We start from the raw sequence: 72,089 nt of genomic DNA on the forward strand, positions 1-72,089 counted from the left end.
GTTAAATGGTCATTTTTAATCTGCTTGGCAAATAATGTGAGGATGTCTTAGAAAATGAAGACAATGGAATAGGTAATATAATGCTGTTCCCATAGAGACCAGTAGGTATACAGTCCTTGAAAGTTGCTTGAAGTTCTTACCATAACAAAACAAATATGTTGCAGAAAAAAACCAAGGGCAATCAGAGGTAGTAAATGACTTTCATAAGGAAAAAAGTGAATAAGGTAGGATCCATCAGCTTGGAAAACAGTAGCCAACAGAGGATATGTTAATGGTCTAAACTCACAGATGGAAAGAAAAGGCAAATAGGGAATACTTATTTGCTGTTTCTTATTGTCTTAAAGAAACAAACAAACCAAAACCTCTACAAAAACATTTATACTAACTAATAAAGAGTTTAAAACAACTTTTTTACACATATAAAACAAGGTTACACATAAAACAAGGCTACTGTAAGAATTACACAGGCAGTAAATGTAGAAGCATTCAAAAATAAACCATGCAAATTTAAAATCGATTGCTTTAGACTACAGTCCATGTAAACACTATAGTCAGCAAGATTTTAATGATTAGAAGCTTGGAGGATATTTTGAACAGAAACTTACTTGTCTCCTTTTTCTTATATTTATGTTGTAAGACTCTGTAGATCAAAGTTAAAAACAGAATTCTGGTCTGCATGGAGTATTTGTTTTGCCCTAATATGATTGTTCTTGTGTTTTTAACTATTGAGTAATCCAATACTCAAGCCTGCTATGTACAAGTCTTGTGCTGTTCTACTATAATTGGATTTACTCTATAATGAGTACTACCAATCAAAGCTCTTTTGAATCATCTGCGCACAAACTGCAATATATTTCAAACCTGAGTATATATATTTTTGGAATTTTAAATTAATAGGCAATGTGCAGTACCTCTTAAATATTTGGGGCCTTGCTGGGATACTTTTGCTAGGAGAGGAAAACAATTAAATGAGTATTTGACTGTTCAATAAAGGTAATTGTGATATTAACAACAATAATGTTTTTCCAATTTTAGTGTAAGTACACACAATCAATTTCCTTGTAAATTCTTCATAGGCTTAGGTTTTTGAGAAAATGTTGAAATCATCTTTCTCCTGCCCCTACCCAGTGTGTGCTGCAACAGACAGCCTTCCTAATGTGTGCACAAGTTTTAATTATTTCCAGGAATTATAGCAGCAGTAGAAACAATACCTCAACACATTTGAATTTAATGACATATTCTTTCAAAATCGTAGCATCTACTCTAGAAAAATCTTCCTGAGTTAGTACTTGTTTTGGTCTTCTATATATTTAATATTTTTGAAACTGGTTCCCATGATTATACAGAGAAGTTGGTCTGCTCCATTTCCTAGCCTCAAAGTAAATTGCCTTCCATGACTTGTGTTAAGTTTGACCATGTTGAGCCACTGAAAAGCCATAATATTCCACCGGTGTGCTCACAGAGAGCCAACGGGCTCTGTCACCGCTGGCCCAGACACAGCGACAGAGTGTTAGGGGGTCAGTCTGCAAGCTCGCAAGCAGTACTGACTCCCGTGGGTTCTTTGCCTGGCAGGGGCTTATGCGAGCGATGGAGATTCGACGGGCGGTGGAAAGAAAGGAGGAAACAATTTCAGACAAACAGAGGGTTTATTGCAAACACCTCCTCAGCCCGAAACTGCTCGGGGGGAGAGGGGTGCGGGGGGGTTTTGTCCGAAGGATTCGGAGGGGGGACAAAGGGGGTGGCCAGCCACTGCCAGCAAACAGGGGCAGGTTGCCAGGGGATACAGGTGTAATAGAACATCGCTTGGACTAATCAGGGGAAAAATAGGAGGGATTTACAAAGGCGGGAGAAATGACAGGCAGCTAACCGTGTGTCGCGTGACAGGTGCTGGAGTCATGTGAGTTAAAAGAAGGAACAATCGAGGGGTGGGGTACAGGGAACCCAACAAGTACAAAAGTATAGAAAGCCTAACCGATTAAATTAACACACTGCCACATCTCCCCGTTTTCTTTTTACTAAAAGAACAGAAGTGAGGGGGGTCCGGCAGATGCTCAGAGTCCAGGTAACATTTGGCGAATCGAGGTGGTTGAGCTGGCCACTAATCGTCTGCGAGGCTTTCACTGTCACTCTCTTCTTCAAGCTCCTTTTCAAGCTCCTTCAGCTCGTCTTCAGGAGCCGTGACCTTGGCGAGCCGAGCAGCAGCTGGAGAGGGGGTAGATGTGGAACTTAAAACTAACTTAATTAACGATCTCCTGATTAGTCCGAAAGCAAGACAAACAATTAAAATAATAAACAAAATCAACAGACATGTTTTTAAAATGGACCCGGCCCATCCAGATAAACCCCAGCCTTTAAAAATGTAAAGAGCACGGTCGGGAGGCTTAGCATCTTGGGTCCGGGTCTGAAAAACAAAACTGGGGGGCCAAAAATTATTAATTTGGGTCACAGAAATAGGTAAAGGACAGGTCATGGTCCCATTCCCACAGGATGGGAAGAGAGGGTCTGGAGGAGACTCGCCTTCAACGGCGGAATGCCGCCGAAGCCACCTGCGGGACGCTGTCGTCACGCTCCCTCTTCCTTTTAATGAATGGTTTTACCCATTTGGCAGGTATCCATTTGATCCCGGTAGGCGTGAGGACACAGGCGTACCCACGCCCCCACGTCACCAGGTCAAATGGACCCTCCACCTTTCCTGACTCAGGCGATCTCACCAGCACCGGGGGCTTGGGATCGAACTGCCACTCCTTGTTGCACCCAAAGTGTATGGTAATGGGCGGATTGGGATTTTCAAAGGAACAATTTAGAAAATTGATGACATAAAGGGCTCGGGCCAATCTGATTGCCGGCGGTTCCACCTTTAACACCCGTTGCTGTTGTTTAAGGACCCTCTTGATCTCTTGGTGGGTCCTCTCTACGATTGCTTGGCCTGTGGGGGAGTGGGGGATGCCTGTCTTGTGCTCCACTCCCCATTGCTGCAGGAAGCCAGCAAATTCCTTGGACTTGTACGCAGGGCCGTTGTCTGTTTTGATCCCCTTGGGGATGCCCATGAATGAGAAGGCCTGAACAAAGTGTTGGATAGCATGTTGGGCCCTCTCACCTGCGTGCGCAGAGGCATAGACAGCGCCAGAGAAGGTATCGACGGAGACGTGAACGTACTTCAGTCTCCCAAATGATGGAATGTGGGTGACATCTGTCTGCCAGAGTTCACAGCTCTCCAACCCACGAGGGTTGACTCCGGCATGCAGGGTAGGCACAGCGTGGGACTGACAGGAAGGACACGAGCCAACAATCGCCTTAGCTTGTTGACGTGTGAGGTTAAAACGTCTAGCTAAGCTAGGCGCGTTCTGATGGAACAGCTGATGGCTGAGCTTGGCCTGCTCAAAAACGTCAGGCAATGGGGCTATCGCTACAGGGGCAGCAAGAGCATCAGCCCTCCTGTTACCCTCAGCAATAAACCCAGGCAATTCCGTGTGCGACCTGGTATGCATCACATAAAATGGTTGCTCTCGGTGGGAGACAAGTTTGACCAATTTCGAGAGCTGCTCATACAGAGCTGTGTTGGACACCTCTTGTAAAATTGCCTGATCTGCTCTAGATACCACCCCCGCTACGTATGCGGAGTCGGTTACAATATTGAGAGGTCCAGAGAATCTCTCAAGTGCTCTGACGACAGCGGCCAACTCGGCTATTTGAGGTGAACCCTCAACTACTTTAATATCTGCCTCCCACTGCCGAGTTTCAGGGTCCTCCCAAGTCATCACTGACTTGTGAGAACTCCCGGACGCGTCAGTAAAAACTGTCATCACATCGAGAGGTCTCCTGCTCTGGACACTCTTTAAAGCCAATTTAAATGTTACGTCCGAATTAAATAGTTTGTGGGCCGGCCAATGAATTGAAATTTGGCCCGTAAAGGAATCTAGAGCGAATTGAAGTGCTTCATTTTCCTGAAGCAGGTGTTCCAACATGGGTTTGGTCATTTGGCCTGTTGACAATCCAATTGGCATGTGAATACATTCAAAGTCGCACCCTGCCAAATCTTTCATCCGCGTTCTTGCTTTGCGGACGAGCTCAGCCATAAGCTCTTATGGCTGTGTCATTCTTTTGGGCCGATGGTGGCTGAGAAAGACCCACTCTATAATAAGAAGAGGGTCCTTTCTGCCTTGGCCCTTGGTGTTGTGTGTTGATGTTTTTGCACCCGTGTCCCATTGAAAAATGATCCCATGTAGATGTGGCAGCTTACCCAGAATGATGAACCGAAAGGGAAGCTCGGGATCGCATCTGTGTGCCTGTCGTGATGTCATTGCCTGCTGGACCTTCTCCAACGCTGCTTTTGCCTCTGCGGTAAGCACCCTAGGAGAACTGAGCTCCCCTCCCCCTTTCAATAAATTGAAAAGAGGGGCTAGATCCTCGGTGGTCAGACCTAACCAGGGCCTTACCCAATTCAAGGCACCGCAAAGCTGATGGGCGTCCGCAAGGGTACGGACATTTGTCCGAATTTCCAATTTTTGAGGCACAATGGTCCTCTTACCAATCTCCAGGCTCAGGTACTTCCAGGGTGGCACCATTTGGATCTTATCTTTTTGCAGCTCGAACCCTGCAGCAACTAACGAATTGGTTACAAGGTCAAGCGCTCGCGTAAGTTCATCTTCGGTCGGCGCGCAAACGAGGATGTCATCCATATAGTGGTGGATGACAACCCCCTCCGTGGCTGCGCGCACAGGGGACAGCAAGGAAGAGACGTACTGCTGACACATCACCGGGGAGGCTTTCAACCCTTGCGGGAGCACCCTCCAGTGGTACCTCTTCCTTGGGGCCGCTCGGTTGATGGAAGGAACCGAGAAAGCGAAACGCGGGGCATCATCCGGGTGTAGAGGAATTTGGAAAAAGCAATCTTTTATGTCAATTACAGCCAGATTCCAATTTCGTGGCAGCATGGTTGGGGAAGGCATTCCAGGTTGGAGAGACCCCATATCTTCAATTACTTCGTTAATTTGGCGGAGGTCGTGGAGGAGGCGCCATCGTTTTTTGTCACTCTTTCGAATGACAAAAACGGGCGAGTTCCATGGAGAATTGGTCTCCACGATGTGACCTTTAGTTAACTGCTCCTCCACGAGCTCCTCAAGCGCCTGTAATTTCTCTTTTGTTAGCGGCCACTGCTCAACCCAGACTGGTTTATCTGTCGTCCAATTCAGTTTGAGGGTCGGGCGCTTCTCAGCAGCCGCTGCCTGAAAATTTTGCGAGGGGTCGGGAATTTCGATTGTGACCCCCCACTGAGCCATGAGGTCTCTTCCAAGCAGGGGTTCCTTGTAATCTAAAACAAAAGGACGGATGGCAGCCAATTGTCCTTTTGGCCCCGTAATTTTTACCACGTTTTTTGACTGTTTTGCGGATTGGAACCCTTCTACACCTTGGATCTGTCCGTCCACGTCCTCTAGGGGCCAGTGCGACGGCCATTCCGCGGTCGGAATGAGCGTAATGTCTGCCCCTGTGTCAAAAACAAGATCTTTATCTACCGATTCATCTCCCACAGTGAGCGTACATCGCACTAAGGGCTTACGGGTGGAAATGTGATGTACAGCATTTACAGTAAAGGTAAGATGTTCTGGGTCACCATAAGGAATTGCTTGTGCGATGACCTGGCCCTCGGGTAAAAATGTGGGCGGATGAGTGCAGCGCAGCCAGAGAATGAGGGCCCTGGGGTTATTGTGAAGTGTCCCCGGGACTACCTCAATCTCCTGCGGAGTGTATTTGCAATCACCGACGACGATGAACTTACCTTCACCGGTCATTGGCCACTGATGTAACTTCTTTGGGTCTATGGTCACAAAATGGAAGTCCCTATCCGTCAGGTACAATGGTCTGGTGAGATGCAACCTGTAGGGTTCAAAAAAGGAAGGGGTAGTGAGAATAGGTTTTGCTATATCATGTTCAGGTGTTCTTGAGTCTGGTGTAGAATGTCCATCCAATTGACCCCCTTTGGAGTTCCCTGCCCGGTCCACCCGATTGGGGTCGTCGCGCTGGGTGGACCCGCGCTCCCCTTTCAGTTTTTTTGTTGTGCCTGGGAAGGCACCGGTGTTCCTGGAGATGTATTTTGAGTCCGCTGTAGTGAAGGTTTCTTAGGGCAGTTGGCAGTCCAGTGTCCTTCCTCCTTGCCGAAGAAGCAGCGACCAGGGCAATTGCCGAAGGAGGGTCGCCGCCGAGGCGGACGATGTCGAGGCTGTTGGGATGATTCTGCAGCACGCACAGTCTTGGGCGGAAAGGTTGCCTGGGAGGGTGGTGGTGGGTTCCTCCGGGCAAGGAAGGGCACCTTTATCTGGCACACCTGGCGCATTGACTGGAGAGTGCGGGGCAGATCTAGGGGAAGACTCAAAATTGCCTGTTTACACAGGTCGTTAGCATTAACGAAAACAAGCTCCCCTATAATACCTTCCCGTGCACTTTCTGTTTTAACTTGAACTTCCACTGCTCTGGTGAGCCGCTCTACAAAGGCAACAAATGATTCAGAAGGTCCCTGCCTAATGGTGGTATAGGGTGGTGATGGTGTGTCTGGCTGCAAACAAAAGAAAGCCTTGCAGGCTATATTTTTTATAATTGAAAGGACTGCTGAGGGTATTAGGGCTGCCTGGGACTCAGGGGAAACATAGGAACCTTCACCAGCAAGCAACTCAAGAGAGAGGGGATTGCCCTCTTCATCGATGGCTGGAAAGGGCAACTGAGGCATTGCTTCTCGCAGGGCCTGTTTAAATGCTGCGTCCCAGAGCTTAAACTCTGTGCCATTCATCAGGCAAGAGAAAAGCTGCCGGAGGTCTTCTGGAACAACATGGACACCTGCGAGATCAGCAGTGAGGAGGCCAGGGAAGTAGGGACTCTCCCTGCCATATTCCTTGTGCGCCTTGCATAAATCCCGAATGATGCTTTGGGAAAAAGCATGCCAATTGGGTTTTGGTGTGTCACCACCACATGTTCTGCGGTAGGTGACAGGCGCAGCAGAGAGAGTGACCTCCGGCTCACCCTCGCTCATTTCTTCTGGTTCCCAACCATGGGAACCAGAAGAGAGGGCGTGGGAAAATTGCTGGCAAGATGGCGTCCTTCCGGGGCGGGGAGAGGGACTCGGCCCCGCCTCAGGGGCGGTGTTGAGGGGCAGGGTGAGTGGGCGGGACCTTTGGGGAGGTGGGAGGGGTCCGGGGAGGGGCTATGGGAGGGGCAGAGGGAGGAGCTGAGGGAAGGAAGGGGTTGGAGGGAAGAAAGGGGTTCAGGGGATGGGGGAAGGGTGGCGGCCACGTGGAGGAGTGGGCGCCATTAGGTGGGTCACTGCCGCCATTTTGTGGCCAGTGTGACGCATTTAAATTAAACTGAACTTTGGGTTTGCAATTCGGGAAAGCAGGGGGAAGGAAAGGTCCTCGGTCAGCTTGGCCGGAGCCTTCCGAGGGGTCCCCAGCAGTCTGTCCCAGGCTACTGGGGCTCGGGGGCCGGGAATTTTTCGGAGAGTCTGGGCTGACAACTCTCTGAGTTGCTGTTTTCCTCAAATTTCCCTTTCTCGGGGCAGAGGGGCTGGCACTGGGTTGAAAAGAAACCGGGGCTAGCTGGGGTTCCTGAGAGCTTTTCTGCACTCCCTTTTTCGTCGCTGCCGTCTTTAATTGCAAAATTAAAAAGGCTAATTTCTGTGTGTTCTTTTCCCCGGCGTTACCTAATTGTAACAGTTTCTTTTCCGCCAGCTCCCAAAACCGGGGGCTGTGTATCATCGGCGGGGACACCGTCGGGTAGTGCATGAAAAGCCATCGGACCAGCTTTTTTAAACAATCCTTAGAGAACTTAACTTTATTAGCTTCTAATAACGTAACACAACTGTAAAACACTCCTTTCTGGGAAGCAGACAGAGAAGCACCCATTCTGCCTGCGTAATTTCTGGAGCTAGCAAACGAAAGACGCAACGAAAAAGAAACCCACCGCCGCGCGCGTTTTAAAACCGCTGTTTCACGCGCCCGACCGCTCTGCAAAAAGCCGGCGCACACGGCGAAACCGAAACTGGCTGGCCGGCGAAAACCCGCGCCTGCCGGCAGCCGCGCTGTGCGAGCTCGCGCTTGCGCACAAAAATAAAAGCTTTAAATCAACCGAGGGAACGGAAAACCGCCGGGGGGGGGTGAGCCCAGGACAGGGGCCAAAAAACCCAAATCCCGGGGGCCGCGCGACCTCAGCCAGGGGGGTGCTGTCCCCCACAGGCTGCCAGAAAGGGAAACGCCGTTCCCACTGACCCGCCCCGCGGACTAGGGGGGTCTGCTTACTTACGAACCCCTGGCGTGGTGCTCCAAAGCTGCTCCAGAAGATCCACCGCCGGAGAAGGACCGTCTTCCGGGACGCGGCGGAGACGGCTGCCCTCCTCTTCCCCGGGGAGCGATCCCTCGCGGAGGGCGCTCAAACCCGGGCCGATGTGACGTCCAGGGATTATTTCAGGTGAGCTCAGCTCCTTGCTGAGACGCACCAATCCTGCCCGTGGGCTCTGTAAAGGCGCTGAAAGCCCCTTTCCAGTGCCGAACGGTGGGCGCCACACCTCCGTCGGTGTGCTCACAGAGAGCCAACGGGCTCTGTCGCCGCTGGCCCAGACACAGCGACAGAGTGGTAGGGGGTCAGTCTGCAAGCTCGCAAGCTGTACTGACTCCCGTGGGTTCTTTGCCTGGCAGGGGCTTATGCGAGCGATGGAGACTCGACGGCAGTGGAAAGAAAGGAGGAAACAATTTCAGACGAACAGAGGGTTTATTGCAAACACCTCCTCAGCCCGAAACTGCTCGGGGGGAGAGGGGTGCCGGGGGGTTTTGTCCGAAGGATTCGGAGGGGGGACAAAGGGGGTGGCCAGCCACTGCCAGCCAACCGGGGCAGGTTGCCAGGGGATACAGGTGTAATAGAACATCGCTTGGACTAATCAGGGGAAAAATAGGAGGGATTTACAAAGGCGGGAGAAATGACAGGCAGCTAACCGTGTGCCTCATGACAGGTGCCGGAGTCATGTGAGTTAAACAAAGGAACAATCGAGGGGTGGGGTACAGGGAACCCAACAAGTACAAAAGTATAGAAAGCCTAACCGATTAAATTAACACACTGCCACATAATATGCTGTATGTCACTTGCTTTTTGGTTTTCTTTTTTTATGGGGTACATTTTGAATCATAAGTCATGAGTATTTGTCAATGCATAAGTTTCTTTTCAGTTCGGGGTATAGGACCTCATGAGCATAAGATATTATTGGAAGGGTTGGGACTGAATATATTTTGTTGGTGAATCAAAGTTTGTGGGGATGGAAGTGTTTAAAAGATTTTAAAAAATAATTAATTTTAAATCTTGAAACTAAACTTTGCTATTCATTCTTTAGGAACATATATTGTGCTATGGATCAGTTTATGTGCTGTGGTAATTATAATGACAGTATACATACCATTACTCAGCAATCTTTTGTTAGATTACCTGTGAGTATACAATGTCCTGAAGCACATGTTCAGCCATGTGCTGATGGCTGAAAGTCCTTGGAAGCTCCTCCTCAAGGTGGAGGTGATCGGGTCTGAGAGCTCATCAATGAAAGAAGTGGAGGATGAAGTAGGCTGGTGGCCACTCTTTTTTTACTTCTGGTTTGCTTTATTTGTGCATGATAGTCTTTTCACTGCTCCTATGTTGGGCAACAGCACTCAGAGTAGAACAAGGGAAAGAAAATTATTTAACATTTACCTTGAAAGAAACTGCTGAGTTTGGAGTAACAAAATCAGTGAATTTTGATTAAGAACAAATATTATTTTACCCCTGTTCTGAAATCCAATTTTTTAAAATGTCATTGAGGGTTTATTTCTGTGTAATATATAATTTCTGTTGTATGGTATTTAAGTTAGCACTTCCACCAAACTTGTTGAACTTCAATTAGCAGTTCTGCTGATGTTATTTCTTAAAATATCTCACTCTTTTAAAAAACCCAAAAAAGCTATTTGAAAGTTAACGTACTGATATAAAGAAATTCAGTTTTAATCAGAGATAGCCATGGAAAATCTATGTTTATTATTCCAGTGACACAGTGGCATTGACAGTCATCTACCTTCCCTGTCTCTGTGGTTTATGTAGATGAAGTAGGAGGATTCCAAAGACAGGTCATATCATATTTCCAGTAAGGTCACACTCTTTTTGTAGTATTAGTAAGATAAACAACTATTTTTAGAGAACATTCTGATGTGTGCTTCAAGTGCTCTTCTAAGAGGCTTAATTTAATACTGTACCCATATATGAAACAAAGAATGTCAGGTTCCAGAATAAACAGAGGAAAACTGTTTGAAGAATTAGTTGCTGATTACCAAATACTATCTCTACCAAAAATATTTTCAAATTAATAATCAAAACCAAAAATCTATCTATTGCTTTATTTGATATTTGACTATGCTAATATATAGGGTTTTTTATGAGGTACACCTTACATGAAATGAAGTTGATAATCCTATTCAAAGTAGTCAAATCAACAGTTCTTTAAAAGGAAGAGGAAAAAGAAAAAGAAGATGATCTCTCTGTGTAGTTTCTCCGATTAATAGAAAATAATTTTCCTGGGTTTTTTGTTTTATGGTGTGGGTGGGGGTTTTTTGGTTGTATGTTTTGTTGTTTGGCTGGGGGGTTGAGGGATTTTTGGTGGTTTGGGGAATTTTTCCCAAATGTAGGCACTTCCAAGGACATTCTAAATTAATATTTTAGCACTCAAATACCAGGGCTTTTTTTTTCCAGTGGAAGATCTTTGAGGTGTTTTGTCAATAATTTAAAAGGATTTGTCAATATCAGACAGTTCTTGAAAATGTAGTTAATTTTATTTCATTTCCTAAGCATGTTTCAAATCACCTCTGCATGCACTGGACTATGGGTTATATGGTACAAGATTTTAAGGCTGATTAGTTGTCGTGGTTGCGGGGGAGGTGAATTTTTTCCAGGGGGATGTGGGCAGTCCAATCAGTAATCAGCTTTTCTGCTAGCACCTGGATTGGTCACTCGGAGGTTTGGACACGCCTCTGAGGACACAAAGAGTTAAAAGCAGGAGTCTAGGGGGTTTGGCCTCTTTTCAGATCCTGGTTTCAGCAGAGAGACGTGTCAGGCCTCCTTCCCCTGCCCAGCCACGAGGCCGGGTGGGGGAGGGGAAACACGTGGTCGGGCTCAGGTAAGCCAGAGCCCCAAGGCGGGGGGAGAAGAGAGGGGACAGGACTGGAACTGAGCTGCCCCGTCCAGGATGGAGGGGTGGAAAACTGTGGAAGTGCCTTCTGTGTGTGCTCACCCCCCTCCACCCCCAAACTCCGGGAGAAGGTGCCCAGCCACGTGGGGGGTTGCCGAGCCTGGGAGTGCCTCAGCCCGCACCCTGCTGGGAGATAGAAGCTGTTAACCCTTGCTTGGCAGAAAGAAACTTTTCTTAGACATTGATTCTCATGACTGGTGATTTTGGAAAAAAAGAGAAGGAAGCGGCCTGGGACCGAGGTGATAAAGCACGATTGGAAGGAACCTGATGGGCAAAGAATGAGAGGAGTAGCCTTTTGAGCTGAACTTTTCTTGCATAATGTCAGCCATGGACTGAACTTGAGTCTCTTTTGAACATAAACTGCATTTTTGGGTGGATACAGCTGCCCTTGCTTTTGCTACAGTGACTGGCACTTGAAGAGTGGAGCGAGCAGAGAAGCGAGGGGGAGGGTGAGGTGGCGCCCTCTGCCCTCAGGGCAGACCTGCTCCTGGAACCCCGGCCCCTGGGTAAAAAGGGGGAGAGCTCGGCATGCAGCATCCTTAAAAAACCCTGTATGTAGTTTTGGCCTATGAGACAGCGGTGAGAGCGCTGGACATAGGAAAAAGAGAGAGTCACCCTGGCAGACTTCTCCGGGCGGTGCCACGGGTGACATGGGAACACATAAGGAGTAGACCTGTGTGTTCTGGAGAACAGCCTGTGGTGCCAGAGAGACTCCTCTCTCCCTTGCTGAACTGAAGATTGGTTTGTTTGTTTTTGAGTGGTGATTGTTTGATCTAAAACCCAAAGGTTTGGTCTGTGAAGAGTAATGTGTGGGGGATGGAAACTGGGAGAAGAGAAAAAATGTCCTGGGAAGTTTTTATTTCTGTCTCTGTGTGTGTTTAAGAGTTTTTTCTGTTGCTGTTCTTATGTAATGTAATAAAGTTCTGGTGTTTTTTTGTTTTCAAGATTTAAGCCTGCTCTGCTCTGTTCCTGATCACATCCCACAGGAGTTGTTGGAAAAGGAACATATTCATGGGTGCATTAACATCTGGCCAGTGCCAACCCATGACATTAGTGAAGACTTCTAAATTTACACAGCAGTTTGTAATAATTGGTAGGTCTCAATTGGAAGCCTTGAGAAAGTTCCTTCTAAATTGGCTGAGATGCTGTAGTGTATAGCTGTCAGAACTGCATAAGATATCCCTAAATAGGATGTGTTATGCAGTTGCCACCTCAGGCTGTGACCTTTAATTTTCATTTTGTAACTGCTTGAATTTGGTTTAGTCTAACTTCTTCTTTATTATTGTTATTTTTATTAGCAGCAGATGAACAGTACAGTGCTCCTGCTTTGAAGTAACTGTTCAGAGATGGGTTTAAAGGAGTGTCTTTCACTGCAGTCTTAGTAACACTTGCTGTATCAGTACCTTTCTCTGATTTCATGTATTCCTCACTGTCCTTTGCAGATCTCAAGCTGCACCCTCTGAGTTCAGTGCTTCATAAAAAAAATAAAAGGAAAAAGAAAGAAGGAAAAAGCTATGTGTGCATGTGTGTGTGCTTAAATGTCAGCTTTCAGTAAAGGTGTTCAAAGTCATGCCAACAGACCAAGGGGTTGCAGACACCAATGAGCCAGAAATAACAGAGATATATTGTGCAGTTGTGCTGAGTACTTAGTAACTTGAATAAATGTGTCAACTTCAATAAGACTGCTTGCTCAACTGAGAACACAGAAAGGTGATTCAACTGTTTCCCAGTCTGGCATATATCACCTTTAGAATTGCAAAGTTTGGCTCTCATAGGTGCTAAAATTATTATTCCTAATAGAGAACTTTACCCTTTTTTATTTAAAAAAAATATCCAGGATAATTAATCTGAACATAAATGCAAATAATATTTTATGAATATGCATAAGGCATATTCCAATCGTGCTTTTATATTAAAAAGCGCAAATAAATCTCCTATGTTCTCTACTGCTGCATAAATAAACATGTTGCACAAGATGAGCTGCAAAAAGTCTGAGTATTTTCTTCTATTATCAGACTGTTACAGCACCAGTATTTTAGCATTTATTAGGTTAGTAGAAATATACTCTCAAGAACCCTTAGGGATAGCTTTAATTCTTGTAGTGCTGGCCAAAAATCTAATAATAAATACCATTTTTTTTCCAATTACTTTCTAAATTAATACTATCACTTTAGACTCTTATTACATAACCTTTTATATTCCCACCACTTCTTGTGATGCCCAAATATATCAGCATCATTACAACTTTTTTTTCAAATCAAATACCAAATGTTAGAATTGGGATCCAATCTACTCTATATCTGAACTTAATTTTCATTTTTCAGAGCTTTAAGGAGTGTTCTTCCTCATCCCCTGGCTTTTACAGAACTCTGTGTAGGTACTTCTTTTCTTATTGATTACAGTGATGAGCTGGTCCTTCTCAGAACTGCCTGCATGAAGCAAAGCAGATAGATAGGAAACCAGATTTACTTCCTTCTTGCTTAAGAAGAGTAAATCCATCTGCCACTTAAACAGTTGGTAATGTCTGAACATAAGCAAGTTGCCCTCTGCAATGTGTCTTCTATCTCCGTTTTTCAGAGTTTGCAATTCTAACTCAATTTGTCAAACTATGGCAAGAAGTGTGTATAAATGACATATTTTGCTGAAAATATGCAACCATATGAAAATATCAGCTGACAAAAGTTATGACTCCATTGATACCATATTGTGTGACATTAATGGCTAGTTGATGAAAACTATACTGGACTTAATTAGTTCAGATAGAACTAATGAGTGTGAAAGGCAAACTCACAATAATTAATACAGTTTTAAATTATTACAGATTATTACAGATAAATTATTCTGTTAGTCGAGTCAGAATTGGCTTGGTCTTGGATGGAACACTGGATTTCTCATGCCTGAAGCATGTGTCACTGTATTGAATATTGCTAAAAAAGTGAGGAGGATGGACAGGTGACAACATTTCCTCTACCCTACCCGAGTTCAGCTTGCCTTTAACTGAACAGAATAACTAACAGCCCTTTCAATAGAGCTGGATGAACTGCAAAGTTGTTGTGCCATGACAAAGTGATGAATGAAGTCTACTTTAAACAGAACTTTTATAACTTTAGGTGACTTTAGTTAAAATAAGGCATATTTCTATATAGGAGGTGAGCCATGGAGAATGAATTGTTTGGTTTGAAATGTAGGTTTCTTTCTTAAAAGTGAGCCAGTAACCAAATTCCATTTTTATTCATCCCTATGCTAACTTTAGTGAGTTCATTTACAGTATGACATTTAGTAATATTAAAAGATTTGCTAAGTACAAAGAGTGATGTCTGAACCTCAGAGTGCCATCAGAAGGAAATAAAGAAGTGAGGGAAAGAGGACCCCACACTGAAGAAGGTTGGCTGGCAGGATTTATGACTCCATGGGGGAAACCAACACTGAAGCAATCTGTTCCCGAGGAAGTGCACCCTGTGGAAGGGACCCATGCTGCAGCAGTTCATGAAGAAATGTGGCTCATGGGAGGGATCCCATAGTGAATCAGGGAAAGAGAGCAAGGAGTTCTCCCTCTGAGAAGGAAGGAGCAGCAGAGACAATGTGTCATGGGCTGAATCCAAAACTGTGTTCTTGTTTCCCCTGCACTGAAGGGTAGGAGGTAGAGAAAATCAGGAGTAAAGCTGAGCCTGGGAAGAATGGAAGGGGAAGGTGTTTTAAGATTTGTTTTTCATTCTCGTTATCAATGACTTATCTGATTTGATTGGTAATAAATTTAATTAATTTTCCTCAGGTTGGGCTGGTTTTACCTGTGATGGTAATTGCTGAGTGATATTTCCTTGCCCTTATCTTGATCCACAAGCCTGTTTTTGTATTTCCTCTTCCTTCTCCCATTGAGAAGGAAGTGATAGAGCAACTTTGGTGGGCACCTGGCCTCAGCCAGGGTCAAACTACCACAGGAGTTTTTAACTTTCTCTCACATATGGCTAAGAGGTTATATAACTGCTGCTCAAAGGGAAACTCGATGATCATGTTACACTCTGTTTTGTTGTGGACATTCTATGTACTCTTCTCAGTACAAGTGGATACAGAGGGAAGCCTTTAAAGGAGACAAGATCAGATTTTCATTTTTCTGTCTATACGTAGGCTTAACTATGGGTCTCTCCAGGAAAGTCTACTCAGAAATGAAATATTAGAGCAGAACACACAGGACTTTGGCAGATCTTTCTTGCTTTTCTTTATCTGTTGACAAAACAGAAGCCTTTACTAGCTTTCTCACAGGTTATAAATGTTTTTTGAAAAATTTCTTGGGTTCATACAGTACCTTGATTCCTCAAAACGAAGTTACTTATTTGAGACTGTTACTAGTTTTCCTTTGCCCTTCCCTTCCTTCCCTCCCTTCCCTCCCTTCCTTCCCTTCCTTCCCTTCCTTTGTCAACACTAATGTATACACACTAATGCATTTTCATAGATGAGTTATTCACCTTTACATTGGTGGTGAAATCTCATGAATATCAACAACGGCAATTTCAAAGATGTTTTTGTGCAGTTTTGACATGTATGAGTAAGTTAATCTTAAAAATTATACATCTAACTTACAAGAAGTACATTATTTTGCTATGAGAGTCTCCTGAATGACAGTTGTCTGTTTCTGAAAGATTCAGTATAATTTTGTAAAGAGAGTTATTTTATTTTCAAAACATGTAGAATGTTTAGGTGTTAAGGTTTCAGTTTCAAGACAGAATTTCCAAATTTCTCAGATAAATGATGTATTACAATTTTAGATTTTTTAAAAATTTTCCCTTATCCCTAACTGAAGGGGGAAAATGGCATTAGTGACATGTATGTAACTGCATTTTTTCTATTAAAAAGATCACAAAATTTGGAAGATCAGATCCTCAGTCTGCACAAGCCAGAATGTTTTCAACAGGCATTGACATTTATATCAGCTGAAGGTGGATTCAGCACCTTTCCTGGCAAGATGATTATCTGCTTCTTCACTGCTCTATGAAACAAACAGATACAACATACACAGTGGTTAAAGAATCAACTTCTGACAAGTGCTGTTTTCAAATTCTGATCACTTTCAATGTGAAATGTGAATGTTATCTTCTAGAAAATATGCTGACAAAAGTTCTTTGTGTTTAAAAAAATATGTATAACTGGAAAGAGTAACTGCTCTGAAATGATTTTTTTTTTCTGCTATTGCCAGGGTGCAGTGTAGTTTTTTGGGTGTTTTGTTTTGTTTTTCTTGTATCCTTCAGATACAGAAGGATTTTATTCTTGTCTCATTTATCTTTATAGGTAGTATACACTAACCTATATCCTTTTTTTGAAACACTTATAAGTCTCAGGGTCTGGGTTTGTCTTTTTTTATACACATGCTTTTTAAAACCACAATAAAAATTTACAGAAAGACAGGTAATTTATATAACTGATTCTTCCTTCTTTCCCTGGGAGTGAAGTAATTCTGTTAAACTATAGGAATAATACATGTAGTTTCATACAATCAAAGTAAATTTGGATGATGCGTAAATTGTATACGTGCTTACAAGCCAAACATATAACAGTAAATAAATGAATGACCGATATTGTTCTGATAAGCTTTATTGCAGGTTGTAGAAAATTAGTAAAGGTAAATCAGCAAATTGAAACTGCATTATGACTGTCTTATATAGTGATTTATAGTATTGCAAGTGACAGTGGAAGTACCCCTAATTAAATCTAATTATCTACTTTCAGAAAACCAAAAAAGGAGTACTCTACAATTAAGAAGACAATGGGGGAAGGGGAGGGCACTGTGTCTTTTGTGTTTTTACTTATCTGGTTCTATGAACAATCAGTTCTAGGATGTTTAAAGTAAAGGCTGAGTCAATGACCTGAAGGTCTGAACTGACTCCAGCTTCCCCGTAGCCTCACTACCCCTATTTTCACTAGTCTGTGATCTACTCTCTGGTTTTCTGAACTCTTTAATTCTTGTGTTACTATTTAAATGGATGTGTTGTCCAACTTTGGAAGGAGTTTTATTATACTTAAGCATAAATTAGACTGTGTTCTTAAAATGACATTATTACTGCCTCTAATTTTTAAACCTGCGAAGAACTTAAAATAAACTAGGTCTTTATACACAGAGATTAGGTATGAAAAATTTTAAAAATTGGAAAGTCAGGTATAAAGAACCTTTCCAAAGAAAAGAAAAGCCTAGAATACAATCCCCACTCCAAGAAATCTGTGCACATTGCAGTAAGGAGATATGGAAACAAGTGTGCAAACAGTGTTGAGGGTTTCAACAATAACATTTCTGCTGTTTCCATAGTACCAGCCTAGAGTTAGCTCCTGATTTCTAGCTTTCTGAAATTAAGAACTATGCATTTTTCTTCCACAAAAGAAAGCCTTTAACTGCATTTTCTTTCTCCCTCCAATTATATCTCCTGTATCCCCACATCATATTTTGCCTGTTGCTCTCATAAAACTTTAAATTAAATGTTTGAAACTACATTAGTGGAAAGAAATACAGCAGACTGTCCCTTCCCATTGTGTCCAACACCAATTAGTTATGAAATAAGTTTGCATGAGAAAAGAGCAAGCATTATTAAAAGTTTATTGAAAGTACAATTTCTTTTTTACTGAACCAAGCAACAGCAAGATTTTTCTGAGCTCTGAGAATAATTAGCAGATCAAGACACTCTAAGTCTTGAGTGAGAGAATATTTGTCTCATGAACCCTAAGCAACCTTAGATATCATACAGATTTGCCATTTTTAGGCACTCAGAGCAACAGGAACTGAAAAGCCAGTAGCAAAACAGACAGCATCTCTATTGGTGAATATCTGAAGAATTAAGTGGAATTATTTTTGCATTAGCTGCCTCTCCCTCCCATCAATAATGTGAAGGGAGGGAAGCTTAATTACCCCTATACCCCATGCTATCCAAAATATATTCTATTGGTTTTCCATCACACTTAGTTCTCAGTAATCATTCAAGTTCAAGAGAAAATTCAGTACTGATCCAACCACTAGCAAGGAATACATAAAGAACCCAGAACTCACAATTATGGATTTCAGTTTGAATGGATATACGCACATTTGTGCATGCACACATATGTTTGCACATGTATGTGTAAAATATCAGTTACATGAACTTGATTTTACATACATAACTATGTATAGAGAATATATATATGTGTGTACATATATCTGCGTAGATATATAGATATAGAATATACATTGGAATGAAGTCAGCCACTGAGAGCAGCCTTGAGGAAAAACACCTTAGGGCATCGCAGAATGAAAAGCTCAAAAAGATCCACCTATGCGTGGTTGAAGTCCATAAAGCCAACATCATCTTGGACTGCATGCAAAAAATTGAGTCCAGCAGGTCGAGGGAAGGGATTCTCCCCCTCTACTCTGCTTTCATGAGACTTGAGGTACTGCATCCAGCTATGGGGGCCCTAACACAAGAAGGATTTTGAACCTGTTTGAGAGAGTTCAGAGGAGGTCCACCAAGATGAACTTCTATGAAGACAGAGTAGGAGAGTTGTTCAGCCTGCAGAAGCACAGATTCCAGGGAGAATTTCTAGCAGCCTTTCAGTACCTAAAGCAGTGTACAAGAGAGCTGGAGAGGGACTTTTTACAAAGGCTTGTAGTAAGGAAAATGGCTTCAAACTTAAAAAGGCTAGATTAGCTATTAAGAAGAAATCCTTTATTGTGAGGATGAAGAGACAGAGAAACACATTGCCCAGGAATGGGCAGTCTGGAAGAGTTCAAAGCCAAGTTTGATCGGGTTTTACCTTGTTCTAGTGAAAGATACCCTTACCTATGGCAGAGGGGTTTGGAACTAGGTGATCTTTAAGGTCCCTTCAAGCCAAACCATTCTATGATTTATGGAAGTATGTACTTCTCAGAAGATGAAAACACTGTTTCTTCTGACATCTTCATTTAGATGACCTGTTACAGTAGTAAGATTAATCTGAAATTTTAATTCTGAAGATTTCCCAAGCATAATATCACAATTTTACTTTAAAGTTAGAAGTAAACATCTTTCCTCTGCAGCCAGGCAACATTCACAGATGACTATCTATTCTACCCAATTTTGTTTTCTGCTGATGCAAGGAATTGTTACTAGAGAAGTGTCAAAGAAGTGAAGAACATCTGAATAATGTCTGTTTCACCAAAACATGTTGTAAGTTACACTTCAGTAATTTAGCAATATAATTAGGTTAGTGTAGTGTTCACATTCAGATATAGAGGATTCATGGGTATCATAGTTGACAGGACCTAGCTGACAGCACAGAAACCCAACTTAACCCTAAGCATACCTTGAGCTTACCCAACCTGCTAGTCAGTGTAAAAGAGCATTTTGTGTGCAGACATCTGGCTAACGATGGCAAACTTTGCTAACTTAAACCAGGCTGATAATCTATAACAATTAAATGCTCTATTTAAACTTGGCCTATGAAGTGTTCTAGAAATACTATCAAGTGCTAGAGAAAATTCCCGGTCCTGTGAATGTAATACCAGGAAGCTACAAGTAATGTAGATTTAAGAAAGGAAAAAAAAAAAAAAAAAAAAAAAAAAAAAAAAAAAAAAAAAAAAAAAAAAAAAGTCATAATAATGAAGTTTCATGTACCTAATAAGTGATCACCAGGCAAATTTAACCAATAGAAATGCAACATCATATCAACCAAAACCCTGAACATTTAAAAATGTTTCAAAGAACTGCTAAGTGTAACAAACAAAAGTAATAAATGAATAGAGAATAAAATGAACATCTAAATGAACATCTAACACTTTATCAAGATTGTCTGGATGGACAGTATATATGTCTGAAAAGAAATTTCATGAAAAATAGAAAGTCAGCTGAAGAATTGCTGAGATAACTTAATGGTGCTTAGGGATGATAAGAATCTTATGAGCTGCTACCATCATTACCATTATCATCAATAGACTATGAATGACAAAAGGCTATTTACTTATCTTTTTTCCTGGTCCCCAGTTTTTTTTAACCAGGTGAGACAGCACATATGGGGTTGGGGGACAGAGGGTATGGACCTGTGCATATATCAGAATTTTAATCCACAGAACAAGAGATTATGAATCTCTTGTTGAATTTCACTGGGGCATGTTTCATTACAAGTGGTATTTCTTACTACCAGGATAAGACTGTGCTGCAATTAATACAAATAAAATCATTGATGATCTCAAAGGTATTTTCCAATCTAGTTAATTCTGTGATTCTGTGATTTGTTCAGAAAATAACTGAAAATAAAATACTGAATTTACAGAACATAGGCTTGCATATCTATCCAAGGATTTCACTGTTGCTGCAGCAAAACTATGATATATAAATGAAAAATGAACAGGTGAAAAATACTGCTGCAGTAAATCAATGAACTATGTCAAATTTTTTGAATTACATCTCTTGGTTACATGAGTTCTGATTAAAGTTATCTTTTACCTGCTGAAAGAAATCTGAGCTTATATATATGTTTGCCCGTGATTTATACTGGTATGGAAATATATGGCACATAATGACATATTTTATTCAAGGTAATAGTGACAGTGCATAATTATGACATATGCTATTGGCACAATCATTTTTAGCTTTTGTTCAGGGTACTTGTGGTTCTAACACACATGACCTTCTTTGTGTTTCTTTGACTATCCTTAAAAACATTTCACATTTGAAAATCTGACTTGTCCTTCTTTTTGTACCTTGATGACATAAAAATAGTTATTACAGTTATAGTAATTATATGTGTTCTAATGACTTATTATTTTGACTATTACTACTTCTACTGATAGAATATTAATGTCAAATAATTTGAAATAAAAAACCAAACATTATACTCAAGCATTACACTTTAATAATATTATAATTGAAGGATGATAAAAGAATAATAATAACAAATAAGGATTGAAGAAAAGAATAACAAAACACTACATAAGATGAAAATACTTGAGTTGCAGCATATAAAAAGTTATGATGTTGATTCTTCTGAAAAACAAAGATAATGAAAGCATTTCAAAGATTTGTGCTCTATTTCTTTAAGTTATAGTCTTTTGCATAATTACTGTCTTTTAGAGACACTTATTTTCATTTAAAAATACTCCTTAACTATATAACTAAGAGGATCACATTTGAAGGTTGCTTACGGGCAATTAAAGAGAACTCTAGGCATTTGAAATTAAAATTAGCACTTCAGGATTCAGAAATCTGATCCATGCTGTTAAATTCATCTAACTGTGCAAGAGGCCTTATATAGATTTAGGCATATTTGATATATTCTAATTTACACACATTTCCTCAAAGGAAGCAATAATATAATTTGTCTGATATCTAAAGTATTATGGCTTTAGATATCAGACAAAGATATCTAGGCTTTAGATATTTTAATAGATGAATCTGTTCAGGCAAGTAATTTGAGATATGATGTCCATACTTGACCTAGGCAGGTGACTCCCGTTACAGACCATGACAAGAATTAGCATTTGTAGGCTGTGATTCAGCTTATCCCAAAATGACTGTCCAAATCATGTTGCAGTGTGTTTTATGATGCAAGATTTCATTCCTGTTAATGTTTTTTCCCTGGGCTCCCCCCCCTTTCCCAGTTTCAGCCAGTTCTCCCTTTTTCCCAGACTCCCAGAACTTTCTACACCCCTCCCCACAGACATGTCCATCAACGAAAGGGGCTTTACGCCCTTGGAGGAATTCCGGAGAGAGGCGTAGAGTGATAGGAGAAAAACAAAGCAAGTTCCCCCCCCCCCCCCCCCAGAAGAACACTGGCTCACCTGAATGTCCTTCTACCTGAATTGTCTCCTCCCCTGCCCTCTCGTTGGTGAGCTCCTCGCCCCTTGCTCGCACTCCTCCCCCCAATAAAAAGGACCCCAGGCCGCCTGTCCTGGGTCGGCCGGGTCAGTTGGACTGGTCGTGAGCTGATGGTGAGACTCAAACTTTGGACTAAGAAAATCCCCCTGCCGTCCGGCTCCTGTCCTTTTCGTCTCATCCAGTTTCTCGGCAAGTAAACACCAAGGAAAGCGGTGTCCTTTCCCTGGGTTCCCGAGGGTCTGCATCTACTGCGTCTGTTCTCGGTCTGGGACAAGTCGGGACTTGGACCAACACAGCTGTAACAGGTCTCAGCTACTGAGCCAAGAGAGGGATCTCTGCAAGTAATTGCAGCAGCTGTCTCTCTGGGCATCAGCTGGACTCGACAGCCTGTGGAGGTCGGGTTCCGTGGCCGGGCTAGAAACCCTCCAAAATGATGTCTGACAGATAATTTACTAAAAATATGTTTCACACTACTGATGGTAAAGCAAATTCATATGTAAATTATAAACATTCAAACAAAACACGGGAAACAAATCTTATCCTTTAAAGAGGATAAGATCCAATACCAAACGTAATTGTTCAGTTTTACATTTCTGTGAAGAAAAGAAGATGGAAACACACAGAACCTGACAAGATATATTTGCATTTCTTTTTACTTATTTTTTCTTTTTTTTTATTGGCAATGGTCAATTATAATAAAACCTTGCTTCTCATAGAGTACAACTGGGTGACCCCTGAACACCTACAGTCCATAACTTCCGGAAGAAAACATTGTGGTGTATCTTTTCTCATCATCTCATTAGTTGTTCTGGCCCTCCATATCAAATCATTCCTTGACCATGAGTTACCATTTCTGAGCATTTACAGTTTGAATTTCCCCTTCAACCTGTAAGTATTTATAACACAGTTCTATTTCAGCTTGAGTCAAACGGTTTTAAAGCCATACAGTAATCATAGTAATTAAGAATAAGTTTCAAGTGTTGAAAAGGTTTAGCTACCTTATTAACATCCTCTTCAGCAAGAATTGATGGCAAAATATTTACAAAGTTGTTTTTAAAGGCAAATAAAAAACCAGTCAAAGTAGTTGAGTATCAATATGGTATAATTGCTGTTCTCCTCAGATGTGTGGGTTTAACTATTCATTTATCACATCTGGCTTCTTCAAAAATTCCACAGTGATATCCATTCTGGATTGTGGCATAGCCCTATGACAAGCTTACATCTTCAGTTTGTTTTTTATGGCATAGCCCTGTGACAAGCACAGTGGTTACTTTTTATAGTACTGCTGAAACTCTGTTCATAATATTTTTCTTGTGTTGGTTCAGCCACATAGTCAACATGGAAGACCTCAGGGTCTCCAACTATGTCTTTTATAGCTGCCTTTTTTTTCATAAAAGGATACCTGCTGTTTAACCAGGACCTTTAAAGATACCCTAAAACTAAATCTGTCCTTTATATGTTCTTAGATCAAGAAATTCATGGAAAAAACTTTCATATCAAGACATCTCGAAGTAAATCATTTTTGATGTGCAAAAGTCTCTGAGGCAAAGCTGAGTGAGGTGGAGGCCAAAAGAAAAGAAAAAGCAAAAGTTCAAAGAGAATTAAATATTATTTCCCAGCTATAAGAAATTCATATTCTAAAGATGAAACTATACATGTTCTTTGTGGATCTTTTGTTCTTGCTGCATTCAGCTCAGAATTAGTGAGACAGATAGCAGAATCATCCAATAAAAATAATCATGGTCATTTATATAGAACTGGCATGCATATGACAAGTGAGGCCACAAGGAAAATGGGGAGTGAAAGATGCAATATGAAAGATAAAAACATAAACTGAAGATGTAAGCATGCTATATCAGTTTTAAATGAACTCTGTAGTTTAAAATTTCTGTCCCTTTCACACTGACAGTGTATCTTGAAATTAATGGATAGGTCAAAATATTCACAAGCTAACAATGGAATTTTCCACTTTAAACATAGGGGAGTGGGGTTATCAGGTTGGTTGAGGTTTTTTTACACAAACCATTTTTAAGTGAGCTGTTATTGTTCTGCAGACAGTTTAGAAAGAAGTAGCTAAGTAGTGGAAACAAAGGGTTAATACTTGCACTCTTGCTTTATCACAGAGAATTTTTTAGACGTATGTCAAAATGTTCTAGTGAGAAGGTATATCTCATCTATTTGGATATTTCTTCACAAGAATAAAGACCAAATTCTTTTTGGTATTACACATCATCTCTGACTCATCTGTAACAGTTCAAATCAGTTAGAGCAAAAGAATGGAATTCCTTCATATTCTGTTTCAAATAGGAAAAAGTAGACTTCCTTGTCCCAGATCAGCTTAATCTAAAAAAAAATCTATTTTTTAATATTTTCTAAGAGAAATATTTTATTAAATGGATGAATTAGGGCTACCCATTTCCAAGTAGTCATTTCTAATCAGGAAATAGGTAATTGATAAGAGTCATTAAATACTACAAATTTTCAAGTATTCCTCCACTAGTTAATACAGTCAGTAAAATACAGATGTTCCAATGCCCTTCAAAGTTTTTATTATGAATTGTTTACAATCTCTAATATGGCAGATTTCTAAAATTTCTGGAGCACTATAAAAGACTGCTGTAATTTTCCTTAGATGGGAAGATATATCTGTGGAAAACCAAATATTTACTCACTGAAGAACTGAATAATATTTTTCTTTCTGATAAGTGAATCTTGCTGATATAGTCTTGAATTAAAATGATCCAATTTAATTTAATAAGATTTTTTGGGATTTGTTTTCCTACTCTTATGAATATGTTACCAAATTTTATTCAGACTAAGAAAATATTATTAATAGTAAGTCTTTTTATTTCATATAGTCACTACTTATTTTATTCTCACTTGTATGTTGCTTTTCCTGCTTCTTTTATACTTAATTCTTTTTGTCATGCTACTTGCTATACTATTAGGGGATGTAATAAATACTGATATTCATTAAAATAGTGCATGGTAGAAAGTTTTTCATTTATAAGACCTTTCCACTGAGGAGAATAGAGATATAAATGATAGAAATCATTTTATGACATCTTAAAGAATTACCTTCTGTTATCTGAAACACCATAGATGACCAGAGTTCATACCAATCTTGGCAAATGTCATCTGTGCATTATTTGGGAAGGATTTATAGGATTTCTGGTATTCTCTGCACATTTCATTTGATTCTTCTTTTTGATGCTTTTTGTCATGTTTCTGTCTTTTGGTAACAAATTATTTTAATTTCACTAATTTATTTACTTAGATGCATAGTGTGTAAAGAATTAAATATATTAATATGGCATTGCATTTATAAAGTTTTATATTTTTATCTTCTGTGTTTCTTAGGACATCCTCTCTATCTTTTTTTATTTGCCAAAAAATAAATTCACAAGACTACATTAACTGAGGTAGTATGGAAAAAACTGAGCTGTTTAACAATAGCTGAATGGTTTATATGGAAAAAGGAAAGAAAATAAAAAGAAGAAAAACTTTAATAATTCTTTGCTTACTGAAGTGCTTATCTCAGGGTGGCAAATATTCCAGCAATATTTTAATTTTTTATTTATTTTATTTCACTTTCAAAAAATTAATTTTCTTTCCATCACAAAGATGACCCACAGAAGTAGTGATTGATTTGGAGCTTATTCTTTAAAAAATAAGGTTGTGTTGTTTGGGGTAAATTTTTGTTTTCTTTTCTCTTTTCTCTCTCTCTCTCTTTTTTTTTTTTTTTTTTGGTTGTTGTTGTTGTTGTTTTTTGTTTTTGAGGGGGAGGTGGGTGGTGTTTTGGTGTTTTCTTTGAGAAAAATATGTCTAAAATTCAGCTTAAGCTAGCTGATGAATGTCTGAAATTAATCAAAGGTGTAACGTTCAGATCCAAGGCTAAAAGTCTAAGAGTGTTTTGAATTCTGAATAAGTCTTACTTAGCTAAAACAGGAAGAAAAGCAGTCATCCTATGGCTTATTAGTGACGGAGAGAAATAATCAGAAAATCAATCCAGTTTGCCTGATTTAAGCATTTTATTTTCCTCCAGCTCAACCAGTCCATCCAAAAAAGTGCCTCTGCCTTTCATGCAGACAGTGGCATCTAAATCCATAATGCCTAAACTAGACTTTCAAGTTTCTCTTAGAATTTATGGCTGCCTAACCAAAATAAAAACACTTGGTTTATTTACCTAAATGTGCATACCTGTCATTATGTAAGATATCTCAGATGAGCTGCATTATCCATGCAGTGCTGGCAGATTTGATGATGCAAGACTTGTGGAGAACTCATACCTTTACAGTGGGCACCAGAGGACAGGACATCCTGCCATACATCAGCTGCCCAAATTATCTATGTTTATCTCTTTTACACCCAGCAGTGTCTGGGGAACTTCTAGACTAGTCTTTGACACTATTAAAGTATAAATATAGATTGGAAGTCAGGTAATGTAGTCTTTTAAGTTTTAAAATTTGTGTGGTCTGTTTGAGAATCAAGTAAAATTTTAGAAATCCTTTAAACATTGTTTTCACTTAGTAGAAAAGTGTTGCTTAAATTTAGAGTGGAAGTAAGTTATAAATGAAATAAACTCAAATCAAGAAAACGCAAAAGACCACCACTGACCTTCAAATAATCTGTAAAGTAATCTACAAAAACATTAGTACAAAACTAAAAATGCTTTAGATCCATCTGGCTTATTTTAAGTGTTTAACTTTGGGTTCCACTTAAAAATTTAATCTCTCTTGATCGTAATAAAGGCAATAGCCATGAACATCATTTACTCAATGATATAAACAGGTATACTCCTCTCTGACTGGCATCACTGGCCCTGTTTTGTGACCTCATAAACTTCTGCTAAGGTTTAACCAAGCCAGCTAAGTGGTAAAGCACCCCTTGACTGCACTAGTTGGGCCACGAAGAGCTGCCTTGATTGTATGAGCTCTTGCATGGTACACATGAGAAAAACCAGAAGCATCAGCTGCCTGAACAAGGGGAGAAGGATAGAAAAGGCAAACATCCTTTGAAGCCTTGGCAAACCACACACCCAAATCACAGCCCAGGTGCAGAGGCGCCACTGTGAGTTGTAGCCCCAGTGAAATGACACCATTGTTGCTGCGCTTGAGGGAAAAACAGTTAGCAACTTGGATTATGGCCAGGATGGAAACTTAGTGATAACTGCAGTCAGTCATCTTGCAACCCTATAAACAGTGATCCTAAGTGAGGCCCTCGTAGCTCCCATGACTGCAGAAGGCTATGCCAGCACGTTCCTCTGAATTTGACATCTCTCAGACCTGGCAAACAAAGCTTGAAGTTTGCAATAGTCAAAGGGCTATTGATGATGAGGAAGTCTAGGCTGATATCCCCTCCCATACACACATATCTCCATACTCCTTGAAGTGCTCACGGAAAACATAAAAGGATTTAATGTATTTCACTGAACTTGAGAGGAATTTTTGATATGTACCTTTGCACATAGAGAAAGAGGTGCACTCATCATTTTACCTATGTGAATTGATTATGGTATGAATGTTACTATTTCAAATCTACATATAAGTAATTTTTATTATTGTAGTAAACCCTATCAAATTTCTTTGTAAGTGTCAAAGCACTCAATGGTTAAATGCTGCTAAACACTTTTGCACTCTTATCTTTGCCTCTGTGTACTTTGCAACTTTACTCCCTTTTGCATTCAGGATATTTGTGTAAATCATTTGAAATTCCTTCTAAATTGATCTTCCTTTATCTGCTTTAATGTGTGTAATAAGTAGAGTGAACCTTGAAATCAATCTATGTAAAGCTGTATTTCCACAAATTCATATTAAATCTCCTTTTGACAATATATTTTATGATATTTCCTTAAGCAGACAAACCACTCATTTTTGACACAAGTGTTCTTTCTAGTCTGAATATACTAGATCATGTCAGTTAAGGGGGGTTCTATAAATTGAACAAACTGCAGTCTAGATTACAGGTCTTCAAAGATACTGCACCTTTTAGTTGTCTTTTCAGTGAACCTTATCAAGTTACATTGTTTTCTCCACTAGATGTAAAATACTGACATGGAAATTCTTAAAGTGAGCTCCTCCAGTAAAAGTTGGATTAACCCTTCAGAACATGCACATATGTACAGATTATTAGTGCTTTACTGGTAAATGTTTACATTTGGTCTCTTCAGCAAGACCTTTGAAGCACATCTATGGAGCAGGCCTATTGCAGATGCAAGCAACCACCAAGTTCATTTCAACCTTCCAATTTTCATTACTGTCTAGCTATTATTTTGATATGTTACACATTCTAAGATTTTTCTGAATAATAATTACTTCAGTCATATTTCAAAGAATGAGTGCACAGAACATGCATTTGAGCAAATTAATAATATAGCTATTAATGCTGACAAATAACAGCTGAAACAAGGGTGTTACCTTTAATACTTAATATCTCATAAATATTATGGGGTTTTGATTAGTTGGGATTCCCCTCCCTGCTTCTGTTTATGCAAAAGATCCAATAATGCTGTAAATATACTTGTGCTAAACTTTTATGATGATATTAATAACACTCTTTTGGACCAAAACTTGGGGTTATTATATAGTAAGAAACAAATTTAGGCTTGCACTAACACAGACTAATCCCAAACCATTTTTTTCCCAGGTAAATATTTTTGTAAATTATTTTCAAGTAATAGTGTCATAAAATAATTTGAAAAAACTCTGTACCTTTTAGGAAACATCATTTTGAGGACACACTTGAGGCTATTAAAAAAAAGATTGGGAAGAGGTATGCTAGTTAGAGACTGTCTAATTGTATGGTGACACAGTTCATTGTACACTTCTGTTGAAGAAGAAAGAATTTCAGGGGAATCATACTAAAAATGTGTTTGATTTTTTTTATTGTTGTTTTTTATTGTGGATTACCTATAGTTATGAAGAGCCTTTTAGATTTTGACATCTTTTACAATTTTGCTTTTCTGTGAATGAAAACTGGCCCGCAAGCCAAAAATCCAGTGCAGTGGTTTAGGATTTTTTTTCTTCTGGTATTTAAATGTAAAGCATAATTACAATTTTCTGAGACTGCCACAGTGTTTTCTGTCAGTCAGCATTACTCTCGTTGTTGCTTTATCTGACAGGAGACCCCTGGCTTGTCATGGCAGAGAAAATAAGAGGGAAAATCTCTTCACCACTGAGTCAATGTGAAGGCAAAGTTAGAAAAAATATGTAATTTTAAATCATCATTGCTAACCTGTCTTTTTTATTTAGAGGCATGAACAATATTGGAGAATATTGTGGAGTACCAAGAAAATTATGTTGTTATTTTGTTACACTTACTCTTTTAGAAATTAATAGCTTCTGTTAAAAATATGCAAAGGAACGTTTTGTTCAGATGCATATTTGTAACAGACTGATTCAGTCATGAAAAAGAGTTTTGTATTTGTAGAGGAATAGAAAATACTCTTTGCTGTAACAGAAAAATATTGTCCATACCTCTGTTCTATTTTCTTTCATTATATTTTTTTTAATTCAGATATTGACTATTTGTTTAAATCAAGGGAAAATTACTTGTTACCCTAAGTGAATAGAAAATATGTGACTCTGAGCTCTGGGTTCTTTTTTATTCTTTGTACTATATTTCATGTATCATTGTTAATTTTTTAGTGTAACTTTTAATTGCTCAGTCTAAAACTCTAGTTAAAAATGCTTCTCATGTTCTTAAAAAGAGAAGTTCTGAGAAATTCCCTACCATTGCCAGGAACTCTGAAATAGAACTTTATAACATACATTAGTGGGAGATATTGTAGTTAAGAAAGTAGAATTCTGATAATGCTACCCATCAGAGGTAATGCAATGGTAATGACTGTAACACACAGCATTTCACTTCCACTACCAGTCCTACTTAATAGACTATACCAAAACACTTTGCATATTCCATGTGTAAGTTATGGCTTTAAAGATAAGGGTAGATATATCCAGATTTATGTTAGCTGTTCTGAAGGTCGGGGTGGCACTGTCTTCCAGAGCAACGTCTGCAATGTCTGAAACAAAATCAAGTACTACCTCCAGGTCTCTTCACACTGTATCCACCTCCTGATGTAGAGGGCAACCTCTCCCTCCCTCCTTCTTCCCCTGTCCCTTCTAAACAGTCTGTAGCCATAGATAGCCACACTCCAGTTATGGAATTCATCCCACCAAATTTCAGCTATGACATTTAGGTCTCAAGTACATCCAATAGAATCCAACCAAAGGATTCAGTGGTGTACACAAAGTTTACACCGTGTAATTTTTGTTATGATGAGGTACATCATTTGGTTTCCAGAAGCCCCTTGCTTTCCCTTGGCCACCAGAACAAGAGGCATCCAGTGGTCTAATAGATATCTAATGATCTTCTGCAGAAATCTGTAACGCCTTCATGTATGTCAAGTGATACTAGACACAGATATTCAGGCAGCTGCAGGATATCTGTAAAACCAGTGCAGAAGGGAAAGGTTTGCCACGAGTTATTAATTCTGAGTGTATTTTATATTTCTGGTGTGTAACACCATTGGCTGTTGAAGGATGATTGGTATTTACCTAAGAATACATACTGAACTTACTTATTACTGAAATTAGCATAGATTAATCCCACTCCCAGGTTGATGTGGAGAGGGATGTTTGACTTTTTTGTTTTATTTTTAGTAGCAAACTATTATATTCATATCTCCAGCCATCAGACTTTGGAGCAACATAAAAAAGATACCTAATAAGTACAAACCTTTTGCTGGTTATATTATTATTCCCTGACTTTGGAACTAGAATTTTATACATAGAGGCTGTGTGAAAATGCATTCCTCAAAACTGAAAAGAGAGAAAAGAGAGAAAAACTGTATTTCTAACTGCCAACAAAATTGAATAGATTGTGAGAAAATTATTAAACTGATGATAATACCAACAGTAGACTGGAAGAAAATGCTGGTTTGGGCATTCTGCGAGATAATAATAGAAAAAAAATAATAGATAATGTAAATGGGTTCAATGGAGTAAATCTCATATCCAAATTGGACCTCTTTGAAAAGAGTAATGTGTACAACAAAGTTTAAACCACTTTTCTAAGAACTCAGCAATCCAAAAACTGGCTATTATAGTCTTTCTGAAGGGTAAGAGAATTGCATTCTTTTTAGCCTCTGCTAAGGAAAACATTATGAACTGAATCAGTTTTTTTCTCCAGTATACAACCAACCCATAATTTTAAGAAAACACCAATAATACTGACAAATTTGCAACACTCATATAAATTACATACCTGAAATATTTCCCTTTAACAATTGAAAAGAGAAAATACTATTAATAATCTACAACTATTATTTATTAATATTTATGCAGCAGTTTATAATTTAAGGATTTAGGATTCAGGAAACTGCTAGGTAGATTGTTTAAAAGGGCAACTACCTTTATAGAGAAAATATGAGGCAAAATGGACTGTAGATATTTCTCTAGAGGATTGATTTTGTATATGTTTGTACACAGCATTTTTATATTATATACATGTACATAATATTCTTCTATATCCATATATTTATATTTTAGTATCCATTTATATAGTAAAAAAACTTTATATATTTAAAATATTTATAATACTTATAACAGAAAAGTAGTTATTACAACTGTTACAGTTATTCCTGAGTTTTCTTGTTATTCACAAAACTGAGGAATATTACACTTTTCTGATCTCTCAAAAGGCTTTTGCTAAAGCCCATTGCTGATGACAATCAATTCTACTCCAACAAGCATGCACTACTCTCTTCTTATGCCAAATATCATTTTAAAATAGCATGATAGAGACTACATTTTCTTCTAATTAATAGAATTTGTGTCTTCTTTTGATACATGACCTTCATCTGTAAAGTGGTGAACAGGCATTTGGCTCACTACAAAATAATCAGCAAAAGTCCATGTCATCCAAAGTTCTGTAATTCAATCTATCCCTTACTTTTTGACTCAAACTAACATGTTTATTTCTGACATTAAAAAAAACCCAAACTATTTATACTTTCTAAATAACACACCATTAGAAGATGTTTCTTTTTTCCCTATAATCATTATTGTATTTTTTCAGCATACTATGAATGCTTTAAATAGACTGCAAACCCATCTTCATGAGCGTTTTTAATTGTTTTCTTCTTTTTTTTTAATAAACTATATAATAGTGATTTGGTTTGTGCCACATAATTGAACACTGGGAAAATACATGATGTGACATCAAACCTATTATTCTTTGTATGCTTGAATGCACGGCAGTTCCAAACGCCTAACCGATCTCAGAGGTGATCTTCTGGGAATAAAAAGCAAAGAAGTATTAAGCACAACAAATAAATAGTGCATAGGTCTTTTCCACTTGATAAATAATAATAGCTATGTTTTTGACATGTATTGCACATAATTATTACACTCTCTTTATTAATTAGATAGATAAACATTTTAATTAAGTGGGGAGAATAAACATTTGACTTGATAGTTTTTGTTTCCACTCCATTAAAAAACTTAAATGGTTAGAGATACATTTTAAAATATGTATTCAAATACATACATTCAAATAAAACCATTTACTCTTCTCCTTACCTTTTTTTTGTCTTTTTTGTTTGTTTAATTTTACACAGTGCACCAAACTATCCCTGATAGAATGTCCCCTTGCCCTCCCTGATGGACATTCCATAAGCAGAACCATTTAGGATTTTTAGGTTAAATTTCACTTAAAGATGAAACTTGAAAAATTCTGTGTATATATGTAAGTTATAAAAATGTGATGAGGTTAACTGCATAGAATCATGTACTAACCAGAGTAATAATGTTATGATAATAAACTTGTATGCAGCTGTTAATTCAGATTAAATTAATTGTAAATTGAATCATTAAAATCTGTCATTTTGTATTTCATGTACTGAGTATGAAGCAAGAATTCACAATATATTCAAATCAATTTTTCAGTTAGAATTTTGGCTTAGTTTTTACAGATTAGAAGAGGCAGCAAAATTTATTCATTGCTAATAAATTGTGAGTACGGACAAGGGAGCAAACTGGTACATGGAAATTAAATAAGAAGAAAAAAAAATCAAAAGGAAGTAAGAGCATTGCAAAACTGCTTAAAATGTATTGCTTATTTTTGATATTAGGACTGTGTTCAGTAAAAAGTCTCAGAAAAAGCTGGTTTGCCTCCTGTGGCACACTATGATTAGCTTTTAATCATTCTATATAGTGTAGTGAAAGAAGACAGCCTATTGTATTCACAGACCAAGATAAGTTTTCAGGCCAAACACACTTTGTCTCTGCTTTGTGGTTTTTGGTTTTTTATTTTAATGCAAGATTCCCAAAATACTTCCAAGACTATCTGATAGTGCCTGAGATTCATTTCAGTTACATTTACCTCATAGAAATCACCATGAAAATAAAACACTTGAAGGTGTCTGTTGCAGAAACATGAAAATGTATCTTCATTTGAAATGCCTAACTTGAATAATCTAAGGCAGTGGGTGTTTTTCAATGATACTCTTCTTCTTTTTGCTTTACTTAAAACTAGGAAGTTTTATTTTAGATATTTTCCACTTACAATTGAAACAATTATAATAGTTGACAAATTGCTTATTCCTGCTCCGCACAAGCATGGACACAAACACGTTGCCCAAATTATTGTTGGAAAAAAAAGAAATGAAAAAAAAAAGAAATGAAAACACCAAGTGTTACTTCTACACTAGGGATTAGAGTGAATTTTCAGCAATATTTCCAGTTTCCTTGTCAAATCTGTGGTTAGATCTATGACTATGTAATTGTGCCTAGCAATTAATTTTACAATTATTACACCAGACAAAGACTCAATACAAGACAAGGACTCAGTGGCATTAGGTAAAAAAGGCTGTGTTCAACTATTACTTGAAAGAAAGATTTAAAGCAAAGTATGAAGTCTTTTTTTATACATTAATGACTTCCTATCAGGGATGGTAGGATACACTTTTCTTAGAAACAGCATATAAATATAAAGGGAAGAGAATATATACAAAAACCCCAAAAACCAAAATCAAAAGCAAACAAAAAACACATTCTATTGGAGTCCTAACAGGTCTTCAAAGCTATTAAACCTTATCTTAATAGAGGGAATATGAAAAAACTCCATGCCTGCAGACTTATATTTTATCACTTGTTTTTTCAGGAAGTGAGGCATGTTTATTTTATATATATATATATATATAATAATGCATATAAATAAATGGAAGCAGTATTGAACTGAATCATGATTTAGGACATAAGCACATCTTCAACAACATAATGAAAAGACAGGAAGGCAAAGGCAACAGTCAGCCATTTATTAAATTTTAATTACACATATAGCTCACAGTTGAACATCAGAAGAGATGATGAAAGATCCATGACTTTAGGTAAGTGAGCATTTATCAGAGGGAATGCTTAACTACAAGCCAAATAAACTCAGAGAAAGAACAATAGAGTGTTTCATAATTAGTCTTATAAATTAAAGAATATAAAAAGAATGATGATCCTGGGCTTGTACTCCAGACTCTTTACCAGCTTTGTTGCTGTTCTCTGGACACAGTCCTGCATGTCAATCTCTTTCTGGTAGTGAGGAGCCCAAAAGTGAACTATTTTTGTTATCTTTAACTGTTTTTTTCATTATTAAAAAATTTAATTAAATCCTTTTGTTTGCATTTTTCCCTTTTAATCTTGCTTTCCCCACATTATTTGAATTTTATTGTCTACAGACAAAATAAACTAATTTGCTACCAGGTTATTGTATGCCTTTAGCATTTCCTTTCCTTCTCCTTGGTTGTCTATCTCACATTTCTATTCTTAAAGATATTTCCGAGGCTATTTATTTCTCTGGTCACTGTTTTCTCAAATTAATGAAATGATGCAATTGAGAGAACCTACCTTTTCTACAGTATAAAAAACACAGTAGACAAGAATTCATGGTATGGTTCATTTATCATGGAATGACACTCAAACTGCATACTAGGGAATTTGCAGACACCCTTTCCTATGCCATGAGAGGATTTTAGCCTAGCACTTGCACAACACAACTGCCCATGATATCTGAGTCACTAGACAGTTTGTCAAGAATACATCACTAGAGATTTTACTACTTAGATAACCACAATTGGAATGTAATATTTCTGTCCCCGAAATCTGTAGCCAAGTGGAAAGAGAGAGATGCTGCAAATTTTATTGACCTTCCTTAAATATTAAACAATTCTGTTATTAATTGGAATTTCAAACTTCTTCCCTGCATGAGAAAAAGATGCGACCTGTTGCTGACACCTGCGAGGGTTTATACAGTAACAAGAGCCCAATGGTTGAACTTGAAAAGGAATCACAGACTCAACTAGGCTGGAAACACCTCTGAGATTATTGAGTCTTACCTATGACCAAACACCACCTTGTCAACCAGACCAGAGCACTAAGTGCTGCATCCAATCTTTCCATAAACACCTCCAGGGACAGTGACTCCACCACCTCCCTGGGCAGCCCATTGCAATATCTACTCACCCTTTGATGTGGTGGTGTGCGTTTGTGATTATGAGCTGTGTTGGACCTTTTATGAACCTTGTTTGAGGAAAGTTAAGACAGAGACTATATGAAGGACTTAGTAAGTGATCTAGAGAGTTCGTGCCAAGATGGATGGTGGACAGACGAAGGAGAAGATTCTTGAAAGGTTATTTGGAGTTGTAGCTGAGGGCGCTGATAGAAGGATTAAGGAGGGAGGAAACTGAGATAGGGGAAGTAGAAAAGGATTTTAGAGTGGTTTACTATTGTGGGTGGAAAATAGACATGTGGAAATGTTAGTAAGAAGGTTGTATTAAGGTTTAATTATATCACGTTTGTACAGGTTTAGTTCCCTGTATTTCCCCTTTTCTGTACCCCCTCCTCCCTAATTGATATTCAGACTCCCTGCTGAGTTACCTACAGCCTGTTCTATGTTTAGCACCTCAGTTAACTGTCAATCCCCTTTCCCGCCTTGAGTTGTTCCTCCCAACTCCTCCTGATTGGTCCCGGTTCCTCAACCCCTCCCCTGTGCTCCCCAGAGATAGCATCTGATTTGTCTAGAGGTAAGGAGACACCCCTTTCCCCGCCCCTATTCTAGTCCCTTAAAAGTTGCTGCACAGCTTTGTTCTGGGTTCAGATCGTCTGGTTCCTGGTTGTGTTAATAAATCCGTTCCTGTTCTCGCTGCGTCTGGACCCTCTCTTCTAGCTTCTGCATGCTTGGAAAGCTCTGGAGAGGAACGAGAGAACCTCTCTTGGTGGCACAAGAACCCACAGGGATCAATCCTGCTCAGCCCGCTGCAGGTTGACCCTTCTTTACTGTGCCGTGGTGCACGAGCTGGCCCGGCGGAAAGCAACAGGCTTTTAAAGCACCGCGACATAGGGTGGCGCCCAACGTGGGGCATCAGGAGGAGGTTTTTGGACTCTCCGGAGTTCATTAATCTCCTCTCGGTTGGACCTCGCTCGGATTGGAGGCATCCGCACCAGGCGCGGACGCCTTGAACTGGATCTTGGGCAGCCCCCTTGCCACGAGTTGGAGCAGGCCCTCGGGCAGCGCTCCTCGTGGAGTCCGGAGACAGCCTCGTCGGACGCGCTCTCGGTGAGGTCTTCGGAGGGCAGAAGCTTCCCTAAGGTTTAAGGTAGGCACTCGCCATCGGGGGCACGGATTTTGCTTTCTCCCCTGACCACAGGGAGAGGCTCATTTGGATACCCGCGCGGGGGCTGAGGGACGGACGCTTTTGTCCGGGTCCTCAGTTGTTTGGTCGTGCTCAGGTGGTTCTTTAGTTTTTTCTGTTCGCGTTTGTTTTGTTCTGTGGTTCCCTGGCAAGCAGGGAAAAGGTGTGTATTGGGGGCAAAAGCCGCGCGCTGTCAGGGTTTGTGGTGCTAGAGAGCGCATTGGGGGGCAGCGTTTAAGTCGCGGTTGGTTGTATCTCAGTTTGTCTTTCGTTTTTCGAACCTTAGGAAGGTGTGGTAAATTCAATCTGCGCAATGGGTGCCGCGCTCTCTACCACACAGAAGGGAGTTTATTATTTTTGTGTTAAAGTGTTAGTAGAAAATAAGGTTCCGTTTAAAAAAGCAGTTTTAAAGCGATTGGTAAGGTGGCTTTTTCTAACATATAGTAACACCTCAGAAGAGATGGTGAAAAATCCACGATTTTGGGCTGCAGTGGAAAGAAAAGCAATAGATTCGGAGTTAAAAGACCCCCCAAATTTTATGTTTTTAATTGTGAAACTTAAAAATATTGCAGAAAATTTTGAAGCTCAGAAAAAGCCACCTCGCCCTTCGACCCCAGTTTCCCGCACCCCTAGTCCCAGTCCCTCTATCCCCAGAAAGGGAATTCTGAAGCGAGCCGCAGACTTCAAGTCTGCCAGCTCGGGCTCACTTCAGAATTCCCGAACCCCTAGCCTCAGCAGTCTTGTCCGGACTGCTGAGGATTCTGCGGGCTGCCCTGGACAAGCAGCTCGCAGATGCTGTCCTATCCCCCGTTCTCCCAGTTTGAAACCTCGTGTTCGATTTAGTCTGTGTGAGCCAGAGGTGCCACAAAATGGCGCCGACAGCTCACAAAATGGCGGCTGTTCGCGCCGTTCCCCTACTCCTCCTCCTCGTCCCCCTCCCCCTAAGCTCAACCCCTTCATTGACCCTGCCCCTTCTTACCAGTCCAACCCCTTTTTCACGTGGGTCCCTCCCATGACCAACCCCTTTGCCCCTCCTCCGGTACCACCTATTGCTCCTCCCCAAATCCCTCCCACTTACCCTGTGTCTCCTCCCTCGGATTTTTCTTATGTCCCTCCCCCTTCCCACGGAGCTGCTCCTCCCACTCCCTCTGGTTGGCCCGCCTCAGGGGCGGAGTCAAGCCCTTCTCCCCGCCCAGGAAGGAAGCCATCTTTTAGTAAATTTTCCCACGCTACCTCTTCCGGTTCCCACGCTGGAGGACCGGAAGACAATAGCGGAGAAAATGCGGAAATGTGCCTAACAGCTGCGCCAGTTACTTACCGCAGGACTCGCGGGGGTGACACCAAACCTAATTGGCAACCGTTTAATCAAAACTTAATTAGAGATCTATGCAAAGCGCACAGCGAATTTGGCAGGGAGAGTCCCTATTTCCGCGGCCTCCTCCAGGCAGATTTGGCCAATGCGACAACCCTTCCTGCGGATTTAAAACAGATATTTTTGTGTTTAATGACAAATGCCGAATTTGAATTATGGCTTGCAGCATTTAAGCAAGCACTGCAGGAAGAGTTGCCTCATTGGCCACTCCCAGCAATAGATGAAGAGGGAAATCCCCTCTCTATCGAGTTGCTGGGGGGAGAAGGACCTTACCAGTCCCCACAGGTTCAAGCAGCTTTGATCCCGGAATCGGCCCTTTCAAAATTAAAAGAACTCGCATGCAAAGCCTTCTTTACACTCCAGCCGCGTGCCCCTCTTCCGCCATTCACTAACATCAAACAGGGGGAGGAAGAGCCTTTTGTCGATTTTGTTGATAAGCTCTCACGGGCTCTGGAGATTCAAGTGAAAGATGGGGGGGCCAGGAGAAGGATATTAGAGGAAATGGTATTTGTTAACTCTAATAATGTGTGCCGTCAGGCAATTTTAAGTCTCCCCCCAGAACCACCTAGGACGCTCCAGACCATGTTGCAGGTTTGCCAGCAAAAGGTTCCGTTCATTCAGCAGCAAACACCTCCCACCTGCAAACCAGCACAGAAGAAGGTGCACGTCGCTGAGACCGGCATGCAGCAGCGACCGCCTTTCCGGAAGTCATTGACGCCCAAAACATCCTTTAAAGAGATGAGGTGTCTGATTTGCGGTGACAGAGGGCACTTCGTCAAAGACTGTCCACACAATGCGTTGGCGCACGCAAAGAATCAGCAAGAGGCGTCTGGGCCAAATCAAAAAAACTAGGAGGGGAGTGCGGGCCCGCCCGGCGCGAAGACCCCAACGGGGCGGGTCAGAAACATCACGCAGCAGCCGTTTTTAGGGGTCAATGGGATTTGCTGACGAACACCAACTGGTTTGTCCCTCACTCCGAAAGGGGGGAGAATGCACCGGATGTGACAACTGTCTCCTTTTTTAACCCTTTTAGGCTTCGATTGGTCCACTCGATCCACCTGACAAACGAGGCCTGGAAAATTACTGACGTTGAATTGACTGACTTAACGGATTGGCCGTTGAAACCACAAGGTAAGTTCATGGTAGTCGGAGACTGCAAGCTGACTCCGCATGAGATCGAGGTATTCCCCGGGATCATCGAGGCTGGTCTCAGGGGAATCAGGATTTGGCTGCGCTCGACTCACCCCCCGACATTTTTTCCAGCAGGACAGGTAATGGCACAGGCCATTCAAATCACAGACCCCAACTTATATGAAGGTTACCCGGAAGAAAGGGGGAACATCACAGTGTGCACGGTGCACAGAGTCACAACCCAGAAACCCATTATACCGTGCACAATGTCGTTAGGGGATGAGTCGATTGATAAAGGACTGTTGTTTGACACGGGTGCAGATGTGACGATCATTCCCACTCGGGAATGGCCGTCACATTGGGCTTTGGAGGACGCGCCCGCGAATATTTCTGGAGTTGGGGGTTTCCAATCGGCGAAAAGGTCAAAGAGCATGGTCAAATTTACGGGGCCAAAAGGGCAATTGGCTTATGTACGCCCTTTTGTTTGCAAGTATGAGCAGCCCCTGCTTGGACGAGACCTCATGCAACAGTGGGGGGTCACAATTAGCATACCCGACCCTCCACAGGGTTTTTGCCTGGCGGTCACTGAGGAGCGCCCGATCCTCAAACTCAATTGGAAAACGGATTCTCCGGTTTGGATCGATCAGTGGCCGCTACCAAAAAACAAATTAAAGGCGCTCGAGGAGCTCGTGGCGGAGCAGCTCCAGAAGGGGAACTTAGTGGAAACTAACTCCCCCTGGAACTCGCCCGTTTTTGTCATTCAAAAGAGTGACAAAAGACGTTGGCGCCTCCTCCACGACCTTCGCAAAATTAATGAAGTCATTGAGGATATGGGGTCTCTTCAACCAGGGATGCCGTCCCCCTCCATGCTCCCCCGAAATTGGCAATTGGCGGTCATTGACATCAAAGACTGTTTCTTTCAAATTCCCCTCCATCCGGATGACGCGCCGCGTTTTGCCTTCTCTGTTCCCACGATCAACAGAGAGGCCCCGAGGAAGAGATATCACTGGAGGGTTCTTCCCCAAGGGATGAAGAACTCCCCAGTGATGTGCCAGTTGTATGTCTCTTCCTTGCTGCACCCAGTGCGCGCAGCCGCGGAGGGGGGTATCATCCATCACTACATGGATGATATCCTCATTTGTGCTCCGACAACCCATGAACTTGAACGATTGCTCACCCAAGTAACAGATTTGTTAGTCACTGCAGGGTTCGAGCTTCAAGAAGAGAAGATTCAACGGATGCCCCCTTGGAAGTACCTGGGCCTTGAGATCGGGAGAAGGACAATTGTCCCCCAAAAATTGGAAATCCGGACATCAGTCCGGACCCTTGCGGATGCCCATCGTCTCTGCGGGGAATTGAATTGGATAAGGCCCTGGCTGGGTCTCTCGACAGAAGACCTAGCACCCCTTTTCAATTTATTGAAAGGGGGAGAGGAGCTGTGTTCTCCTAGGGCGCTTACCACAGAGGCAAAGGAGGCACTCGAGAAAGTACAAGAGGCGTTAACATCGCGCCAGGCACACCGTTATGACCCTAACTTACCTTTTCGGTTCATCATACTGGGCAAGTTACCACACTTGTACGGGGTCATTTTTCAGTGGGACTCACACAAGACATCACACGCCAAGGGCCAGGGCAGAGGAGATCCACTTCTCATCATAGAATGGGTCTTTCTCAGCCATCAACGGCCCAAGAGATTGACGAAGCCGCAAGAGGTGATGGCTGAGTTGATTCGCAAGGCGCGGTCCCGCGTCTGCGAATTGGCCGGTTGTGATTTCGTGTTCATTCACATTCCTATAAAATTGACATCGGGCCAATTAACTAAACCAATGTTAGAGAACCTGCTTCAGACAAATGAAGCATTACAATTCGCCTTGGATTCTTTTACGGGCCAAATTTCGATTCATAAGCCGGCCCACAAATTATTCAATGCGGATATAGATTTTAAATTGGCTCTGAAGAATGTCCGGAGCCCAGTTCCTCTCAAAGCTCTGACCGTTTTCACGGACGCGTCCGGGGGTTCCCACAAGTCAGTAATGACCTGGGAGGACCCCGAAACTCAGCAGTGGGACGCTGATGTTGAGATCGTTGAGGGATCACCTCAAGTTGCTGAGTTGGCCGCAGTCGTCAGGGCGTTTGAGAGGTTCCCCGGACCCATAAATATTGTGACCGACTCCGCGTATGTCGCGGGGGTAGTATCCAGGGCAGATCAGGCAATCCTACAGCAGGTCTCTAACGAAAAGCTCTATGAGCAGCTCTCGAAATTGATTAAATTGGTGTCCCACCGAGAGCAACCTTATTATGTGATGCACACGAGGTCACACACTGATTTGCCGGGATTCGTTGCTGAGGGCAACAAGAGAGCAGACGCTCTAGCTGCCCCAGCAACGGAAGCCCCACTGCCGGATGTGTTTAATCAGGCACAGCTCAGCCATGCCCTCTTTCACCAAAACGCCCCAGGATTGGTGCGGCGATTTCATATCACACGTCAGCAGGCGAAAGCGATTGTGGCAGCGTGCCCCTCCTGCCAGTCCCACTGTGTGCCAACACTGCACGCCGGAGTCAATCCTCGCGGCTTGGGGAGCTGCGAAATTTGGCAGACAGACGTTACACATATAGCCCAATTTGGAAAGCTCCGGTATGTGCACGTGTCAGTGGATACTTTCTCGGGTGCGACCTATGCCTCTGCCCACGCAGGGGAGAAGGCCTCTCATGCGATTCAACACCTCATTCAGGCCTTCTCTTTCATGGGCATCCCCAAGGAGGTTAAAACAGATAATGGGCCAGCGTACACCTCCAAGGAATTTGAAGCTTTCCTGCAGCGATGGGGAGTGAGTCATAAAACTGGCATCCCTTACTCCCCCACGGGTCAGGCAATCGTGGAGAGAACCCACCAAAACATCAAGAGGGTTCTCTCACAACAAAGGCCAGTCCTCAAGGCGGAAAATCCGGCAATTAGATTGGCGAGAGCTTTGTATGTGATAAATTTTTTAAATTGCTCGTTTGAGCACCCTAATCCGCCAGTAGTCAGGCATTTCAACGGCAGTAAGGATTGGACCATCGAAGAACGGACCCCGTGGGTTGTAGTCAAGACACCAGAGACTGGGAAAGTAGAGGGGCCACGGAGGCTTTTGACGTGGGGGCGCGGGTACGCCTGCGTCCTCACTGATGCTGGGCCAAAGTGGATCCCCTCAAAGTGGGTAAAGCCATACATTGAGGGGAAGGTTAGAAAAGGAGACAATGAAAAACCACAAGTCACGTCAGCAGCCCTCCGCCGAAAGCGGCGGAGTCCCAGCGACCCAGATGAGAAAGAGGATTCTCAGTGGAAAGAAATGCCCTTTCAGTCGGAATTATGTTGTACTGATGAGTTGTTTTTATAAAGTTTGTTACAGGTCAACCCAACCACCCCAACCATGAAAGTCATCTCCGACATCATCATACTTGCCAGTCTCCTCGTGCTGAATCAAGCCTGGATCGTCCCCCAGCCCCAGGAGAACGTGTGGGCCGTCCTGGCCAAGTCGCTCGGCCAGGACCACATTTGTCTGAGCCAAACGAGTGCCTCCAATCCCTTGGCATCCTGCCTTGTGGGGATCCCGTTTAAAGACCGAGAAATGCCCAAAATGCTTTTAGGTTATGCTCAAAAACTCAGACAAGAAGCTGCAAAAATGGAGTATGACCTAAAGCACGACCGCTACATCATTGCGTGGTACAATTATTTTAAGAGCCTCCCGAAATTAGAAAATGAGCCCCAGGAGCTTGAGCTCCTAGGCTCTGCTAAAGCAGCATCTTGTTTTCATATTCGTAACGACCATGTTCAGCGTCACCACCGTCATTTTGTTTCCTCCAAAGCCCATTTTAATACCCATTGGTGCAACGCTGTGTCTTTTAGTTACCCTCCAGCTCCCTACCCAAAGTCCGCTCAAGTCCTTGCCCATCCCCGCCACCTCCCCAAGGGAACATTTTTGATCTGTGGAGACCACGCATGGGCAGGCATCCCCTCTCACCTCTCCGGAGGCCCGAGCACCTTTGGGACCCTCGGATTGTTCTCACCCAACAAAACGCAAATTTTAGATTGGGTTAAGCAAAATTCTACAAATGGTGCACACCAATTGGTACACTCTAGAAGGAAGAGAGAAGACTACTCTCTTAAAAAATTGGCGGACGATTGCGACGAAGAAATTATTCATTGGAGTCGATCTAAAGGAGTCGCAATCACGGTTTTTGCACCGTGGGTCGCGATTGCGAAAGCCCTCGGAGAATTAGGCCATTTGGAGTGTTGGGTAGCAAAACAATCCCGTTTAACTTCTAGGGCCCTATCCAACCTCCTGAGAGATGAGGAAATAACAAGGCAGGCAACTCTTCAGAATCGCGCAGCCATCGACTACCTCTTGCTCTTGCATGGGCACTCCTGTGAGGAATTCGATGGCTTGTGCTGTTTCAACTTAACATCGAGAGCCAAGGGAACGCGAGAGGCAATCAAGCGGCTAGAAGATATGGTGGGACAGATCCGTCAAGAAACAGGAGACTGGATCAGCAATTTGTTTAAGGGCTGGGGTGTATCTGGGTGGGCCACTTCGGTTGTTAAGACAATTCTTTTAATTGTGTTCATTGTTCTAGTTTCAATATTAGGGTTCGGGATCATCAGGAGGATGATGTTAAATTTGATTTCCACCTCCATGTCTCCCAAAAAGACTGAGGTCCACCGGGTTGAGATAACAGAAGAATTTGAGGATGCTGAGGAAGGCCCTGCTGATGAAGATGACCTGGCAGCTGAACTCGAAATTGCTGTGGAAGAAGTTCAAAGCTTGCCGAGAGAGAGATGGCCTACTCAGCAGCCTTGGTTTGTGGAAGCTTATCCGAGATCAGAAATCCGGATGGATCCTCAGCACACCAGACTTTGGAGATGAAAAAACTGCTGCATTTTATTTAAAAAAGAAAGGGGGAGATGTGGTGGTGTGCGTTTGTGATTATGAGCTGTGTTGGACCTTTTATGAACCTTGTTTGAGGAAAGTTAAGACAGAGACTATATGAAGGACTTAGTAAGTGATCTAGAGAGTTCGTGCCAAGATGGATGGTGGACAGACGAAGGAGAAGATTCTTGAAAGGTTATTTGGAGTTGTAGCTGAGGGCGCTGATAGAAGGATTAAGGAGGGAGGAAACTGAGATAGGGGAAGTAGAAAAGGATTTTAGAGTGGTTTACTATTGTGGGTGGAAAATAGACATGTGGAAATGTTAGTAAGAAGGTTGTATTAAGGTTTAATTATATCACGTTTGTACAGGTTTAGTTCCCTGTATTTCCCCTTTTCTGTACCCCCTCCTCCCTAATTGATATTCAGACTCCCTGCTGAGTTACCTACAGCCTGTTCTATGTTTAGCACCTCAGTTAACTGTCAATCCCCTTTCCCGCCTTGAGTTGTTCCTCCCAACTCCTCCTGATTGGTCCCGGTTCCTCAACCCCTCCCCTGTGCTCCCCAGAGATAGCATCTGATTTGTCTAGAGGTAAGGAGACACCCCTTTCCCCGCCCCTATTCTAGTCCCTTAAAAGTTGCTGCACAGCTTTGTTCTGGGTTCAGATCGTCTGGTTCCTGGTTGTGTTAATAAATCCGTTCCTGTTCTCGCTGCGTCTGGACCCTCTCTTCTAGCTTCTGCATGCTTGGAAAGCTCTGGAGAGGAACGAGAGAACCTCTCTTGGTGGCACAAGAACCCACAGGGATCAATCCTGCTCAGCCCGCTGCAGGTTGACCCTTCTTTACTGTGCCGTGGTGCACGAGCTGGCCCGGCGGAAAGCAACAGGCTTTTAAAGCACCGCGACACTTTCTGTGAAGAAATTATTCCTAATGTCCAAGCTAAACCTCTTCCGGCACACATCAAGGCTATGCCTTCTTGTCCTCTTGCTGGTTGCCTAAGGGAAGAGGTCAAACCCCATCTGGCTACAACCTCCTTTCAGGCAGTTACAGAAAGCAACAAGGCTCCCACTGACCCTCCTTTTCTCCAGGCTAAACAATCCCAGCTCCTTCAGCTGCTCCTCATAGGCCATGTGCTCTGGACTCCATGCACATCTTTAGACATCCTCCAGTACCTCAATGTGCTTCCTGAACTGAGGGGTCCAGAGCTGCACACAGTGCTCGAGGTGTGACCTGCCAAGTACAGGGCAAGATTCCCTTCCCTAGGCCTGGTAGCCACACTGTTCCTGATAGAAGCCAGAATGTGTGGTTATAACTGACCTCAGCAGGGATATTAGCCAAAAAAGGCCAAAATCCGCTTGGCAAGCTGAAGTTATGACAGTGAATTGTTTCATTCTTTTCATCCTCATGTAGGCCCTCTGTTTGAGGAATGATAGAGCTTAATCTCAGATGGCTCAGAGGAGAATACAGAGCATGATCAGCAGGAAAAAAAGCACAAGGCACCGTGAGCCCTACGAGGCAAAGCTGAGGTTTTTGTTATTAATTTTAGAGCAATGGTTTAAACATTATTAATTGTTGATGTAAGAGAGTGAGCTTTTTCTCAACAGTTAAAAAAATATGAAAGCCATCAAGAAGCATATCTAGTATTGATAGCCTAATACTGTCTGTATGAGGACCTTAATTTTCATTGGAGACTAATGATATGAAAATTGAAAATATTTGAAAGTTTTTTATTTGGGGCAGCAAAAGTTTAACCTAAGTTCTCTAGTCCACAGAGCTTTTGTGGTAGAGGTCTGCTCTTTCAATTGTCATGGTGATACCAGAAACAGGAAATCTGAAGCCTATGGCTTTAGCCAGCTTTGATCTTAATCCTCTTGGTTTTCAGAAAAATGTAGGATGTTTCTGAAAAAAACAGTCATCTTTGAAAGAGAACTTCTATTCCAGAAAACATCTGCAAACAGTCTCATTCATTAATGTTCTTCTGTTAATCATCCACTTCAAGAGGAATCAAACGGTTGCCAGAAATATTGATTTATTGCAATTGTAGGACTCCTAAATGGGTTGTTTTAAAACTGTGCTAGTGAGATCAGAAGTTTACCTCACATTCTTCATTCATCAACATTCCTGAAGCCATAGGTTTGTATGGGGATATATCTCATTGAAAGTGTGTAATAGATAATCAAGCATATGATTTCTTAATGCACCACATCAGTTTCTATTGCACGTAGGGAAGCACACGTGGGTAAGCTCAGTTACAGAGGATTTTTACAGTCATGTTTACAAAGCTTACTGTGCCTCAGAGAAAGTGTGGAGAAGAGAATTGTCTTGCTTCTTTATTTTTCCTGATTTCTCTGAAAATCTGACATGGATTGATTTATATTGTCTCTTTTTGAAGAATTTGATCTTTTTTCAAGTGACAAGGCATGCAATTCATCAAAAGAGCTTTGGTACCCTTAGGTTTGGATTCTAACACTTCTTTCAAGTCTATCTATTCCTACCCTCAAGATTATCTGTAAAGAAAAATATGAAGGAAGATCCTGACAGTAACAATTGAATTCTATTTATTTTAAAAATTGAGAAAATTTATATATAATTTCACAACTAGCACCAAACTAAATCTATTTGTTGCACTTATTTTGATGCATGCATATGGTTATGCACTAGCACCATTCTTTACAAAAGGTATTATTTAAACATTACTTTCCACAGAGTAGTGATTTTTCATCTTCAGTATTGCAAAATGCAGCATTTAATCCTTCTATGCTATAGGCATGGTAAATGTGAAGCTTTTGTGAGGAGTGATATTGCTGTTTCAGTGAGAGGATACTGTAAGTAGTTATCTATTTATTGTGTAAATTGAGATCCTTATGTAACAGAACTGCTGCAGCAAAATCTCCATAGGCTAAAGAAAGCAAACAGATAACACAAGTATTCTAATGCTACATTCAATCACTGCAGATGCAAATATTTACACCATCATCTAATAAAGTACGACTTAACATGATTCTGTATTATTTGAATTCAATTTCTTCCACATTTCTGTTTAATGCAAAGCTTTATTATTTTCACAAAACTATTTAATATCTGCTAGGGAATTTATTTCTGTCAAATAATTTACAAAAATGTTGGAGTTCACAATAAACTGCACTCTGGTGGGGAATAGAAAACAGTAAAGTCTTTAGATATACTTTCTGATGGGTATCATAAAATTCATTATCATTATAAGTGTACACACTGTGTTAAAAAGAAATTTAATTTCTTATAATATTCCCATAATACAGATTTGTGTCAGAATGGGGTATATGCTACTTTAAATTCTGTGAGCTTTTGTGTACTTCAGAGACTCTAAGGGTTTGATCACACTATTTAGCTTGAGAAAGCTGTGCTATTTTGAATGAAAAAGAACCAGCACTTGAATATCTAGAACTCTTTGGGACTATTCCCCGAGCTAACACTCATCAGAATCAATATTCACACTATACTTTAATTGCTATAACTGTTGGCTTTAACCATTAGTTTCCCCATTTGGTATTACCTTCTGACAGGAATCGGTGAAATATATTATTTACAAGAATTTATCTGGAGAAATGAGCTTTTATATTACTATAAGAACACTTGAAAATTAATCTAGTCTTATTTTGATGAAACATTTGTAATATCATGACATTTTCTTCAGTTAGAATGGAAATCTTATCTTTTCGCCTTCTTTGTTGTTCCTTTTTTCTCTACCTCCATCTCTATTTCCCAACGTAAATGAATTCATTCAAATACTACAGAAAAGATGGGTCTGCTTTGTCAGATTATAAGCATTTTTTAATTTTTTTCCACAAGATTTAGCTTATTTTTATCACTATATTTACATAGAGTCTGGCTATTAAAAGGATGCAAATCAAATGCCATTCTTTTTGATGTTTAATCTTTGCTAGCATGCAGCCCAAACGAGGAGGTGGGACAGTTTTTGTTATGGCAGATAAAAGAATTGATTCTCCCTTTTATCTATATTACCTCTGTAGTTTCTACCAAAGATCTACGTGATCCAACGTGACCTCTCCACTTACATCCTCCTTCCATCTTTTGGCCCTTGCTCCTGCCTGCGACTCCATTTCTTCCCACTTCAACTCCATGACTTCTTGAGCCCTGCTGTCCTTTCTCCTGTTTCTTCTCCTAACAATATAATCATACTGTAATATCCAGCAGCTTCTGAAAGTCAACCCTTCCATTCCCCCTTTCTTTTCTGTATCACTTCTCCCCTTGATCGGTGAACTCCTTGAACTCATAGATTGTAGCAATTGCCTCAAGTTCTTTTCCGCTCATCCAACATAGATCCTCTCTAATTTGACTTTTATTGTGCACCCAGGACATGCTAACATCAAGGCCTACAATGACCTCTTCATGTCAAGTCTCAGGGCCTTTGCTCCATACTTGAACTCTGCTGTTTTTATCATAAGTGATCATACATTCCTTTTCAAAATCATGCCTTGCCTTTGCAACTCTGTCCTCTCCTCACCATTTAACTACTCTAAGTTGAACATGTAACAGATGGGCCACAAGTGGACAAGAAAGGATATTGTATTAGACTTCTAAAGCTCCGTTAAATAAATATATAGATATTTTCTGAAAAATACCCTTTCATATTGCAATGTAAATTTCGTAATGTAAGCAACAAATGCCTGATTATCTGAGACTTCTGTATTTCTGTCATCTTCAGCAATTTTATATTCCACTTCTCATATTACTTTTTGAGTTGTGGAGGAATGGGAAAGGCAGGAAGAATTATACTAACCCCCTATTCAGGAGTTTTGGGGGTTTTGTTATATATACAAATAGCCCTAAATTATCATATCATGATACAATATAAAAGTGTTTCAATATCACAGCCTTTATATCAGATTTATGAAGAAAATAGAATTGAGGATTGTTGCTACAGCTGAAAGAAAAATTGCTTACTTGCAGCTAAATGAATATATCTATTTTAACCTTTAGTCCTCTGAATGATAAAGAGTTCAAAATTTGGACCTGGGTGATTAGTGTGATCCTATAACTTCAGTGTTTTAATTTATCAGTGATAGCTGATTCACAGTTTTGAGCTCTCTGACTATCCCCACATACACCTACAAGTATCTAGGGTGCTATCGAGACAGTTAAAGTTTTCTGAACTTAAATGTATTGCTAAGAGAATCTCACTGTGAAATACATTAAACATAATAGTTCTGTGAAGTCAGAAATAATATGAGATTGATTTTCAAGTACTTTTTCCAACATTATTTTGGTATTTTTTGATATTTTGAAGATTATCATGCTGCAGTTAGAAAGAGAATATGACATTTCAAAAAGAAGAAAACTTTATTTCAGTTAATTATTTTACCACTAATCTAGAAAACATATTTAGGTCTCTAAGTGAAGAAATAAATCTGTGTTTATCTTTCGTACCCTGGAACAGAAGATTTAGTTATTCCACTGACCAAAATGGATTAATTTTGGCTATTAAATAGACCCATTTAATAACTTCCATAAAAGTTCTAAAGAGGAACAAATTTCAGCTGCCAGAAAAAGTGAGGCATAACACAAAACAGTATATTAACGATTTGCAACATTTATCATCATAATCAACATCACCTCTTACAAAAATCACAAAGTTGCTTCATAGTCTATAAGTAAGATATTTGGCATAAATATTGTTTAAACTCTGATTTGGTGTGGTATGAATATGTAATATGCCATAAAACAAAATATAAGCAGAAGGAAGGGAGAATGGCACAGGAAGTAATATGACAAATAAAATAGAGTATCTGACAAGATTTTGCATGGTAGGACTAAGCCTGATTTTCAGTTTAAGGTGTTTAGTAAGTATCACACATTGTGAAAATATTGTCAAAACACTAATGCTTGCCTAGATCTGTCTTAGTTTCTAATTGCCACAATATGTAGGCACAAGAATAAGAAATCTTGAAATATCATAAAGCCATATCCTTCTTGAGTCCTATTTACACCTCTCTTTTCACTAGTTTTGCAAATAGAAGGAAATATTCTCATTCTTGGCAACTCTGTAAGCCTGTTTTCCACTCATGTTTCTGTCCATAGCACTCCTTAAACTGTATTCTCTCTTTTACTCCCAAGAGCTGATCTACCTATCAAGTTGGCTCCATGCAGGAATAAAAAAACAGTTACTGGGAAATGAAATGCCAGGTGCAAATAATCTCCAACAAACAAAACCAAACAAAACTAAACACAAAATAAACAAACAAACAAACAAAAGCACCCCATCCTACAAAACAAAGAAAACACCAAACCAAACTCCTCCCCCCAAAAAGGAGACCTATCTCCAGTGATAGACTGGCTAGTAACTCTGGGGGTGTATCATAACTATAAAGCAGTAACAGGACATCATCAGAAGGAGCTAACTAAAAGCAGTTTTATTTGGTGGTTCAAAGAGGTCAGCACAGCAAAAGATAAAGAAGTAGTAAACACTGATACCTTTAAATGAATGTGACTTTCATTACAAGGTTAAAAATAAAGACATCACAACTATCAAGCTGATGCCTGAAAAATGTTTTAATTCTACCTTGCTGAAATATAGTAACACAAAAGAAACAGAAAGCACAAATTTAAAAAAATGGGCTCTATTTCAGGTCCTCAAAAAGATTATGCAATATATCATAAGGAATTTTGATTCTTTCATGACTCTACTAGTTTGTAGGAGTATATTTTATTCATGTTTTCCTCAGACAATATCTTTTTGAAATTCTGATTTGTTTTGATACTAGTAAGCTAACTGGTGCTAGGGACATTCCTCTGACTCAGATGCTAAATGATAAGGCTTAGCCATAACTGCACAGTTAATGTATTCTCCTTTGGGACAGAATAGCTGTGGTTAGGATTTTTGCTTCTGGTCTCTGCTAACTGCTCCATTGTAACTGGTTATTATTGAAGACAGTGAATTACGCAGGACTAAAATAATCCCAGGAACCACACTAACAATTTAACTCCAGAGACAGTTATATCCTACTGCCTCACAGTACTTGCTAGTATAGCTGAAAAACACACATAGTCATCTTGACTCTATTAACTGATGAACAGAGAAATGCATTTCAGTGTTGGTCAGTGAGCCTGGAGGATGCATTGATCCGATGGATGACTGAAGCTTAGCAGCTGTACTGATGGTACTCCCCTGACAGATTATGAAGTGTTTGTGGGGTTTTTTGTCCACTCTAAATCATATTCTTTTTCTTGCTGCCTCTTGTGAAGGTTGCAACCATTCTGGAATCTGGCAGACATATCTAGCTTGATGTGACTCTTCATTTGCATATACATTTTTTCCCCTTTCATATAGTCAAATATACAACATATTTCTGGACATTAACTTTTGATTCTCTTGTCAGTTAGCAGTAGAAATAAGATCAGGGGAAAAAAGTGTACTTAAACAACAACAAAGAAATAGGATGCAAGATTCATCTATTATGAATTTATATCAATTTAAATCCCAGCTTTAACATGAAAAACTCTATAAAGTTAATTCATTTAGAATTATTAGTATTAAATCAAATGTTTTATGTTTAGAAGCTCAGTTACTTCTCTTTTTAAACTCTGGTTATGGAAAGAAACAAATTCTGGCAGGATCTCTCACACCAAAAATTATTTAAATGTATCAATACTTATTAAAAATGTATTTGGAAGTAAAATTACCTAGAGAACAGTAGTGAAATGTATTCTTTGTTCAGGAATATATCTAAGGCATCTGTTAGTTGTTAATTCATAAGACAGAAAACTAAAAGTAGAACACAGGGAAGTTTAAAGAATGATGGTATTTTTCTATCGTAACAAAAAAAAAATACACCACATAGAATAATTAATTTTGATTAGCTTCAATTTGTTGTTAATTTAAATGTGTAAACTGAATTTCCTAAAGCTTGCACTTCAGGTAGCATAGCAAATATACGTGATTTATAGAAGTGAATGTGTGACCTTGATGTCAATGTTCTTTCAAATTAAGTACATTAAATTGGGAACATGATGAAATGGAGGCATAGTTTAAACATATAAGTGCATAATTATTAGATTTAGGATTATATAGAGTATTTTACCAGAATTAATAATTCTGTGTCACAGTGATTATACTGATATTAAATGCAAACAATCTCATAAGTGATGTACTTGGGAGATTTATTCACTGATGAGGGTCTTTTAGTTGACTGCTTTGGGAATGACACTTTGATCCCCAAATGTACTTTAAAATACTTTACTTACTGAAATTTAGAGTGAAAGTCATCCAAGACAGTCACACTGAAGCCCTTTAATTGCACTTGATATGATGCAGAAAAAAAAACCCAAAAAAACCCACCACCTATTCCAGAAAAAATGCAGCAATGAAGAACCCAAAATATAGTCAGGCTCAGTTGGAGAAGTGGGGTGGATTCATTAGCTCTGGCTTTTCTGTTTGCATGTGTGGTTGATTTCTTTCCAGTATGTACCTCATAGTCTTAGATTTTCTATGCTAACCTAACATCTTAGTGGGAGTATACTTCAGCATTGTCATATTAGTTGCAAGAAAGCACCAAAATAGAAAGACAATAATGGAAATGACAGATTAACATCTTTATGTTGCCTTTAACAGTATGTCACATAGACACTGAAGGGAGCGGGTGTTAGTTGTTATGCAGAATTCATCCCAATATACTTCCCTACCTTCCTCTCTCCTCCTCCAAAAAAAAATTTGTATACTTTCTCCGTCTTACTTTGCTGGCCTCTGGGTAACTTCCTCGAATCCCTTTCCAGATTACATCAGTTTATGCACCTTGTTCAGATCTTGAGAATATATCCCAGTTATTTCAGCTTGTTTAGTTCTACATTTAGCTTTTAAAAACTTATTTTTAATTATTATTATTATTGTTGCTGCTTTGTTCTTCTAACTTTTTTTCAATTCTTCTACACATGAAAATCAACCTGTGTTAAAAGTCCCTTTCTGCATAATACCTGTGCATGTAACTCATCTATCTCTCACCTCTTATCTCTCTCAACCTGATAAGGCTAGGTTCTGATTATCTTACTTATATAATTCTGATAACTTCATTTGAGCCTGAAGAAAACTGGATATTTAATTACCTGGAATATTTTGTCAAAAGTCAATTTCTATCAAGTTAAGTTTGTTATACTGCAAAAGTTAGTAGATAAAATCACAGATCTACTCATCAGAACATTCCTGTTGACCAAAAGTTGTATTCAGTAAATTCAACAGGGTTTTCAAAGTACCAGGATTCCATATTAATATTAACATCATCTTGACACTTTGCTTTTCATGTTAGTAAATTTTAATATGAATTGTATTGCATGGAACATTTTTTATCTGCATTCATAATTGTCAGTATAATTGAAACTTCATGTGTACCAGGAATACATAGTTCAGAGGTTAGGGAATTGATTCCTAAAACAAATCCAAATATCTTTATACTTTATGTATCACCACAAATGTTTAAGAAAATTTAATGTTCAGAAACACACATAGAAAAAGCAAGTCAGGATTTTAACTTACTTTAAAAGGTCTCTATTTGCTATAGAAAATGCAAATGAGTAAATAAAATTAGATTCTTTCTTCTTCAAATTACTTATTGACCTATAATGTCACATTCTCATAACAAACTGAAAATAAAAGCATTACAGTTTTTATTTCATGACCATAGAGGAATACACACACACACACCATTACTGAGACATGGCAAATTTCTAATGAATAGTACTAGCAGGTTCCAAATATTCCTTCTGTTGTCTCTTGAGAAGACAAAACTCTTCAGTCTCAAAGCTCTAGTAGCACTTTTTTACCTTTTAATAAAGCGAACAATGAACTTTCAGAATGGAGGAACAAAGCCACAAAGATCTATAGAGGCATTAGAAACATAGCATTTTAAAATGAGATTTCATGCCCAGTAAAACCATTCATTTTTGATTGTTTTCTTGACAGACTTTTTTTTGTCTAAATGAGGTATGTAAGAATGAAACGAAAAAAAAAAAGTATTTATTTATCTCATTATTTTTCCACCACAAGCTCTAAATAAACTATTATCACAAGCAGTATATTAGACCATGTAGAGGAAACCTACTCTGAAATGAGACTGAACAGAAGTAAATAGCAATCTCCATTAATGTGTTTGCAGTAATTGTTTGAGATGGAAGATAATGGCAGAGACAAGACAAAGTCTCTGAAAAACCTCACAAAATATGAGGCTCAGTCTTTAGAACCCCATTAATGGACTGAACTGTACTTTTCATGTCATCATTCCTGTCTCTGCCCTGCTTTGGTATTACATATCACAGGTACACAGGATAAGTATGTCTGTGAGCTTTTCAAATATCTCACCTGGCACACAGTCCAAGAAGCAGGAGAGAGTAATTAGGCAACAATTCCTTTATGTTACCCTTACAAACAACTGTGCCAAGCCATGTGATACATGCACACATTCATTATGGGACTGGTTCCACTCTCCATCATCTGTCCTGGTGCCTGTATCAGGACTTCCAATCTTTTGAAGAGGTCCAGTGTGCATACACATGTCTAAGTACAAGTGTTGGTTCATGCATATGGATACTTGAACATAGTTAAATGTAGTAATAATTTACATCAATCCACAGCCAGACACATACCATTAAAAATTCTTCAGAAGTTCTTATCCTGCAATCCTTTTTTCTCAATTTCTAATAGAATTTTCCTTTTGTGCACTTAAATTATTCAGTTATTTATGTCTTGGAGTGGAGCTGGGAGAAACTGAAATATATTCTATGACTGGTTTTAATTTCCTGTGATTCTACACTTTTCCTATGCATCTAGAGATTTTAAACATATTTGTATAAAACCCTACGTCCATGTTGTTGAATTGTCTCTCTACATTCATTAAAACCTAAGGCAATATTTCTAGTACTATTTCTCCATGCATGAATGTAAAAAGAACTGGCACAAGAAAATTCTCTGAAACAAGGATTTGGCCTTATAGGTAGTTTTTCCTAAATAAACCTAAAAAAAGAACTGAAAAATAAGGATTTTGTTTCTAAACACACTGGATTTTGAAACAGTTTTACTATCATGACTTTCTATGATTTATCTAGAAATTATGCTAAACATTTTCACATTTTGAAGTGTATGGTAAATTTTTCATAGATAATACTATCTTCTGTAATTTGAATTGTCATGTAGAAAAGTAAAAAAAAGAAGTATTCTCTAAAGCAATTAACTTAAGCAACAGATTTTAAAGATTCATGGGAAGTTTGCAGAAACTCAATGGAATGAAAAAAAAAAGCAGTCAACCATGTTAAGAGAACTATCTTATGCCAGTAAACAGTGTTACATAACATTAGCCTGGAGCTATGTTAACTTCAAAATATAGATGTATGCATTTAACTTTCCAAGACATTTCCAGACAAGTTTAAGTTTTGCAAATATAAAACTTCTACTGTTGTCTGAGACTGAAAATGTTGAAACTTTTTGTCTCTTTTTTCATTCGGTTTTTTTCCCAGACAAATTTGATATAAATTCTATTTGGTATATTTAACTAATAACTTCTAATAAAATATTACTTTTACTTTCTTATGATTATCTATGGACTACAAGATAACTTGATCATTTGAAGGTGTTCTATGTCCTGGGAAAAAAAAGAGACGAAATCATGCAACAATTATTTTTTACTGTAGTTCTTGATAATTAGTATACAGGTGAATGTAGAAAGGAGAAGGAATGGAAAGGGTATTTTTAACGTGACTTTTAACAAATGTGAAAGGAACACAGGGAATTCATAGTGTCTGTGATTAAGAATGAAACAAGGGAAGAAAAAAGTATGAGTGGTCTATTGCTGTTGTGGGTTTTTTTCTCATAAATAGGCTTTTTTTAATCATACCTTATCATTTTTTCTGATGACAAACTGAAATAAAAAAAAAAAAACAACTTATCTATTACTTTGAAAATATACACAGTGTTAGAGATAATATGTGCAAAGGTAAAATGTTGCTTGTCTTTCCTCACACTGGTAACTTCAGAAATACATGTTTAAGGCCTTCTCAATAGCACTTAATTTTATCATTAAAACTAGAAGCTATGCAGTAAAAATGTTTTTGGAGATGGAAGAAATACTGTTGTATCTCAGAGCTAATGAAAAATAATAAATGTTCTGCTGAGCCTAATCTCTTAAGGTCTTTTTTAAAAATACTTTATCCTTTCTCAATCAACCTCACATGTGTAATGAGAGAAATTAAATTTGATTGCAATGAGTACTATGTAAGCTGTAACAATAAAGCTGTAATAAAACTACATGATAAAAAATCTAGCTAATCAGTTACACAAACATCAGCAAAGGAAGCAAATTTTAAACATGATAATAGTAAAATAATTTTACAGCTTCTCAGAATTGTTCATCCAGAAGAAGTAGCAAAGAGCTATGGCTTGCTTCAAACTCATGATATAAGAATCTCTCATATACTCTGAGTTTTGCTGTCTATTCTTCTATCACCACAATTTTTCTAGTAATCTTTATAAAGCACATGTTCATGCAAACTTACTAGTTTCTCTACTTTAGGTTTCTATTAAATACAACAAACATGTTTTGGTCTGTTAGCAACTGGTCTTTTTAATTTGCTTTTCTTGTTTTTCTACTTTCGTCCTCAGGTTCCCAAGGAGATTCCCTTTTACAGACAAGGCTTAAATGATTCATTTTTAATTAGCTTAAACTTTATGATGCTTCAGATGCAGAATTTGTTTTATTGATATATTTGTATTTCCTTTTATGATTTTTCCTACAAATTACCCCAGGATCTTGACATATTATTGACTTTTAATACTGGCTGGTTTAGTACAGAATGTTCAAATATTTTACAAAGACCAAAATTTAGGCCTCAGATCTTAAATAAAGATGTTTCATATAGCTTCCAGATACACTGATGTCTTCTTTCCCCTTCATTAGAGAAGCTAATAAACTGCATTGCAGTGTTAAGACTGAGTCTTCTGTAATGTATAATAAAATATTTTTTGAAAACCAAATTTATTGGTCTGGAACATTAAGTAGGTATTAAGAAGAAAATCACCATTCATGAAAAAACTAGTATTTTTTAATCATTTTTCTTTTTGTAACTTGTAATATAAAATATTCTAACAAACATTTTTCACGATACATGTGAAAAATTTCCTTATCTGTGTGGCAGGCGTGTCCTCTCCCATTTCTATCACAGATAGGTGATGCCTATGAAAGAACCAGCAAGGGTTGTAACGTGTTTGGGAGCATGCCCATGCAAAAAAATCTTAAAATGCAGTCAGAATAGCAGAGCAAGTTAATTTTATTTGTTAGCAATTAAATACATACGGACCCCTGGCTGCTGGAGAAGCTGCCGAGCAGGAGGAGAAGATAGAGAGGAAGGGTAGGAGGGCAGCACATGTTCAGGGAGCCTCCAGGATGAAAATGGCGTGCAGCATGTCATTCTGTCTCCTCCACCCCAGGACCACAACCTTTATCTTCTCAGAAGTGGCTAGTTACAATATCATGTCACACAGGCCCAACGCGTGAGACAAGGACACCACGGCCCATGATCAAACCTCCATGCCAACAATGGCTTTATTGTACATTGTTCCCCATTCACAGGATGAATCCTACCAGGTGACGAATACATAGTTTCATTTCTTAAGGTTAGTCCTACCAGCTAGCAGGAAGTTCTTCTACATTATCTTGTTGACATGCACAACCACACACCATATATGTCAGGCCTCAGACCCATCTTTGGTCCCTGACACAAGGGGTCATCTCTGGTGCCAAAAGGTCTCAGGCCCCAGCTACAAATCAACATCTTAGTCTGGAGACCAGATATGGGAAGAGATAAAATAAATATTCCTGACTGAGAAACACTGTTTTACAAAGACCATAAAAGATACACAAATTATCGCAGAGGCAGAAGTCTCCTACACACCCATACCCAGACAAGCATTCAGGACTTCTCCCTGGAGTGTAGACGCAGATTCTGGGGTTACTTTCCGGGGAATTGAGGGGAAGGATCTCGATACGTGCTCCACCAACAACTGGATGTTAAGATGCATTGAATCCTAAGTTATATTATTTCTTCACTAGCTGTAAAATTAATGGTACCTGTAACCTTGTGCTGTATACACCTACTAGTAGTTCCTTTTTGTCCTTATTCCTGTGAATAGTTTGCTGTAGGTCTTATGTCTGTTAGTTTTATGTCTATTAAATAAATAATTCATTCTATATTAGATCGACTCAGCCATTATTAAAGTACTTGCAAACGAGAGTGGGTTTTGGGGTGCTTGCCACCTCAATAAAGCTACTGTCTGCTGCTAGCAGCCTGGGAAAAAGGCAGGGACCTATCTAAACCCCACATCCATTCATAATAGTCTATTAATAAAATAAAGGATTCTAAACCATTAGAAGTTTTACCTTCAATGAGCAAAAAAAGAAATAATTTCTAAGGAAAAAAGGTAACATTAAAAAATCCAAACACATATTTCATTCCTGAGGTAGATGCACTGATCTCAACTTGTAACCTTTGAGGTGGTATTTCACAGTATCAGTCAATCTAATGCATCTCTCTTTAGGACAAAAACATCCAGAATTTTTTGCTCAGTTTTCTCTGAATAAAAACATGAAAAACTGGGGGGGGGGGGGGGGGGCGGAAGGAGAAGATATCAAACTTTTTAAGTTATTATTCTTTTCTATTTTTATGTATTTTGGGTCAGGTCATGAAAGTGGTCAAATGTCCAAATCACCATATTATTATTATTATTAATGCAAGACAATTAATAATTGAAGTCAGAAAGTATATAGTCTCCTTTATTTTCTGAGACTAAAAAGGACCATGAAAAAATGCTTTTCATTCCTTTATTTTGTATGGCTTTAAAAAGTTTTAGTTCCTCAGGAATAAAGCAATTTGTTTAGCATGTGCTTTTTAATTAATTACTAAAGAGGAGCATAGTAATGTATTCTTACTAATGGGATGAATCTACAGCTTCTGAGCTGGTGTCTTGTAAAAAGTAATTCATAAACCCACACATTTTGCTTCTGGTAGTTAGTTAAATTTTGAGAAATCATTGAATACATGTAATATAATTAACTATCTTTACCATTACAATTTTGAAATAAAATTTACACATTAATAGAACGTTTCCTTGAAAAAACATTCTCCATTACAGTTTCAATGTCTATTCTATGACATAATAAAGCTAAGAACTCAGATTTCCACATGAAACAAACACAAAATGTTGAAATATGAATGCTTGGACAATTTAATAATTACAGTGTAAATCACAAATCAAATCTACTCTAATAAAACTGAAAAATTAGCATGGCTTTAGAAAGAAAATTAAACATATCCTATAGATATGAAAAAAAATAATTCCATATAATAAATATTGTAAAAGTAGCTTCTCTTAAAATTATAGGACCATATGCACAATAATTGTAAAAATCTAAAATTTAAAATATAAATATTTGAAAAAGACAGAACTCTAGAATTCCAGTTAAAAAAAAAAAAAAAAAAAAAAAAAGCCCAGAGCTCAAAAGACTGCAGCTGCAAAAGGCCTACAAAGGCCAGTGTAGCACTCCCTCAAAAAGGCTCCCTCCACGCTTTTCTCCTAGGCAACAGCAAACAACCTATAAGAATTTGCCTCTGCCTAGGGTTAGAGAAACAGCTCAAAGCCCTAAACCTAACCCTAACCAAAAGCCTAACCCTAACCTTAATCCTAACCCTAACCCTAAACCAAAATTTTAATGTTGAAACTAACCCTAACACTACACTTAACACAAACAATAATCCTAACCCTGTCCCTATGCCTAACACTAAACTTAAACCTAAATTTAACTCTAACCCTATTCCTAAACCTGCTCTCTGCACACTGTTTTGTCAGGCACCAGACTAAACCATGCAGATTTTTCTGCTTCACCTAGGGTTAGGATTGTGCTTGTGATTAGTGTTTTGGCTGGTGTCAAGGAGAAAAATTTTGACAGACTATTTTGTGGCACAGTACCATGTTCTCCTTGGCACGTGTTTTGTAGTTTTAGTGTTCCTAGGTCTCTGTTCTTAGTTTTTTTTCTCAAGCCTATGCCTAAGTCTACCCTTGGCAGATAAATTAAAGTTGCTTTTTTGTTTAAGGCTGAGATTCCTTGCACACAGGTGGTTGCAAGTAGAAAGGTGTAAGGGAGCAATTCTGGTGCTGTGCCATTCTCCCTTTGGCATACCTTTTGTAGTTTCAGTGTCTTTAGAGCATTAGGCTTTGTGGTTATTTTAAGCTTTACCCAAAACATATGCCTTACCAAATGCTTCCAGCACATGGATGTTGTCAAGATGAAAAATTTTAGGACAGCATTCTTTGTGCTATGGTCTGTTCTTGTTTCCAAGTGAACTTGACAAAACTTTGCCAAAATTATACTTACAGAAATTTCCAAATCAGGGAACGAATTTGAATGAAACAACAGGAGAAGAAAGTGATGAAATGAAATGGTTAAGGAAAAAAAAAAAATCTGTACTGGATGGAAAACAATAAAGTGGGATGGGATGACATGAAGTCAAGGACCAAAGCTTTCCAAATTGATCCTCACTGAAATCAGAATATTTCATTCCTTTTCATGAAATGAAGATTTTCCTTTCATGAATGTTAATGAAATCTGGTAAACAGAGAAGAAAATGTAAGAAACTTTCTGGAAGGGAGATATAAAATAAAATGCAATTTAAAAAAAAATAGTTTTGATTTGTCTCAACACTCATTGTCAGTGATGTGTGGAGGAGGCAGGCACATATGCCATATGCAGGAGACAGCTAGAAGATGGGGGGAAGCCTTGTCTCTGGGGGGACTTTGCCTTGCAACACTTCACAGGGAACAAGCAATCAGCAGGAGCCACTGTATCCTCCAGAGACCTTCTCCAATCAGATGGCAAAGGTCTCCACCAATGGACTGCAGAGGAAGGTTGGATTGGGCCAGTGGTCTCCTGCCAGCACTATTGATACACGCTATTGATACACCAGTGAGGAAGTGCCCCAGGAGATGTGCCTGCTCCCCAGCCTGGGGTCCCTGCAGACTGCCCCTGTGCTGCCAGCCTGTTGCTGGGCAGCAGCTGTGCTGTTCAACCTGGGCAAGGTTCAGGGTGCCCCAGGGCGTTCCCGTGGGGACGGAATCCCTCAGATAGCTGCAGCTGATCAGTCGAACCTTCTTCACAGTATGATGGCATCCTTATTTAAAATGTCTCCAGGTAATTCCCGCATTAGTGTTTAATTCTGCTATTATCTGTTTAAAAATAATACTATCTTTTTCCTAGTTTTGCCAGTTTTTGGTGAACAAGCTGTCCAGAATAGGCAGGTTTGGATATTCCATTCATACATGCTATCTGAATTTAGTTTCCATCATATCAGTTATTTTTACTCAAAAAGCATATTCCCTAGAGGAGGTACTGCTGATTTCCCCCACAATTTGTGTATAGATATCAAAAACTATGAAAATTGTAGAAATTATTTTTTTGAACTTCCTCTGTATTCATTGTAGAGACAAGTTTCTTACAATTACTAAACATTTTTTTTAATATTTAGTTTCACTACTTTTATTTTATTGACTAAAGAAGGAACAAGACAAATAGACATTCTACCTTTTAGATAGTTAAAATGAGAGAAAATGTAGACTGCATCAGGGAAGATCAAAACGTCTTTTACCTGCTGAGTGTTGATCAGGAGGAAATAAAAGAGGTTGTATCTCTGATTGTATCATGTGATGAGAAAGAATTGAATTCTTGGTTACAAACTATTGCTTTCTTTGACTTAGACACAACAAAGATGCCTGCATCCATCTAAGAAATGCCAGCATGTTCCCTGAATGGAGCCCTCAATGAGCATGAAACCCATTGTAGTAAGACAGGGACTCAGATAAACACGTGGTTAGTGTCCATCAGATTCAAGTTCTGTGTTAGGAACTGGAAAGTATCATTGTGATTGTAAAAAGCACTGGAGGGAACATGTTTTTCATTAACCTGTGATCAAACCAGCTCATTCAAACAGCACTGTGTAAATAAGAATGTTATTAGAACAGTCACAAAAATGGATATTCTGACTTCCAGGAAGACTTTAAGAGAGAGCAAAAGAGAGTTTACTAAAGTTTAAACTGGTGCTGATAACAGACAAACCAGAAAATATTTGTGCTAAAAATCAGATATCTAATCATCTTCTGAACAAGAATAGGATAAAAAGTGTAATTACTTTAAAAGTAGGACTTTGCCAGCTTGTAAATATAATAAAAATAAGCTTATAAAAAATAAGGCTGGAACTGAAAATGAAAATTCACCCAGACCATGCCTTTGTCCCATGGTAAGAACAGCAACAGTCATGAGAGATTTTAACTTATTTAAAAAACAAACAAACCAAATTATTGAAACTGTACAGTTTCCCATAAAAATCTATTGCACTGTTTAGAATTTTGGTTTTTTTTTCCACTGATGTCTAGGGACAAGATTCTTGATGGCATTAATTGATGCCTCATTCCTCTTGATAAGGAAAACACTACTACTGATTTTTTTGTGGCAGCCTTCCCCAGAACACTTCTCATGTCCTGTGACAGGCTTGTTCTTCTCTAAACCATCAGAAACCTAATTCTTTCTGTCTTCCTTACATTCATTTTGGTCTTGTCTAGACTGTTAGACAATTGTTGTTAGACACTGTATCACAGTTTCTTGCCATAACTGAGGTCTTGAGTTGGTGACATTCGTTATAATCGAGTATGAAATCATTTAGTACAGACATGGTTTATTTTCCCTTCTTCATATCTATATTTTCTTGCATGTTTTTGAACAGTACCCTATTTGACATGTTTTTATTTCTTTTCATTTGAACAAAGCAATTTATGGGAAAAAAAAAAAGAAAAAAGGAAAAAGAAAAAAGATCATTTTTCCTTCATGTTTATCTTCTGGGCTTGTGTTCATTAATGGAAGTTACAAATCCATATTACCTGACCTGGTAATCAGGATTTTTCTCTCAGATGTCTTAATCAGTGAAGAGCATGAACACTGGTAATAACATACTTTGTTTTGCCACAGAGGTAAGTAGCATCTAAAATTTTTAGATTCTAATTTCCTCAAGAGCTTATGAAAATAAAATAGTTACTAGATCATGTTCTAATGGTCACTCTCTAAAGATGTTTCAGATCATGGAAATTCCACATTTGAGAATTAACTGCAGAATTTATTTAACACTACTCTTACCTTTAAAACTGAGGAAGACATAGCTCTAATTTTCAACAAAAGACATATTTCCAGTGAATATACTATCAATCTTTTAAGTATACCAGTCAAAATCTACTATGGTGATAATTAAGGAGAGAGGTTTTCATTTAGAATATAGCTCTTCAGATTTTACACTTTAATGTTTCAATGCCATATTGTAATGTTGTTTTTCTTAGAGCTACTAAGACAATGAAATAAGGGGTTTTTTAGTTTCAAGGAATATTTCTCATCTCACTTGTTTTGAGCAGGCTTTTGCAGAGTTTCAGTGAGCCTAAAAATATATATGTTAAAAAAATCTAACATAAAGTTAAATATTTCCCTGTGCTTTAAATTGAAATGCAATATACTTGGTTTTGTTTTTATTTCTCTATTTATTTATGTTCATATTTTACTGCTATTTAAAACTGTTCTACTTGTTAGTACTTGTTCTGCTAGTTATTTCACTAGAGTGGCATCCTGTCCCATACTAAAATCATAAGCTATGATGAAGGTGCCTTTCTGGTTAATATATACCCACGAGTACAAAGACTAGAAAGCAGTACAGGTTATTTGGGCTTTAAGCTTACTGCTGGTCTAAATTAGGAACTAATTATTATTCTCCTAAAGCAAGGAGAAGTAGGAAAAAAACTGACCATTAAAATTCTAAAAAAAAGAAAACCAAACCCAAACAAATCCAAACAGGCCTCCCTTTCATTGTTTGAATTACTTACAATTGTATGATGTCATGTAGGGCTGTGCTCAAGACCATTATTTCCACTTGAGTGATTCCTGGCTGTTAGAGTAAATCTGACCAGATCTAGTTCAAAATTTTAATTACAGCAAACATATTTGCAAGGCATTTTCATAATCTCTATTATGTGAAAGCAATAAGTGCTTCAAAAATACAACACAATATTGTTATTAACAAGAACTTCAGTTTTCTATAAATATTAAACTATCACAGTAAGATTATGCAAAGGTAACACGTAAATAAGCAAAAACTTGTGCTAACGTAAGCTTAAGAATTCCCATAGGGTTGAATTCCAGGTTGTAGTTGTAGGAATAAATTTTTTTTTTTTTCCTGTGACTGGAAAGCAGGTGTTTCCAGCAAGATGTCTAAAAATTCTTTGGTATAGCTGTCTTTATGTCTGCTTGTTTATAGTATGGGAGTTTTCTCCCCTGAAAGAGAAAATGAAAAACCACTGTATTTGAAAGAAAGGCAGTTAAAGTTGTGTTGTCATAAAAAAATTCAGGTTGAATGGAATCTTGAGAAGTCTCCAGTCCAGCCTCCTGCTCAGAGCAGGGTTAACTCTGAGGATGCCTGGGTATTTGTCCAGATGAATCTTTTAAATTCCAGTGGAGGAAGCCTACCTCTGTGGGCACCTGTAAGGACTCACAGAGCACAGTTACCCATCTCAAAACACTGCTAAAACTAAAATATATTAAATTAATAAATTCCACCACCAGAGGGAACTTGAGATATGCACTTAAGGGAGGAATTTGCATCAGGAAGTTCTAATTCCAGGCCTAATGGAGGTAAGATCTGTTTAGCACATCCTGGTTAATGCATACAGAGAAAAACTCCCTCTGTGGCAAACAGTGGGAAAGGAAGCAACTGCTCATACACATATAACCTGAAGTTATTTGAATGGCATCTTTGCCCTGTGGATACCTGGAACTTGGACTGTATAAAGGTGGTACCACCAGAAGAACGACTCAGGGACCCTCCCCACAAAAAGCCCAGGGTAAATAAGGACCAATGATCCCATTGCTGCTGGATCCATGCCTGGTGACTATCTTCTGCTTTATCTCACTCTTTCTCTCTGCCCGCTCCCCTACTTTTCTATGTCTTTCTATCAATCTTACCTTTACTATTAATAAGACCCATGTTATTGACTTCAGCATATGGTCTCATTTACACCCTAATTTGGTTGGAGGCATCTCCCACTAATCAGTGGTTGATTTTGATCAGAAATAAGAGTCATGAAGGCTTAATTGCCTTCATGACTCTTATTTCCAGTCAGAACCTCTCCTCTTTCCACTTATGCCCTTGTCCTGCCACCAAGGAGGTCTGTGAAGACCTTGGCTCCTTTCTCTTGGTGGCCTCTCTTATAGCCCCTCAGTGGGGCACTACTTTTAGGCTGTATTCAGTCCCTGGGAAAACTTTTGTGTCATTTTCCTAGGGGCACATTTCTGGATACATGGAGGATAAGACTTTGGGAATAGTCCAAAGGTAAATGGTAAACTGGACCTAGACAATCTGATTGTCTTCTGCAGTAAAATACCTGGATCTGTGGAGAAGGGGAGAGGACAGAGTGAGAGTCGCTGAGTTCAGCAGTTTCCCATTTTTGAAGCCTAGCTGGTGTACAACAATGTGAGTGAGAGGGAAAGCAGAGGAGAAAAACACAGCATGAGTGAAGGTAGCAGCTAAGGGGTTCAACTGTTTGTGAATATGTTAATATTTGGAGGAGATGTGTAATGCATGAAAGAAATGAAAGAAAATGCAGTGCAGAATTAAATACACTGTGGTCCTGCAGCAGCCCCAGTAGGAACAGCACAGGGCAGGGCTTCCTCTGGGTCAGGTTCCTCTGGGGTCGTATTGGCTGTCTAGGTCTGGCTGGAAATGGTTAAAGCTGGTCAGAGATGGCTGCATTTCCCCTCTCCTCGTGTTGCTTTCCAGTGGGACCTGGTTGGGGACTGCCTCTGACTGGCTGGGGTCAATGGCCTGGCCGACATGGCGTGGAGGAGTATCAGCACTTTGTCACAGGCTAGGGGACACCAACACCTCCCCATAGAGGTTCCAGATGAGCTGACAACAGGCCAGGGAAGAAGAAATGACATCCCAAACACTTGAGCAGGGCTCTGAGGTTGATGATGGAGGGCAGTCACGCCCATGATTTCCGTGATTGCGTTCTGCTTCATCTTAGATCTCTTGGAACAGTTTTTTAAAGATGGACAGTCAGAAGAAAAGCACAATTTCAAAAGAAGAGAATAAATTCTCACTCTTGGGTTTTAGTTTTTTAAAAATTTATTTTTATTTTAATTTAAATTATTGAAAGCCTTTCTAGTGAAGACTCTGTGCAAATAGATAAGCTGGCTAATAGATACAAATAACACGTACAGGTAATTAAAGTGTTCAAGTATTCTTTGGTTTAACAATAAACTTTAGCTCCACTCATATACCCTATATTCCCTTTTGCCCATGACAGAATTTAACAAAAATATTTAAATTTTAATTTATGGATAATTTTTTTAGAGATCAGTGACATTTCCATTAGAGCAGTCAGCTAGTATTTCCCCAGTCTTAATTTTACCTGCCATATCATCCTTCCCTTTAAAAAGCTATTATAAGTTTGATGTTAACAAGCTGCATTACATTCTTAAATTGAAAAATCTTAAAACCCCTGTCAGGTTAAAAAACTGTGGTCTTGAAATCAGAAGAACAGAAAAAACTTCTCAGGTAAGTGCTCCCCAAAGTAAAACTTTTTCAGCTTTTTCTTGAATTCTTTTATCGAGTCATATTTTTCTTTAAACCACATTAGCTGTGAGACAGAATAAAGAATAGAGAACAGAGTTATTGGGATCCTCAGGGGGCCTCAACTACCTCATCTAGTACTTAGAGAACTTTTCTCAGCTATGGAAGGCACAAGTTCAATCAATTTTAGCTAAGAAAAGACTGAGATTTACCTATATTACTACTTCTTTTGCTGCTCTAACCATCAGATTTGTACAACATGAGGGTACTAAGAATAACTTTTTGTTATAGCCTTACACTAAGGAAAATTTATTTTTTTCTCAAATCAAGAGACTGATATATCAATCAATGCAAGAAGTATAATTTCAGATGATGGAATGGAGCTCTGGGCCCGGGAGCACATCTTTTGTGAATTAGAGTCTCAATAAGATACTTAAATTAGATGTACTAGATGACTCAAAAATTATTCCTGGTTCAATTTTATTTTACCTCTTTTTCTCCAGACTTTTCTCTAGCCAGTATTTTGAATTATTTTAAAGTGTTCAACTTTATTAAATCTGTTCTATATGTAATGACTTCTAACAGGCAACTGGGGAGAACTGCTAACATGATATGTGCCAAAATTTTACAGAATGAGATAGAATAGATATAATTCACTGTATTCCTGAGAATTTGCTGTTTCAAATTCAAGATATTTAATGGATAGCTCCCTTTATCATCCTTACAATTAATTATCATAACATTCATGGAATTTGACCCTCGTATGATTTGAACAGCCATGCTGAAAAAATATTCTTCTAAGGGCAATCCTATTTGCGAAGCTCTTGCAGAAGCAAAATATAAGGAAAGATAAACCTTTTATTGATCAACCTATCTTTATTGAGCAACATAGCTCTCCTTATATGGCAAGTATCACCCATTTAAAAAAACCCAAACTGCTAAGCACCCCAATATGTCTAGCAGGTAAACATCACTTAGAATTAACTTACGTATGCAGAATTATGTGAGCTCACTTTCTATCTGAACTCATACAAGTCATTGCCTTAAGGAGTTAGTCTCATATTATTAATTAGCCTACTCTCATTAATTTTAAAAAAATTACAATTTTTTTCCGTTGTAAGCTTCATCTTTCTGATTCATATTAGAGTATTTTGCCATAATTCAAAGAATAAGATGAATTTATGGCATGCACTAAAATTATTTTAATGAACACATAGTAGCCATAGCCATTTTCTTCATCGTCCATCTTCAGTGGCCTCATTCCATGGAACTCAGTATGGACTTGACCTGCTGTATACATTCAGAGGGAGCATTTTAGATACATTATGATCTCACACTGCAGTAATTTTTGAAAGCCAAATAATTCTAAAAATACCAGACTATTAGAAAATCTACTAAAATATTTATTATGAAGACAATAACAAATAGTGGCCACTGATATTATTTTTTTGAAAAGCATACGATTTCAAATTTATGAAGCAAAAATTGATACAACGTGAATGAAAAAGAAAATACCCAATTATGTAAACAATATGAACAAATCAGTATTCTAGGTAAGGTAGGTCCTGAAAAAAAGAATTAGCTGTATAATATCTAGTTCTGTCACAGATCTCTGGTCTTAAGATTAAAACAGATACTGCTGCAATACATTGTTGAAGAGAATTAATCTACTGGAAAAGGAAGAGAAAGAGGCATATGCTGTGCTCCTGTTGCCACTTCTCAGCATTCTTATCATAACAATATGGATATTTAAAACATTCTGATTGCAATAACAGCCTGATTGTTCCTAAATGGTTTTAAGTGACAATATATAACATGTCCATGTAATATGTTCAATTCTTTCTTCATTTTTGATTACTTCAGACATTTACCTAACAAAACAACCACATACCATTTTTCAACGTTTTTTGAATGAGAGAATATGAAATTTTTCTTTTATCAGTCCTATCAACATATAAAAAGTTTTTACCTTATATTTGTGAAAACTTATGAAAAGTGTAATCTAGTAAATCACACCTTCATGAAAAATCTATCTCTGGAGAACTAAAACTACAAGAATAATTAATATTTCTCTTTTTTTGCCTCTTATAATTTTACTACTGGGATTTAATGTGTAAAATTAAAGCAGCTAGTTATGACTTACTTTATAGGTAAAATATTGAACATACTATTATTGAACATTACTATTATCAAACATCCTATTTAATGTTTAATTTCTCCTTCAGATTGCCAGTGAATGTTATTTACTGAAAGTGTGTTGATATGCTCCTTTTTTCTTCTTTTTTCCTCCTTTTCTTTTATTTCTGATAAACATTACAGCAACATTTTGCTACAATAATTAAAGAAGGCAGTAAACTATTTTGATCTAGATTTAGTCTACAAAATTCTAGGCTCATAAGTGAGGTACTTATATTGTGACTATATTTTAAGCTGGGAAGCGGTAAATTGTGGAGGATTGTTAAGTTAAGTAAAAATTAATTGTTTCCATTTACCCCACGATGAGATTACAACAAACACACTCTTATCTCAAATATTCCATTATAGTACTAGAAGTTAGATGAAACATATCCAAACCAGTTTAACAGACTGTGGAAGGATTGAGCTCAGTTGCATTCCTTTGAGAAACAAGTTTCTATTCAGTAAGGATAAGGATGGCAGATTAAGGATATAAAGTATTTTAATTTTTATTCTGACAATATAAATAATTTTATTTACTATTCTTATTTTCTTATTCTAAAAATAAGAAATGTTCACATGTTGTTTTGAGAGACTTCTAGATTAAATACTTGAGAATTTTTTAACTCTAGAAGTCCTTATTTTCTAAGGAGAAACAGAAACTCTAAGCCCTAAATTGCATTACCTAAAATATTGCAGTGCATTTCTCACACACAGAATTGCATAGCATTTTTGCACAGTGTCTCATACATCATTGAAATAACCCTGTGTATAAAATTGCTTTCACCTTCATAGACAATAGGGAAAGTCCTGCTTTAGAACTACAACACATGCCAAAAATGTTGCATCCATTTTTTTGTGTGTGTGCTTGATTATATCAGATTAAAGAACACTTACTTGCAGGATGATATACTTTGTCAAGGTTACATTCTTTAAGCTGAGATCCCTGTTAGCCATTGACTGAATTGGAGAAGTTACAATATTTCATAGAAACCAAGAACCAGTAGAGAACAAATTCTGGGTGACCTACCATTTATAGAAGTGAACTCCAAGCTGACTAACAGCTGTTGGTTGTGCAGTGCTACAGGACCTGATGGAATAAAGTCACATTCTCAGGGCTAGAGGTTATTCACTTATTGTTGTTTATATCCGTGTTTTAGTAGTAAGTTTTACAGTTTGAAGTTAATTTCAAAAGTCAAGGAGTTGTTTTGTTGATGCTTTTTGTGCTTTTTCTTTAATGGCTGCCTCTTTCATTTCATATATAAACACATGTACAGTGAATTGTTGTTACATTCCACTCTAGTGTCTAGTCTTTAAAACTTATGGCAATATAGTAGAATTCTCTATTAGTCCATGAAACAGACATTGGTTCTCTGTGACTTAATGTCATGACAGGACTCTAGTTAAAAGCTTCACAGGACAAGTGAAAAGACCCCTCAGTATTCTCTTGTTTTTAGGTCATGATCCAGAAAGCTTCAAACACATGAAACCCCCACTCAGTGAGACATTTCACTTAAAAATGCTGTGAACATTTTTCCAGCATTAGATCTCAGAGAAACTTATATGGCATAGGTATCTCGCATAGAGGGAAGGATAGCTGAAGAGAGAACATAACTTATTTGGTCTGGAGAGTCCCAGACATGAGAACAGACTGTAAGAAGAACTCATTGAGAGCAGCAGGGAAGGACTTGGGAGTTCCAGTGGATGAAGGGCTGGACTTGAACCAACAGTGTGCACTCATAGCCCGGAAGGCCAATCACATCCTGGGCAGCATCAAAAGCAGTGGCCAGAAGGTCAAGGGATGTGATTCTCCTCCTCATAAGACTCCACCTGGGGTGCTGCATCTCCAGCTCTGGAGTCCTCAGAAAAGCATGGACCTCATAGAGTGAGTCCAGACAAGGGCCATGAAGAGGATCAGAGGGCTGGAACACCTCTCCTTGCATCTTTCCAGTGCTTAAAGGAGGTACATAAAAAGGACAAACAAAAAGAAAAAAAAAAGGGATGGTTATAAAAAGGAGACAAGCAAAAGAGTGTGATTGGCATGTGAGATTTTATTTCCGATGTAATTGTGACATAAACATATGAAAGCACACAAAGATAACTTTATATGGAATTCTTCCTCTTTCTTTCCATTCTTTTCTTGGTTTAGCACACTTATTTTCCTGAAAATTGTACATTTAAGTAGCTTTCTGGTTGTATTTTTGTTCATATTACCATTTTTGCCAGCCAGTTCTACATGAGACTACAAAATATCGCTAGCGTTTCTTTTATCGAACAGCTTTCTACTCAGCAAACTTTCATAAAGATGCTTACCTTTAACAAATGTTATTTGGGCATTTTTTCAATTAGCTTTTCTGAGTCAACAAGATTTATATTTTCCTGTAAATCCTTTCAGTGTTACTTGCCACTGTTAGTTTCTTTGTTTTAGACTTTTAATGGTTTTTACCACCATGACATCCAAACACTTGACAAATGCACGTGGAATTAATCCCAGATCAAGGCTCCCATTCTCCAGATGGAAGCTGGGACTGTGTTCCAGACCTCTCCAAAAGGGCTCATTATTCAGTTTCCATCAGAAGCAATGCTTTTAGAGACTCAAGAACTAAACAGTCAATTTAATCACTTTTCAAAAAATATGTACACACAGTAAGACATATGTTAAAGACATTAAAGACCAGCTGAATATGGTTTGGAGATTCTGGAATTGCAACATGCAGAACAATGTTGCAGGAAAAGGAAATGGCTCTTTCAGAGTCAGAGTATGTACATAGCTAAAAACTGGAAGGAGTCCATATGCTTTTTTTTTGTTGTTTTTTTTTTTGGTTTTTGTTAGATGTCTTTATACTGAGAAATGGAAAAATAAAGACAACAACAACAAGAGAATATGGCTTCAAAAGCCACCTCTCTCTGCAGAAAACACTGCCCACAAATCAGAGCTGATTAACAAAGCCAGGAATATTTTCATTGCCTTTCTTTCAAGCCATTGAATAACAGTTGAGCTATTTTACAGCCCAAAATCTCTCGCAGCTCTATCAATTCAACTAGTAATCATCAATAACAAAAATGGCATTACTATACTACTGTATAGTAATGGCAC

At 39.0% G+C, this 72,089-nt stretch overlaps 1 protein-coding gene across 1 annotated transcript; it reads left to right on the forward strand.

The window, feature by feature from the left end:
• Positions 1-37,791: 37,791 nt before the first annotated feature.
• Positions 37,792-44,134, forward strand: LOC134548541 (uncharacterized). Its single transcript, XM_063393444.1, has 2 exons — positions 37,792-39,230; positions 42,610-44,134. The coding sequence occupies exon 2, from the start codon at positions 42,641-42,643 to the stop codon at positions 44,132-44,134; it is 1,494 nt and encodes a 497-aa protein (XP_063249514.1). The 5' UTR covers positions 37,792-39,230; positions 42,610-42,640.
• The last annotated feature ends 27,955 nt before the right edge of the window (positions 44,135-72,089 follow it).

The sequence above is a fragment of the Prinia subflava genome, chromosome 3 (assembly GCF_021018805.1).
Source record: "Prinia subflava isolate CZ2003 ecotype Zambia chromosome 3, Cam_Psub_1.2, whole genome shotgun sequence".
Lineage (NCBI taxonomy): Eukaryota > Metazoa > Chordata > Aves > Passeriformes > Cisticolidae > Prinia > Prinia subflava.

Bases quoted from the DNA above. Each gene is read 5' to 3' on its own strand.
- LOC134548541 (XM_063393444.1), top strand. From the start codon at position 42,641: ATGAAAGTCATCTCCGACATCATCATACTTGCCAGTCTCCTCGTGCTG.